This window comes from Ambystoma mexicanum, chromosome 5p (assembly GCF_040938575.1).
Source record: "Ambystoma mexicanum isolate Mex_15411 chromosome 5p, UKY_AmexF1_1, whole genome shotgun sequence".
Classification (NCBI taxonomy): Eukaryota; Metazoa; Chordata; class Amphibia; order Caudata; family Ambystomatidae; genus Ambystoma; species Ambystoma mexicanum.
In genome coordinates, this window is record NC_090930.1 from 325,149,103 (window position 1) to 325,221,191 (window position 72,089).

Below are 72,089 nucleotides of genomic sequence, written 5' to 3' on the forward strand. Positions count from 1 at the left end.
TCCACATAGCTTGGCTCCTTGGAAACAAGCTATGCGGTATAGTGTTTTGGGTGTGGTAGCCTAGGGACTATTTTACCTGGACTACTTTCTTGATGCTATTTAAACCACACCCGACTTGGAGAACAGGCTTCGCGTTACTTTGCAATCCTGCAACGTGACGCTCATCGTATTCAGCAGCATCTGCGAACCTCGGAAGAACAGCACCTGAAAAACAAAAGGGACATCGTTATTAGCAGCAGCTTACCTGTGATTCCACCGCTAGCTGCCCTCTGTTCCTGCAAACAGCATCCAAGGAACAGCGAGCCTCCCAGACCGTCGGATCTGCAAAAGGAGAGAAACAAGACATTAGACATTTACAATTGTGCCGGCAGCTTACCTCTCAAATCGCCCATCGACCAGCACCGCCTTGGGACTTCTTGCTCCGGGTGAGCACTGCAACCTACGGGAACAAAAGACAACAGGTTAGCAAAGGCAAGGCATAATAGCGCTGCGCATAGTGCCTACTTACCGCATCAAGGTGCTCTCGAAACACCATCACCTGCCGGTGAGTCCAAATTCAGCCAACGTTTCACAGCGAACTTCCGCGCACCTAAGGAGAGAGAAAAGACATTATTGAATCCAAAAAAGGCTTACAGTATAACAGTAATAAGACATACCTGAAAGACTCTAAAGGGCAGCATCAGTGAAGTAACTAGATCGCACTCGCCCACAAAGGACAACACGCCCCTGCCAAGAAAGCAGGATGGAGAGCACGCCAAAATCCATAACAAGGTAAGGAAAGGTCCCGGGAGGGGCTGCGGGCATACGGGGTGTTGGGAGGCTCTTACCCCAGTTGCCCAGTCTTGAACATTGCCCACCTGTTTTCCAGGCAGAACTTCCCTGCTGATTATACCAGGGAGCGGCTGAGAAGGGCACCAGAGTCCCCGCAACTGGGTGGCGTCCCCATGGATACCAGGTGAGCGTAACAAGTGTACTCCCCAAACTCGGGTCAGTCCCAATTCCTGACTAAGATGATTGCCAAAATTATGTTGGAAGCAATGGGACATGTCCTCCTTGGAGGAAACTTTCGCGCCTTGAAACACCTGTGTATAGGCGCGTTACAAATGCCATATCATATCATATCATAACCTATGGGCTGACCCTAGATTGGACCGGAGAGCGGGTAACCCCAATGCAAAGGAACCGGTCGATGGAGGTTGCACAGTGGTTATGGACATGATGGACATATACCGGTTACGAGATACATGGAGGGTGCTCCACCAGGAAGAAAGGGGGTAGACCTTCTATTATGCCCCCCAAAATAAGTTCACTAGGATTGATTATATGTTCCTGTCCGAGGAAATGAATGATGCAGTGAAGAGCTCAGAGATTTTCCCCGCTACCTGGTCTGATCACGACATGATCACGGCCGACATACACTGTGACAATCCACCTAACAAGGCGGGTAGATGGAGGTGCAGGGAAGGGAAGGTAAGGGAAAAACGATGCCGGTAAAGTATTACCGGCATCGCTTACCGCTACAGGCAATTCTGACCAACCAGACCACTATTTATGGCACCGTAAAGTACGATGCCGTAAATAGCGGTCAGGGCACCAATCCGGCATTCACGGCGTGCCGTGAACAGGATAAGATCACAAGTGTCACAGACATGCAAATAACAGTCTCCTGAAGGCTGTAAAAGTGCTTACCGGCATGGAGTCAATACCGGCATCGCCAACCAGGCGTTAAGAACCCTGAGCAGAGTTTCCAAGAGCCACAGGACACACAATCAGCACAGGTGGAGGCAATGGAGTCAGGGCCAGTACAAAAGGGGCACACCCACACACCACACCCCCTCCCACACCAAGATGATACCGTTAGTAGTAGCATTACTGGAGCTGGAGGCCATGCTTGCAATGCCTCAACAACAACAACAACAACAGCCGCCACCACAGAGGAGACGCAGGAGGAGAAGGAGGGTGAGACAGGCCCAGCTTGCCCCACCAGTGCAGCCACCGTTACCATGCCATAAGCCCCCAATCCCTCGCATCAGAGCCACCCCCTTCAACCTAACACCCGAGCAGATCCACACCCTGTACCAGCTTGACCATGACACCATCACCACCATAGTGGACCTGATACACAACGACATAGTGAGCCTCATAGGAATATGCACCGCCATCCCCCCTCTACTGAAGGTAGTGTCTGTGCTCCACTTCCTTGCCACAGGCACCTACCAGCACACAGTGGGGCACATGCATGGCATATCACAACCCTTAATTTTCCCGGATACTGAACCAAGTGCTGGATGCTCTCCTCAAGCACACAAAGGACCACATATCCCTACCACGGACTCCCCAGGAGATATACAATACAAAAGTTGCCTTCCATGCACTGGCAGGCATGCCAAATTGTGTAGGTGCCCTCGACTGCACCCACGTGGAGTTGGTGGTCCCGCATGCCATGGAGGAGGTGTATCGCAACCACAAGCAATACCACTCCATCAATGTGCAGATGGTGTGCAATGCCTGAAAGATCATCACACATTGCTGTGCCCGATATCCAGGATCAACTCATGACTCTTTGGTACTGCGGAACTCCACGCTACCATGCTACATGGAGCGACATGCTGGACGACGTGCCTGGCTGCTTGGTGAGTTGCCTGGCTGGGCCATGGCAGTGGATTGGGGTTGTGAGGTGGGTGGCTGCATACTCCACCTGGGTGGGAATGGGGGGAGATGCATAGTTCACCTGGGTGGGAATGAGGTGGGTGGCTGCATACTCCACCTGGGTGAGAATGGTGGCGGGTGCATACTCCACCTGGGTGGGAATGGGGGGATGCATACTCCACCTGGGTGGGAATATTGACGTCAGTGCACGATGTGCACATCACTGAACACTGCGCCCCAAAGCAACTGAAATGGTACATGACAACCAAATCCCATAGTGATGAAGTAAGGCCGACACCTATCACTACATGACTAACAGGTAACCAGCCCACATCCCACACAACATGCACAACTCATCAGCAGCCCTCACACACCATAAGGTCATCCTGCACTATGCACTGCATATGCGCTATGTTGCTGAATCCCGCATTTCACCACACAGGACAGTTATCCCTGGCTGTGCATTGAACTGAGTCGACCTGGGATACCACAGTGTGTCACTGGTTCAGCACACCCATAGGAGTGCTGCATGTCACCATGGAACTGATCAGTGCAGACTGCCCAATATAGAACTGACTACAGCCAAAGCTCCCTACTACCAAATTCCATAGAACACTACTCATCACTCATTTTACACCAACACTGCTGTATGCATATACGATGCATGTGCAACAAGATGTCAGTGCACAACATGACCCATCTTGAAGATGCAACCCAGACCATTAGTCCATTGCACAGGGCACATAGCGGGGCCAGAAATGGGGTCAATGCATCCAGGGACATGTGCGTGTGGGCACAAATTACCTGCTTCCATGTGAGACCAGTACAGTTGTCCTACATGAATGTGCGAACACTTACCTTCATTCCACTCTCATGCAGATGATTGTGGCTATCCCTTGAAGCTGTGGCTCATGACCCCTGTCAGAAACCCACAGAACAGACACGAGGAGGACTACAATCATTTCATACCCATACACGTGTGGTGAGAGAGCAGACCTTTGGCCTGTTGAAGGCATGATTTCGCTGCCCCAGCCAGTCGGGTGGGGCTCTCCTCTACAGCCATGAGAAGGTGGCCAAGATCATCATGGCATGTGGCATGTGTAATGCTGCACAATATGTGCATCCACCTGATGATGATGAAGGGGAGGAGAAATATGTGGCAGGACATCATCACAGTGCTGATGCACAGGAGGGACGTGCCGTGCGGCAGTCATTGATTGCACAATATTTCTGACACACAAGTCAGCAGAGGGTGACATAATGTTAGGACATAGGGCACTGGGTGTGGGGATACATGTACACTATGCACTGTGCAAGAATAAATGACACATATGCAATGATGAATGTCCACACTGGTAATTTTTTTGATAAACAACCGGTGTATGCAAAGTGAAAATATCAACATGAAAAACAAACCCTCCAACAACCTTCACCCCCCTTCTCCCTCACAACTCCCCAACACACCCTCACCACCTCCCCCTCCCACCACAACTGCCCAACACACCCTCCCCCCTCCCACCACAACTCCCCAACACACTCTCACCCCCTCCCCCTCCCACCACAACAACCCCACACTAGTCCCATAGGGCCCACCTAGCCCACATGTGGCTGGCAGTAAAGTCACTCTGCGCTCCCGGAGCCAGGGGGAGGCATGTCCCGGTGGCGCTGCGCACGGAACGACCGACGGAGCGGGCTGGTCAGGGTGGAGTTGCTTGTTGAAGGTGTGTCCTCATGCTGAGGCTGTTGGCCAGGATGAACAGCCTCCAGAGCATCGGCTATGCGGCTGAGCACCTCGCAGAGGCGGTTGGTGCTTTCCGTTATCGACTGGCCCAGTGCCCTCAAATCAGCACGCCACTCCTCCCTGGCCTGGCGATTGTCCTGCACGAATTCTGTTATCAGGACAGTGAGCTGGTTGGCCCGCTGTGCATCGGCGGATGAAGCAGTGGGCCAGCTGGGGATCGGGCAGACATGTCCTGCCGGCGCTTCCTCAAGGGAACTGTACACAGGACTGCCATGTCCATGTGTCTGTCCTTGGCCAGACTGCTCCAGTGTGTCGTTCTCACCAGAGTCACTGAAGGATACCTGGAGGTTTGAGAAGTCTTCAAGGGTGTGCACGACTTCCACAGTGTCGTCCTCAGTCACTCCCCAGATGTCATTGGGGCTGTCCTTGTCAAGACATGGGGAAATTGGCGACTCTGGAACCGATGGAAATAAAAACCCTTCAATGAAGTTTCCGTTACGTTCCATACAACGCCGGCTGCAGGTCTAGTCTTCCCTGTTTGCAGCATGTCCGACGATGGTTGTTTTGTTTCCTCACTTCCGACTTTTGGGCGCATTGCAACGTCCTGTATTCCTGGCCGTCTGCTGTTGCCTGCGCTTCTGCTGTTTTCTGCTTACCGTTCCTTCCCGTTTCCTCCCTCTAAACCTTCCAGATCTGTTTTCTGCCTTTCTCTGTTTCCCTCTGCATTCTGCCCATCCTCCACTCTTTTCATTTCCCTTTTACCTTTCCTCCTGTTCCTCTCGTCTCCCGTTATTTTCTCTGCTTCCTCTCTTGCTCGCCTTCCTTACCACTTGTCATTTTACCTTTCTCTGTTCACTCATACTGACCTACCGTGCACCGACTCCTGGCCTGCTACTTGGATTGCTCCGCCTTCACCTTTTGCCATTGTTGTATGCCATCGTGTTTATTGACTCTGGACTCCAGTTAGAGCCGCTTCCTGTGCTGCTGTCTACATTTTCCGAGGAATACTCACGTTATATCTCCAACCCCAGGATTCTTTCTGCTACAATCCAGACCTTGAGACTCTCTTCTTGGAATCTCCTCCAAAGTTTACCGGAACTCCACTACTTCACCTTACTCTGTGGAGACTTCTTAGGGGTTTTTTGTGCCACTGGCTTTTTCCCCTCCTCTTGGTGACCGCAGAGAATTTCCACAGTTTACCTATAAGGTGACACTGTGGCGTCCTTCCGTGGCTGCCCTTATCTACATAAGATAAGGGCGGACCAAAAGGAAGAAAGAAGCTGGCTCTCCGGTGGAAAAGCAGAGGTGAGGAGGAAGGGGAGGTGGGAGAGACCTCAGTGGAAGAAGAGGACATAACTGACCATCCTGATAGTCCTCAACTTAGAGGGGGGCTGTGGCTGCCACCTCCCAGCCACACTGGACTCCTCGTACCATGGCGTTGGGCAGATGTCTGCAGCCAGTGCAGGGAGGGGTGGGGGTGGTGCACCCTCCACTGGCCTTGCTGGTTCTGGTGGTGTATGTCCCAGTGTTGTCTTTGTCGCTGGGAGACAGCAGCCCCTGCCTTGGCCCCTGGAAGTGCTCGGACGGTTGCTCTCCTGCTCCTCGCTGTCATGCTCACTTCCTGTGGGGGTGGAAGAGAGGGACAGTGTTATGCTCACCTGGTATCCCAGCCAGTTGGTCGTTGGTGCCGTTCCCAATGATTCCCTGGTGTGGTCTTGGTGTCGATGGGATTCCGCCTGGAAATGAAGACTATATTAGGACTGGCCGACCAAGTTACGTTTTCCCCCACCTCCCTTGTGTTTCCAGCCCTTCCAGGTTCTCTTCTCACCTGGTTGTCGGAATCGGTGGGCTCTCCGTCCTGCTCTCTGGGCAAGGGTGCGTTGTCTTTTGTGGGCGCGGGCGGTCCAGTTACTTCACTGACTGCTGCCCTTGTAGTGTCTTTCAGGTAGGTCTTATTGCGATTGATGGCATCGTAATTCTTGCATGCCTTTTCTCTGTTCTAAATGTCTCATTTTTCTTTATCTCCCTAGGAGTGCGGAGTGTCCGCTTGGAGAACTGGATATGCTGGTTCTCACCGGTAGATGATGGCGCGCTATAGCGCTATGATGCGGTAAGGAGGCGTTTTACGTAGCACAGCAATGTCTTGTCCTCACTGACCTGTGCTTTTCTCTTTTCGTAAGTTGTGGTGACTTCCCAGCGCAGATGGAGTTCCAGACTATGCCGGCCGAAAAGCAACCAACCAGTTAAGTCTTTAAGCGCTTTGTGGTTGTAATGTCTCCACTACCTCCTTTAATGATGTCTTCCTCCATTTCTCAGGTCCTTCTATCCGGGCGGTGAACTCCACCAACAGAGCTGCTCAGGAGCTGCGAGCAGTGAAGGATGATGAATGCAGGTAAGATTCTGCTGCTAACGATGTTCTTGGTTTTTCTGCAGGTCCGGAATTCACCAGGCTCATGCGAAAGCTGGACACGGTGAGCGTCACGTTGCTAAAAGCAAAGTAACGCGAAGCGTGTTGTCTTGTTCGGGTCTGGTTTAAATAGCCACTGTAAAGTAGTCCAGGTAAAGTAGTCCCTAGGCCACCACACCCAAAACACTAGACTGCATAGCTTGGTTCTAGGAATCAAGCTATGTGGATGCCTCCATGTTGGCTAAATAAAGTAGTTCCTCAAGCAGATGTCTTTCCTTACTGATGAGCCTGGCGCCAAGAGGGCCTGAGAAGAGGATGCCAGGCCTTATTAGTGATCCGAGCCCTGATTCCACCTGGCCAATGGGCTTGCCAGTGGGGTTCAGGGCTGAGGGTCGTGACAGACAGCATGAGTGATGTTTGGATAGCCAACATTCATACATGGCTACGATAGCACATTCAGACAATTGTGGGTAATCAGCATTTGTGTAGGGAACGGCAGCACGTCATTCCATACTTGGTTGGTCAATGCATGCATATGTCTGTGTCACTCATGTTGGCCAGGTACTGTGCTGTCTAACATGCACACTGTTTACATCAACTACCCTGTGTGCCTCATGGAATGAGCAACTTTGTGTGGTATGTGTCATGTATGTTACAGTCTCACTTGCTTTGGCATGATTTACCGGGGGAGTTTGTGTAGCCGACCATGCCGTGACTCTTTGGCCAGACGTTAGCAGTGACTTTTATAACATTTGCGTTAGCAGTATTTACTTTGGACACTCACCTCCATCGGCGGATGACGTCGCGCCACACTCCATTTCTCCAACCCCTTTAATGGATTCTGCCCCTATCATGGCCGCACATGTCTCCTCCCATGGCATGAGTTTTATTGGCGAACTTGGGCCTCCTCTGGTCTCCAAGGCCTGGTGTCTGTTCGCAGAAAGGATGCTCTGCACCCTCAGCTGCAGGTCATCCCACCTTTTAAAGCAATCCTTTATGGTGCGGGGGTGTTTCCCACTGCGCTCACCTTCTGGCATACTAGTGCCCAGATTTCTTTTTTTTTCTGCACCGCCTCCCTCCGCATGTTGCTGCTAACAACAGTCCTAGCATGCTTGTGTAGGCTATCTACAAGCATTTGCAGCTCATCTGGGCTGAACCACTCCTTTCGGAGGCGTGCAGCTCCCTTCTTTGGTGCTTTGGGCATTCCTGGGTGGTTGTTGGTACTTTCCGGTCGCTCACCAGTGTGCCAGTGTGCCAGTGGTGAGGATGGCAATGGATTGTGTTTTTAAAGATGGCCGCCATGCTCCTTCCCGTTCCTGTGCGATGACGCTATTTCCAGTTCCGCAATTTAATGGTGACATGCAACAAGAGGGAACGAGTCCTCCTGGTTGAGGGCAAACTTAGGAGGGAGATAGGTCACCTGGATGAGGAAGCAAGGGACACCGAAGATGGAAGGACTAACAAGATTCTAGAAGCAAAATGGAAAAGGGAATAGCTCCGACTCCTCGAGGACGGACAGATAGTCCGGAAAGTAGCAACTGCTGAGGCAGAAGTTTTATGAAAAAGGGGACAAGGCAGATGCATTTTTGGCAGCCAGATTAAGGGAACAACGGGCAGAACAAAGGGTTTTGCAAATAGTACAGGTGGAGAGTCCCTTAAGTGCAACAGGGGGTGATATCCCTGAGGCTTTTACCACTTTTACAAGACCCTCTATAGATCAGAAGTGGATCCCAGACAATCGGGAACGGAAGACTATCTCACCTCGGTTGAGATGCCGAAACTCTCTGGTGATGAATCTTTTGCCTTAGATGCCCCGATAACTGAAGAAGAAATGAAAAGTGCAATTAAGAGGCTATCTCTTGGGAACGCCCCGGGCGAGGATGGATACACTGCAGGTTTTACAAATCCTTCCTCTCCCCCTTCTCCCTTTTATGGTTGAACTCTTTAATGAGATGCTGTATACTGGGACGGTCCCCGACTCCTTTGTTCAAGCCATCATCTCGGTGATCCCCAAAGAAGGATGGGATTCCAAACATTGTGGTTCATACCACCCCATAAATAAGGTATGCAGTAATAAAATTGCGGCAAAAATATCGCTTTTACAAAGAATCACAGCAAAAATGCTGTGGTTTGACCCGGTAAAGGTGTACGCCATTATACTATTTTAAGAGGAGCGGAGGTAGCAGGGGTGTCCCTCGCTCCCCTTAAATGGTATGATGGGTCTGGGGGTTGCAGGAGTATCCCCCGTTTCCTTTACATGGATTGCGATTTTAACACATGGAACCGTTAAATATTGACGCAAAGATTTATACCATGTCCTTGCCGCAAGGCTAGAGACACGCATGCCTCACCTGATGAATTCTGACCAAGTCATATTTATATTGGGGAGGCAAGGAGCCGACACCATTCGGAAGACCCTACATCTGATTAATGAATCTCAAAAAATGACCAACGACCCTGCCCTCCTATCTGTGGATGCAGAGAAGGCCTTTGACAGGGTTGAATGGGGTTTTTTGATGGTGGTCTTCCAAAAGGTAGGAATAGGCCTGAAATTAAGGAAGGGGATCCAGGCGGTATACACGTCCCCCAAGCCTCCGTTTTCGTGAATGGGGAATACTCCCACTGGTTTGGACTAGGCAGGGGAACCCGACAAGGATGTCCCCTTTCAGCGATACTCTTCGCACTTTCTTTATATCCCCTAGCCCAGTAACTGAAGACTGACCATCAGGTAGAAGGACTCCAAATGGGGGGGACAGAATACAAGGTGGCCCTATATGCAGATGATCTACTCTTACATATCTCGAACCCCACATCATCCATACACAGAGCAGTCCATTTAATGGAAGAATATGACGTGCTCTCAGGTTTCAAGATTAATAAGGCCAAATCCATTTTATTTCCCCTGCACGACCTCACACAAGACAATAGGGAATATGGATATTACGGTGGAAAAGGTCATGCTCAAATACCTAGGAATATATGTTACGAAGAACATTAACAGACTATCTGAGGTCAATTTCCCCCCTCTTCTTTCGAGATTCCACACGTATCTGGCTAGATGGGAGAAACTTATGATATCTTCGCTGAGAAGGCTCAACGCGGTTAAGATGGTATGTCTCCCCCGATTTCTTTGCCCGTTCCAGATGCTCCCTATATGAATACCGAAGCACTTCTTTGATGAGGTTAAGAAAGCAATTCTGAGGTTCTTAAGGCAGGGAAGAAAGCAAGGATGGCCTATGAAACCTTAACATTACCCAAAGATAAGGGGGGACTGGGTCTCCCAGATCTGAAGAAGTACTATGAGGCTGCCCAATTAAGAATCTTGATTCCCCATTTAAGGAACTGCAAGGAACCCCAATGGTTCACCCTAGACTACCACTATTTAGCCCCAGAAACAATTTCTGAATGGCTTTGGGTACCGAGGAACAAACTGTTACGGAGTCTAAAGGATCAACCGATACTGCAGACCACATGGGAAATATGGAGAGAAAGAAATGGCATGCAGAAGATCACTTCGTGGCCATCCCCTCTGAGCCACACATGGGCTCCGGCATCAGAGAGGACATCCCCAACTTGGAGAGATTTCAGTCCTGGCATGAAAGATGGTTTGGAGAGGGTGGGCCAGCCGTGGAAAGGCAGCTCCTTCATCACAATCACGGAACTGGAAGAAGCCCTATCTTTCTTTAATTTCCTGCAGCTTAAAGGTATTCTGTCCAGGGATAAGTGGAAGGACAGTATCAGTAGGGAGCTCACCCCAATCGAGAAACTGTTAAACTCCAGAACAGAAATGAAAGGCCTGATATCTGCCATATATAGAGAATTAATTGACGCTGGGAAGGGATCTACTATGCACTTGAAGAATAGGTGGGAAAATGACCTGGAAGATGAGATTGATTTGGTCATGTGAGGGAAGATGTGCAGGGCTGCCTCCCAGGTCTCGATAGCAAGTCCATATAAGCTCCTCACCACTAAATTGTTACATAGGTGGCAATATGACCTGCAAAGACTCTCCCAAATGTTCCAGTCAATGAGCCCATTATGCTGGCGTGAATGCAGTGAGAATGCGAACTACTGGCACATGTGGTGGAGCTGTTCCCGTATTAGAGTTTTCTGGAATGAGGTCCGAGGGTGGATCAGAGACCTCAACGGAATTCCAAGGGTAGCAGATCCTCTTCTAGCTCTATTTGGGTTTGAAAGATATGAGGATGAATGGAGAAGGATCACAGGTCTGGCTGCCCCCCTTTTGTTGGCTGCGCGTTCCGCCTTGGTAATGAAATGGAAATCTAAGAATGCACCGAGCAAGGGAGAATGAGTTAACGTAGCCACAAATATTTGTGTAATGGAGAAGATCACTGTTGCCTTACATGCAAAATCCATGCAATGGGATCTAATGTGGGGGGACTTTGCGAATAAGTACATGCCCAGGACTTTATGAGGTTTAAAGGAAAGAGAAATGGACATCTTCGCCAAACTTATTATGGAAAACATTTGAACATATACCACCAGAGGAGACCTTTATGCTTGTTCCAAGTAAGATACAAGTAGGAAAAACACAGGTTTGGCAGAAAAAGTCACAAAACCACAGCGCTTGTATGAATAAATATTAAGAGTACACATAGGCTGCAGGTGCCTGGGAGGTGTGGTAGTACTGCCAAGTACAACCCACTGTTGTGGAAACAATTAGAGCACGGGCAATTCTCTGTCGCACTGCGCCTACGAGTGCAATATAGGCATGTGTTGCAAGTAATTGAAGAGAGATGTGGTTATAAGTCTGATGGATTTATTTGCAAAGTAGCCTGACACGTGTTTTGAGTTAAAACTGACTCTTCATCCGAGGCTGTAAATGGGAGATGGGACCTAAGATAAATTGAATGAAGGACAGTGCCAGAAAACTCTCTCATGGCTTCGCAATTGCGGTAATTTCAGCACAGCAGGAAAAGCCAAAGTGATGTGAAAGGAAGCAGAAAGTCTGCTTCCTTTCACATCACTTTGGCTTTTCCTGGCTACGTGTCAGGCTACTTTGCAAATAAATCCATCAGACTTATAACCACATCTCTCTTATGCCTATATTGCACTCTTGGGCGCAGTGCGATTGAGCATTCCCTGTGCTCTAAGATACAAGTAGGCATTCATGCTTAGCGTAACTTGCAAATCATAAGCACTAGGCACTAATCACAACCTTCAGAACTATTTCAACATACACAAAGGGAGAATTCACTGTTCCTAAGGGGGAAGGGGAGTGGAGGGAGAGAAAAACGGTTTGGAATGTTTTACGTACAAGTTGTGGTGGGGGAGAGAGGCAGACAAATGTACATTGCCTTGATATGTCCCTAATATCTAATTGTACTATCTTTTGAATTGTTGTGGAAATCTCAATAAACTTAAATTAAAAAAAAAAAAGAAATCTAATGTTGTTTCAAGTGCTGCTTGTGTGCCGCTTCCTCTCCCCCAGCTCACCTCTTCCAATGCCCATCAGAGATGTAATGTTGTTTTAAGTGCTGCATGTGTGCTGCCTTCTCTCGCCCAGTCCACTTCCTCCAATGCCCATCAGAAATGTAATGATGCTTCAAGCATTGCTTATGCATTGCTGTCAGCTGAACAACCCATGGCCTCTAAAGCATCATGGAAATGCAATTGTATGCCTGCTATTGCAGTCACCCCTTTCACCCCCCCCCCCCACTTCAGCCTAGCCTTGATCAACACACGCTTTCTGCCCACACATGCCCTGGACATCCATGATCTCCTGACAGTAAACACTCTTGATGCACTAGCTGTCACGGAAACCTGGCTCCACATTGACTCCGGCCTGACTCTTTCCCTTCCCATCCCTGCAAGCTACACTATCCTCAGAAGTGATATATCTAATGCCAGAGGGGGTGGCATAGCCTCCTTTGCTAAGGACCACCTGCTCATCAGACAAATCAACTCCTCACTCAACAACAATTGCGACATCCTCTCTATCAAACTTACCACATCCCCCATCAACACCATCCTTGTACACATTGTCTACCATCCTCCTGGCCCTGTTCTCTCATTTGAGGAGGACTTACTCCCCATCCTAATTGACAACGTTAAACCCTCCTCATAAGTGCTGCGACGGGGCGATCTTAACCTGGGACTCAAAGACCCCTCAGACAAGCTAGCTCGTTAGCAAATGCCCTTACCTCCCACAGCTTTACACAACATATTCTCGACCCCACACACATCAAGGGGCGGTCACTTAACTGGCTAGCCGACAACAGTTGCCACATATCCATCAAAGCCAACTCTCCTTGCCCCTGGTCGGACCATCATGTCATCACCTTCTTGCTCCCCTATGGCCACCTGCCAAACCATCCACCTCGTTGCTTCCTCCCTCCTTGACCCGCTGTACAAGAAAACTCACCAAGGAAAGCCTCTTGCTTCGACACCTTAAACCCAGACTTTCTAGATACTGCTGACCCCATGCACTTAGCTGATCTTAACTCTAAAATCTTAGTCAGTGCTATTGACTCCATCGCTCTGTTGGTAACCAAAAAAAGCCAAACCCACAATCCACTCCAATTCCTGGTATACCCTTGATCTGGCCACCCTCAGAACCCAAAAAAAGACTTGCCAAAACCTGATGGAACAGCAACCCCTCAGAAGCCAACAAACTCCAATTCTCAAACATGTCCAAACAATACAAGAAACCCATTGTCCAAGCTGAAGCCAGCACTTTCAACACCAGGATTTCTAGAGGTAGTTCTAACTCAAAAGAACTTTTCTTTCCATCCTTAGAGAACTCGAAACCCCAATCTCCCAAGTCACCACCCTAACCAAAGACTCTGCCTGGTGTGATAGTATTCAGGAGGCCCTGCTGCTAATAATTGACACGTTAAAAAAGAAAATCTCCACTAAACAATCCAACCTATCCTTCCTGCACAGACCCTCAATGCCCCTACCTCAAAAAAGCCTGAGATCCTCTTGTTCAGCTTCAGAAAAATAATCATTCTCCTAAGCTTCAAGCCATCAAGATGTAAAGGAGAAGTCTGCCCAGCCCTTCTGACCAAAGACAGTGCTGAAACATTAGCACCCTTCATCACAGCATTCATTAAAGCCTCCTTCACCACCGGAGTGGTACCAGTGTGCCTAAAGGAAACCTGGGTCCCCCCACTTCTAAATAAAACACCCTCAAACCCGAACTACCCCAACAACTATTGGGCCATCACCACGGTTCCTTTCCTCCTCTAAATTGTCGACTGGGCTCCCTGTATTCAAATTCAACATCATCTTGAGTCAAACCAAATCCTTGGGATGCACCAATCCGGCTTCCGCCAAGGGCATGGCACAAAATCAGTGATCCTCAACTTGAAAATTCAGATGGATGTGTTCAGAGACAAGGAGAATCTAGCCCTGCTTCTGCTTCTCCTCTTAGATCTATCCAGCGCATTTGACCTGGTCGATCATAACATACTATGCCAGCATCTGACATCTTCAGCCTCTTTCTCCAAGGAAGTAGCCTCTTGGATAGTAGAGTTATGAAAGTATTTGTGGAGAATGGCTGTGCATCACCTTCCCTCATTAACTGTGGGGTTTCCACAAGAGTCGTGAATGTTTCCTATGCAATACAATATTTTTATGAAGCCTGTCTTTGACCGCCTAGACTCCCTTGACATTGCTTACACCAATTATGCGAATTATACTTTAATTCTCCTCCCCCCTGTCAGGATCCTACCACGTTGATGTTGCCACCTTAAGATCCACCTATGCCATCATCCAAACCTGGATGGCCACCCATGGACTCTGCATCAATGATGAGAAATAAGAATCTCACATTATTGGATCCACCTCAGCTCTAAAAAAACTGGACCCTATGTACTCATCCTTCAACATTGATGGCTCAGTGATCCCTGTCTCCTCAAATGTGAACACTCTAGGAGTGCACCTCAACTGTACCCTCTCCCTTACCCGGCAAGTCAACACCATCTGCTCAGCGACAGCCTACTCCAGTAAACTCATTAATGCTGTCAGACCCTTCCTCACTAGTAACAACTGTTTTACTCTCGCCCACTCAGTGGTGGGAGCTAGGCTAGACTACTGTAACTATTTGCCAGCACCTCAGCCCATAATCTAAAGAAACTCCAGACTATCCAAAATAATGCCCTTCACGCTGCGCTTAATATTCCATGATCAGAGCACATCCCAACTGCCCAAAGAGTGGTCCATTGGCTCCCCATCAGAGAAAGAATGCCCTTCAATACTCTCTCAATCACCCACAAATGTATCTCCAAGTCAGCCCCACCATACATATCGCAAAAAGTCACTAAGTCCCAGCCACCCAGGCCCGCTACAACCCCTTACTCTCAGAGGCTTGTGCAACCTAAATTCAAACATGCAAAAGCAGAAGGCTCAAGCTTTCCAGTTACTGCAGCTAAGCAATGGAATTCCCTCCCACCTGCTCTTAGAGTAGAAGGATCCTTCTGGGCCTTCCATAAATACCTTAAAACGTGGCTATTCAATTAATTTGCCTTTGTCAATCACACTGTATTCTGCCTGCTATTTCAAAAATGCTGTTTGCCTTGCCTTCGGGCCCTTTGTAACTTTAAGCCTTCCCCACCTTCGGGCGGCATGTAACTGGTTTCACAGCAGCCTGATGCCTGAGGGTTTGTGCGTGCTTTACAAATGAAATAAATAAATAAATAAAATAAAGACATATAACGTAACTATGTCATCAATTTTATAAAGACATTTATGAAGACATTCCAACATTGTAACATTATTTTGAGTATAAATCTTTTGAAAGTATAGTCAACAATATTCCAAAAATAGGTAGACAATAAAAACATGTATGTGTGTAAATGTATTAACACTTACTGAAAGCTACACTTAGAACCTAAAAAAAATAATTTCCATTCTTCTTGTGGAATCTAAGTGCATCCTTTCCTTGGCCACGTGCACACATGACATTTCAAAATGTACACATCATATTTGAAACTTTTAAAAACTGTGAATTCTAATTTAAACTTCTATTTGCACATATCGTTGTGTGCAATGTGTAATACTTGTTTTAATGACATGAAACTTCATTTTAAAATATAATAATTATCTCTACATTGCCATTACAATACTTCTATTTTTTAATTTGGTGTGCATCCTTTTTTTGGCCACCTACACACATAACAGGTCCACGGTGTAATGACACAATACATTGTATGACTTTTCTGAAAACCTCCACACTGCAACCTCTCGAAACTTTGTTTTAATTCTTTTATTGAATTGGAATCTTTTTTTAAAACATTATTTTGACCACCTACACACGTGATAATTAAACACAGTGGGGGTCATTCCGAGTATGGTGGTAGGGGGTTAATGGTACCGGTAAGGATGCTGGTGCCGTTAACCCCCTACCGCCGCATTCCGTGGTCCCTTAGCGGGTCTCACTAGGGCCGGCTAGTTTTACCAGCCGCCCTTAGTGGGACCCATTAAGGGACCATGGAGCTAATAACAGGCCCGCAATTTGTGGGCCCGTTATTATCTCCTTCCCCATTCCCATTGAGCCCTCTGGGGGCTCAATGGGAATGGGAATGGTTTTCGAAATGGGGACTTACCGGGTCTGCATAGGTCGGAATGTCCCGGTAAGTCCCCATTCCGACTACCCGAACCCGGACCCGTGTTTAGAGGCAGCCATGGTGCTAATAGCACCATGGCTGCCTCCAAACTTGAAATGACCCCCAGTATGTCTAAATGCTTAACTAAAACTCTTATTACTAGTTAGAAGTCATTTATTTTACAAATATAGTACTTTATTGTTTTTGTATCTACATCCTACTGTTTACTTGCTTCATATGTAAGCAGTCACGGGGCCTCATTCCGAGATTGGAGGTAGTCATGGCACTATTTGCGCCATGACTGCCTCCAATAACGGTACCGGCACCAGTCTTGTTCAATGGGGACTTACCGGTGTAGTCCGACCTTTACGGGACCGGTAAGTCCCCACTGAAAAAACCATTCCCCCTTCCCATTTGAGCCCCCATAGGGCTCAATTGGAATGGGGAAGTAGCTAATAAAGGCACTGCAATTTGCGGTACCGTTATTAGCTCTTAAGTCCCCAAGCGGGCCCCATCCATAACGCTTGGTAAAATCAGGCATTGGAGGAGGGACCCGCTAAGGGAACTCGTAGTAGGGCGGTAAGGGATACCAGCACAATAAAACCGAAGTAGAAGCTTCTAAAATGCTCCTTTCTCTTCTACTTTATCTAATCTTCACAATATTGTCTCTAGATTTACTGTGTACTGATTTTAAAATATATCCTAGTAATAATCGATCTACTTTACATAAAACCCTTATTACCCTTTTCTACCATTTCAAACTTTTATTTTGCATGTTTATATTCACAATGAATATAACACATATATTTTAAAACTTTGGTTCTAACAACATTAAATAAGCATGATTAAACCCTTTGGTCATCTAGCTTGGTGTGTGAGTATAGATTCCTTACAAACAAGCCAATCTACTTCTGTTCGCACCCATGTTGGGAAATGTCTGCAGTCAACGGAGGCTCCCTCATGAAAAATAATTTGACACGCCTTAAATGTTTTCTTACTAAAAGAAACTTGAATATTTACAAAATTAATTACTGACATGTTAATTTTCCTACCATCTATGCTGTATCTTTCAAACATAATCAATACATACTTATTAAAAACTAGATTTTGCAGTGTATATTGTAAATTACAACCAAAGTCACTGCATTGCATGGCAAGGAATGCTTCAGTTAGAAGAACATAAAAATGTACACTTTTCTGATCAGGGATAGGCACATATGCAGATCTTTCAGAAATATCCTGAGTAGTGTAATCCTTCTTACATAGTGGACACATATGATTCCACTCATAACTAATTCCTGCATACATATCTACACAAACACTTTCCTGCACAAATAAATCAAAGACAGTCATTAAAAATTCTTGACTATCTTCCTGTGTATTTTGAGGAAATTGTTGATTTCCATTTGCAACAGCTACTACATTTCAGATTGACAAATGTGTAGTGTATGGTTTTTCATCTACAGATATTTTAAGAAACAAAAGAACCAAACACATAGCTTGGTGTCCGCTGTGGAAGCTATTCATTTGAAACAGCATACACAAAGCTGCATTAGAATAGCATTCAACTCCTGTTTCATTACTGAATCTGCAATATGAGTATGTCACAGTTGAACAGCTCTCTAACTCTGTTAGATTCTGTTGATTTTTTAGTCTTAAGAGTAATGATTTTATTTGAATGTAGTTTCACTGACTCCTTATGTTTCCTGTCTAAGTGCTTACCTGGTACAGGTATAAGGTTCAGGTGAGGAGCATACAATACATGTAAGCTAATATATTCTTTAATGCAAGAAATGTGACCTGTCACTTTTCTTTCATCAAAGTTTATTAAAAATAAACCTTCACTATTTTTCACACGTCACATTCCTTCTTTAAACACTGTATGACTAATGTCAATAAGTGCTGCTTCTAAAGTCAACCCTTGTGATTTATGATAGTGTTTGCATAAGGAGAGCACAATGGAAATAGTGCTCTTTTCACAAAGGTATCCTTAAAAAGCATGAAACATGCAGAGGTCAGAGAAATCAAATGAGTTTCTTCTACACTATCAAACTTTACTTCAGCATGTTCAATAGTTTTACTGTGAGGAAAAGTGTGAAATGCAATCACTCTTCCCATCACTCCATTCACAAGACCAGACATAGACACCATGCTTACTTCATCTACAATCAATGTATTTCATGTTCTAAGAACATGTCCTACTTCTTGTGCTGCACTTGATACAAGTTTTCGATACTTCAGTTTGTTGTCATGTTCCACTTGTTGCATCAACAGTCTATGTAAAGTACCACCTCCTTTACTGAATGCTGCTAAAACTGTTGGAGCAGTTACAACACATGACAAAGAGCAATCAGTTACATTGTAGATCATAGCACTTATTGAATGAATTTAAAAAGATGTACCTGTTCCTGCTTGTCCACTAACACACAACAATAGAGGTTTGCATTGGACACAAGAACATCAATACTTGTCATGCTGTAAACAATGTATGAACCTAACTTTAATTTCATAATAAACCTCTTTTGGTTTTAAATTAAGTTTACTATTTCATCATAATTTGCATCTGCAACTTCAGTTTGTTGCATTGCACTTTCTATTTCTTCCATGGCAAGCTCAACATCAGTTTGAACAATTGGCTTACAAAGCACATTTTGACTTCTTGCTGCACAATCTTGACGCCTCTCTTGAGTCTCTTTTTCCAATCCAGCTGCCAAAAGTTCTTCTTGATGTAGTTCTTTCTCCAGTAACTCCAAGTACTGCTCACATTTTGGATATGTAATAGAGCTTTTTTTTAACAAGAAATGATTCTTCAAAAGTTTCAAAACTTCCAAGCAAATCACTCTCTGCATGCCATGGGAAGAACAACTGCAAAATACAAAAATTATATAATTCCTTTCTCTCTGCAGTTTGGCAAGACAGTTTCATGTGGTTGATGAGACTTGCCTTCACATGTCTCACTAGACAACCAGTACATCCATGTACTTTAAACCGTCCCCTGTCACTGTTTGCTTCACTATTTCAATATGAGTAGAGTCCTGCTACTTCATATAAACAAAGGTCCTCCAACAGATTGAGTTGTATAATATGTTTCAATCAAGTTGGTTTTCAGAATGTCTGTACTGTCAGGCACTGTTTCAGCTAACTGCGGAATTTCATTCAAAGGCTTCAGTACACAATTTTTAGTACAAGCTGGGCCAAGACCTAACAAAGTAAATTAATGCTATGTCCATGCAGAGACAAACTAGTTAGCTGATCTACAGCTTTGTAGCTACCCGACTCTCTATGTGAGATAATCTTTAGACCAAAGCTTAAGTTTCTTTCTGCCTATACCTCAGATGCATTGCTCTTTTCAGCTTTTGTCATGTATGGTGTAACATAATCAGCATCATCAGTTGTATCATCGACAATATACTGCACATCAGATTTTTTATTACAAAGCTGAGCAATGACATGATTGTAATCATTAACAAATTGGCAATCCTCATCTCTCTTTAAATGATAGTTTTTTTTTGATGACTTAACAGTAACATGGTGTCAAACAGATGACATAAAACTATGTACTCGACCAACTGATGTCACAGGCATTGGAAAGCCAAATCTGCACTGAGTGAGGTACTTGTCTTTACTTTTGTATTTTCTCTGACAGTACTTTCCACATGAGTGCCTTTGAAATCTTTCCACTTTGTTCTGTAGATCAGCATTCACATGCTGAGCAGGAATGGAACAAGTAACATATTTTTATATGATCTCCATCATGCAGCCATCACTTTATTTCCCAAACTGAGGAGCATCTTTAATCTACAATAGCACATGCATATATTACGCCCCACGTGCGTGGTACTCTTTCCTCCAAAAGAAATGTTCCACAGTGCTTAATGGACCATATTGTTTATTACATATAAAGTGTAACATGGCTAAATATCTGTGATGAAAGAACTGCAATACACTTACATGGTTAATGGAACACAATTCTGCTGGTGTCATGTGTTCTATGTTTTCTTTCTTTAGATTAGTTTCACAAATCCACTCAGCAAGATCATCCGAACCATACTCAGCGCAAATTAATGTCACAAACCAAGTTGGAGACTCCAAGTTTCTGTCATGATCTGTGGGTCAAAAGCACATATGCAACACCACAGTGTGACACCCACCTCCCGCAGGAAAAGTCCTGGAAAGGGCACTTGGACTTTGCCCTGGTGCCGATGGCGCCAGGCTCATTGTAAGAATAGGCCTAAGAAACTATACACCGTTCAACATGGATGGCGTAGGGCCACAGCCTCCATTCCATGCAATTAGCCATGCAGACTAGTGTTTGGGTGATGGCCGAGACTCCTGGGCATGGCAGGCTAAATAAGCCATGCCCGGACTCCAGCACGCGCTTTGCGTTAATCTGTTCTACAGCGTAACGCTCACCGCTGCCTGTTCCTGGAAAAAGAAGAGGAAAAGAGAGCATAGCACATCCGCGCTGCCTGCTCTGTATTGCGAATTTGACTCACCTGCACCTCTTGCATCCGGAAATCTCACGTCATCTGAGACATCTGTTACGGTGGGTTTTCATACCTCTGGAAGCTTCCGATACCTGCACCTGTAAAGAATAAAGAAGAAGACACAATGAGTGCTTCGGAACTCAGCCAGTATTCACGCTAGTCTTTCAAACTCAGAAAATATACTTACATACTGTCCTCCTTGGTCCTGGAGTTCTGCTAAGGGATTGTGCATAACAGTCACACCAGAGCCATCATGCCGCTTTCAAACCGCACACTTGCTTCACCCGGGCTCTGCAAAAGAAAGAGAACGGCATTCAAACTCCAACAGCAACCACAGGGCTCAAGAACTAGATCACACATAAAGGACACATAAGGAAAGGACACATAAAAGAAGGACTTACCTGGGTGCTTGAACTTTCGGATGCTGACAAGCGCATAAACCACCAGCACTAGCAAGAAGAAAACCCATAACAAGTGGGAACAGCAGTCGGTGCCGCAGTGGACTAGGCTTATCTGCACAATAAGTCAAATGAACCAGTAAAGTAACTCGGCTCGTACAGAAGCAACCACGCCCCTGCAAAGAACAAGCAGGACAGAGAGCTGGTCTACTAAATACATAAGATGAGCAGCAGAAATACTTACCCAAAATCTTGGATGAAGAATCAGGGCTACCATTGGGTGGGACCTCGTTTAAACATCTCGACATACCAGACATTCTCCATCATAGGAGCCGTCCTGTTAGGAAGTGGGAGAGTGGGATTCAGAGAGGTAGAGAAGGACAAGACACTTCCCACGAAGCCTGGGGCCTTCACAGAGACGAGGTGAGCTTAACAGTTTCTGATCATGCATCTAACCTCGGGTTGTCTCCTATACCAATATTCCTTCATTCCTCTCATTGAAGCAACAATATTGGTAAGTTTAGCCTCTAAAATGTCCTTTTATTCTAATAACTGCTGCAGCATCTCACATGCAGAAAGATTTTGAAATCTAGTTCTGGGCATAAGTGTATGAGCAACAGAATAACATAGTGTTGAAAATTCACATTCATACAATAAGTGAAAAATATATTCAACATTGGTACGGAATCGGAAATCTTCGGAACACATTCTTGTACAACCATAATCTGAAGAAGAGATTGGAACCTTCCGATCATCCAATGTGCCTCATGTATCAGTAGGAAAAATCATTGGGAAACAACAAGCTTCTAATGTCTTTTCCCAGACAATGCTTGGTGCACCTTTCGTTGCTTTCATTTGATACAATTTTAAACTGTCACCCATGACTTCACGTGAATGTAGAGGATGAATAGTGTGATGTTCATACAAACTATTCCCTTGTGCAACAGGTAGACATTGGAACTGACCTTCACTGCTTTTGTTTGTTGACTCAACATCAAGCATAGACAATTCTGGTGCAGTCACACTGCCTTTGTATATATCATTGTGCTCCAATAGTAACAGGATTGCATTTTTCAGCTTTCCAATATCTTTAAACTGTTGCCAAATGTTCTTATCTTTAGTGGCAACACAATTTACTAAAACAAACAAAGAATCTGCAATTTCACACTTCACTGCAAGAGTCCTGACATTTTCATCCAAATTGAGAGGTAAATTCACAGCTTTCCCTCTCACACCCTGAACTAATGATTTTTTAGGCAGGTTTGACATCTTAGATCAATCTAACAATAACTAAAAAGGATGAACAGTTTGCAATGCAATCACTTCAAACATGTAACATTCTTAAAGCACAACAGGGATATCAGGCACTACCATGCCATTCAAGATACTTCTTGCAGGAATACCTGCTTGATTATAAAACCAAACAGTGTCTACAAACATCAAGGGGTCAATTCATAGAATTCAGCGCAGAAGAAGCGCATGCGCCTAGTGCAGAGAGGGAGCGTGCGCCACGCATGTGCCAGGCACAGTGTAAAACAGCATTTTGGTGCACCGGGATTTCCCTAGCCATTTGCAGCTGTGGCGCAGCGAACATCCAGTAGCGCCAGTTACGCCCCCAAGAAGATAAAGAGCAGATAAAGCCATAGAAATCCCCAATACAGCGCAAAGGGCCACGCTAATCCTGGACCAGCATACAGCCCCCCTACACCGTATTTGTGTGAAAAACAGCATGTATCCCACTCGCGGCAGCCAAATCGCGTGAAAAGGGCGTTGCAAAACCCCCCAAAATTTCGTTCCAGGCTCACGCCAGCAAAATTGCATGAAGATCTCCTTGCGCACCCCCTTGAATATGCGTACCCCACCCGCGCCAGCCAAAATACATGAAAATCTACCTGCGCACCCCCTTGAATATGCGTACCCCGCTCGTGCCATCCAAATCATGTGAAAAAGGCCTACCGTAACCCCTTGAATATGTGTACCATGATCGTGCTAGCCAAAACGCATGAAAAGCTCCTTCGCACCCCCTTGAATACGCGTACCCCGCTCGCGCCAGTCAAATCGCGTGAAAAGGGCCTTGTGTACCGCCACAAAATTGCGTACCTGCTCGTGCCAGCCAAATCACATGGAAAGGGCTGCGCGTGTGTCAACGGGTGTTGGGGTTCCCATGTGGTGTGAGCTGCCTGCGGGGCATAGTCATGGGTGATGGGCTGTTTGCGGAGTATGGTCATGTGTGTATGGGGGTCCCCTGTGGTGTGGGCTGCCTGTGGGGCATGGTCACAGGTGATGGGATGCCTGTGGGCCATGGTCACGGGTGTAGGGGGATTCCTGTGGTGTGAGCTGCCTGCGGGGAATGGTCACGGGTGTAGGGGGGTCCTCTGTGGTATGGGCTGCCTGCAGGGTATGGTTATGGGTGATGGGCTGCCTGCCGGGTATGGTCATGGAAGTTGGGGGGTCCCCCGTGGTGTGGGATGTCTGCGGGGCATGGTCATGCGAGTTGGGGGTCCTATGTGGTGTGGGCTGCCTGCGGGGCATTGTCACAGGTGATGGGCTGCCTGCGGGGCATGGTCACGGTTGTTAGGGGTCCCCTGTGGTGTGGGCCACCTGCGGGGGATGCCCTGCAGGCAGCCCACCCCACAGGGGACCCCCTACACCCGTGACCATGGCCCTCAGGCAGCCCATCACCCGTGACCATGCCTGCAGGCAGCCCACACCACTAGAGACCCCCATCACCCATGACCATGCCCACAGGCAGCCCACACCACAAGGGACCCCCCTATCACCCGACACCATGCCTGCAGGCAGACCACACCACAAGGGATCCCCCCATCATCCATCACCATGCCCGCAGGCAGCCCACACCACAAGGGACCCCCATCACCCGTCACCATGCCCACAGGCAGCCCACATGGCACCATACACTGCAGGCAGGCCCCGACTCATGTCCCTCCACCAGTGACGGGAACCTGCAAGCAGGCCCCGACTCATCTCCCCCCACCATTAACAGGAACCTGCAGGCAGGCCCCGACTCATGTCCCCCCAAACCACCAGTGACAGCAACCTGCAGGCAGGCCCCAACTCATGTCCCCCACCCTACCAGTGACGACAACCTGCAGGCAGGCCCCGACTCACATCCCCCCACCAGTGACGGGTACCTGCAAGCAGGCCCCAACTCATGTCCCCCCAACAAACACATTCTCACAACATACAATCATGCAGGAAATGTCCACCCAAATGCCACACCCTGCTGCCCCTCCACAGTGCAACTCCACACCCATCCATTGCCCTACTTCCCAGTACAGGCCCCATGGCACCCAAAGACATGCCCAACATGGCCCCACAGCAGTGACACATGACTGAACCAATGACGATTGCCACATGCCCCATAAAAATGAGAGCAGACAACACATAGTTTGAACTGCAGGCAAATGGATTAATAAAAGCAAAATACACCAAATGAAAATCGAAAATGAGAATGAAAATGAAATGAATGCAAAGAGAAATGAAATCCAAATCCAAATCCATGCCTGCTGCATGGAGTTCTCCGCCCTGAACATGGTGAGCCGGTTCCTCTCTGCCCGCCGCAGCTTGCACCTATTTGCCGGCCCATCCGCTGCCGCATGGAAGACATACTTTGTCCAGGGTTCTCCTGCCCTTTGGCTGATGCTTGCCCCCGTGATGTAGTTGGCCCCAAGTCCTGACTCCTCCTACGTCGAGCCTGCTGCTGCCTTGATGCCATGTGATTGTGCCACCACAACTGCCTCCGGGACAATGCCAAACCCCAGGGCCTTCGTGTACGTGTCCAGCTCGAAGGTGCCTGCACAACCTCCATTGGCAGGGGTCTTGTTGCTGGGGTGACCACCTCTGCTGAACCTCTGACTCCTGACTGTGGCAGAAGACTGCATGAAGGAAGACTGGCGCATAGTCGGTGAAGAGGAGGAAGGGGTCGCAAGATCGCCCAGCACATGCATGAAACCCACGAAAAGGAGCCGTCCTAGCCAGTTCAGGATGGCACACACCTGTTTGTGATGACGTGCGTGGTCCTGCCAGGAAGCACACACATCATCACAAATGATGCGTGTGTGCATAGCGACACCAACTAGGACAGGCTCAACCCTGTCATGGATTGCCTCGTCCGCAGGTAGATGAAGGTCAATTGACGTGGACTCATCTTCTACCTGCGGACGGGCCTGGACTGAGGCATCCGTGCCGGTGCACAATGATGCAGTCACAGTATCAGGGACAGGATTAGGCACAGGCTCCTCCGCGGCGACCTGCGCTGCCTCCTGCCCCGGCTCCTGGACTGCACCAAGTGCACCGGTGCCATCACCCCCTCCAGGCCCCATGTGCGGGTGTGATGCGGCCTCCTCCTCCACCTTACCCACCACCGACCTGGATGCCTCTACACCGTATTCTGCACAGGAGTGCCCTGTGGGGGCTCATCTGCCCCTTCTGCTGCCGAGGATCGCACGTCCAACCTAACCCTCTTGGGTATCCCATCGGCAGCTGCGGCTGTAGTGGTGGATGCTGCACCAGTCCCCTCGCTTCCGGAAGATGTTATCACCTGGGAGGGTGACTGGGTCTTGTGTCTCTGCCTGATGGAGGCACTGTTGGAACATCAGTAGGGGGGCTGAACGTCACATCATGGACATGCCGATCACAAGCATATACACCAGAGGACAGTCATGCATCTGGCCATGTCTGCCTCCTGTCACAGAGCACACATTGGCAACTGTGCCACATCAGTCAATCAGGCATCCTGATGGTCATGTGTCATACATCAAAAGCTGATTCCCAGTCACACACTCACAACTCAGACACACGCACATGTACACCGTGCACGGCCATGAAGGTGATATAAGGATCCATGTCTCACACCCCAAACATGGCCAAGTACAGACATAGGCATGCAAACATGTGTGCATCATCACATACTGGTGCACATCATGCGTTGCAACACAGACATCATAGATGTAGAACACACTTGACTGGACTCACATGCAGCACTGTCATGTCCCTGCACACAGACATCCATACATGGGGCATGCTAGACAAACGGTCAAGGTGCCCACTCCTGCCACACCTCAACATGCACTACGCTGGACAAGAACACATGGACACTTACCACTCGACTCCAGACGGGTCTGCAACTCGAGGACCTGGTGGTGAAGCACTGGGTGTATGCACGCCACGACCCTCATCTGGATGTTGCTCAACTGGTCCCGGCGCCCCACTTCTGCACCAGCCACAATGAGATGCCGGGCCTTGCTGAGGGTCCTGTACCTGAAGTCCTCCCAGCGCTTCCGGACGTGTTTGGTAGTCGCGGGATGCCACCCCCTCTGCGTAGATGGCATCCACAATGTCTGACCAGACTCCCCTTTGTCCTTCTTTGTCGAGGCACAATGTTGAGAAGAGGGCATCATAATGCCCCAGGACTTGCTCCATCAGGATACCAACCTCATTGGCAGTGAAGCTGTCAGCCCTCTACCTCTCTGACTGGGGATTGCCACTAGCCCCAGTTGTTGCTTGGTCTGACATGGCAACGCCCGAGGCAGGTGTGGGTGGGCAACTGGGCCTTTGGGCTGGGCTTTGGAGTGATGGTACAGCAGTTGGGAGTCTTCTGTTCCAGCAGAGGTGCCGCAGCAACAGGACCTTTGGCAATGTCTTCTGTGCAGGCACCAAATTGCAGGTCATGTTGGCAGCAGGCACACTGGCTGGGCTGGCAGCAGCAGATGGCTCATAGGAGGCTGCTTGGGGATTCGGGGGGCAGGTAAATGGTCTTCTGGGCAGGAGCGTGGTCTTCCGTGTGATGTCATGTGGCCAGCTTGATGCATAGTTAACTTGCATTTGAAAAAACAGCACAGATGTGACATGTGCCGTCATTGCCTTCGGTACGGGTTAAAGGTCTGCGTGGAACAGCAGTTCGCTGTTCGGTGTATGTGCTTTTCGTGGAGACTGAGGCATGTGTTTCTTCTTCTTGTGGGCTCACACGTGAGATCTTCACTATGGTTAGAGTTCATACTCCTTGTTTTGGCAGGGGAGGGCCCTATGCGCACACAGTGAGTCACGCATGCTTATTTTTCCCACTGTGGTTCCCCCTGTGTGTCACGTACCACTTTTTTGAGGTCAGAGTAGCCTGCGTGTTCCACACGTACGCATTTATTGTGTCCCTGGGTGCCACAGCGTACTGTGGGTGGTTTATTCCACGCAGGTGGGCTACCGGGGGTTGTGTGCATGTTTCTTTTGTTTTTTTGGAGTACATGAGCGTTGCATGACCCGTCATTTTTCACAGCCTCGCAGGATCACATACCCTGCCCCTTCACCCCAATTGCCCAAGGCAATTTTTGTGTGCACCTCCCATTGGAAATAGTCCATCTGTGCCATGGTTGGGAGGCCACCAACGGGTAAGAGCGGAAAAGCTGGACGATCTCCCAGGGCTGGGCGTGGTGGGGCATGTGGCCGGGTGTCCAGGGAGTCCAGGGAGGCCAAGGTTGATCCAGAGGGGAGCGTTACCAGGGTGTTCCACAGGGGCAGGATGTCCAGCCACATGCTGGGACAGCCATGCCAACACTCCCAGTGGCTCAGGGAGATAATGCTGCTGCAGACATCCCCGGCACACATCTGACCCCACAGCCAGTGTCATCTGCTGGCACGGGCCACCAGGTTGTGGAAGCTGCAGGTGCAGCTGCAGCAACCACCTCCCATGCTCGTGGTCAGCCAGCGCAGGCTGCCTTGGCCCATGAGGACTCCGAGGAAGATTTTCAGGTCAGAAAGGCCAAGCCACATGTGTCTAAGGTTGCTCTGAACAAGGCACATGTATCTGGGGCAGTGGTGACATCTGCTGCCCCGAGCAGCCAGGTGGTGGGAGCTGGATGGGCAGATGCAGCCAACACCACCCGGACTGTGAGGCTGCCAGCCAGGACTGTGTCGCTCACAGCCCTTTGGCACTGAGGCAGTTGTGCCGCTGGGTCCAGGAAACATCACCCAGCAGCCAATGACTTAAGCCAGGCCTTCCGTCCTCATGCCATTGACTACTGCCATTGGCTATTCCACCAGCACCACTAGTGACCAGGGCGGCATTAGCCACTCAGGGTGCACACAACCCGCCAAGAGGAGGAAGCGTTTTTCTGCGCAAGGGGCTGGGACCCCAGACACGGCTCTGGCCTCCGGCACGTCAAGGAAGAAGTCTTTCAATAAAGAGGAACTGGACTTCCTTGTGAGCTACGTGTCGGCCATGACCGCGATATGCTGGTGGGCCCAGGGTGCCAGACTACGTCTGCCCAGCATCAGGTTCACTGGCAGTGCATTGTGGAAATTGTCAGTGCCATGGGATTTGAGAGGCACACAGCTCATGATTGCTACAACCGTTGGACTGACCTCCGACGCTGTGCAAAACAAAAACGGGCCTCTAATTACACCTCGGCTCTGGTGACTGGCAGTGGGCCACCACCAGAGGAGGATGAACCCACTGCGCACGAGGAAATTGCTGCAGAGTTCATCGATGAGGGACTAATCCAGGGAGTAGGAGAGATGCCGGATTATGATGCAACCTGGGGTGAGTGTTTATGCGTGTATGTCCAGCCCATGTGTGTTTTGCTTGTGTGTTGTGTTGTGATTGACTGCCAGTTCAGGCTTTGTATTCATGAGTGCCATGTGTGATACATGCAATGCTTGACTGATGCGTGCTTGTTGTGATGCAGTCTGCATACAGGCCATGTGCTGCACACAAGGGCAGTCCTCATCACCACACATGCACCCTACTTACAGGCAGGTCGCTCGGCAGCCTCTTCTGTCCATGTTCATGCTCGCTGACATGTTTCCATATGGCATGTGGTGTTGTTCCACTCAACACTCGGTCTACGTCGTCACATGACTGACGGCTATGTGAGGTCACCCTGCAAGCTGTTCTTCCTCACGGGGATGCTTCCTTGCCTCTCCACCACCCTGCAGCTCACTGTCTCCATGCTACTGGTTATTTCCGTGTTGGACTACTGCAATGGCCTGTTCACCATTCCTGTGTACATGCACACTTCCCTCTGCAAACCTGCCAAACCTGTACTGTGGGGTACATCCTTTGTCCTTGATGCAGGGCGTCTTACTTGGACTGTGCAGATGGCACAGGCTCAGAGTGGACATGAGTATTGATTCATGGACCATGTGCATTCCCTACAAGCCCCTATGGGTCCGGGACAGGCGACTCATTGTACTACATCTCTGGTATTTTATTAGTCTAATGGCATTTGGTCATCCATTTCATGCTCACTCAGGGTCACTTCCTCATCACACACATGTTTAGGGTGTCCTTGTCTGTGTCGAGCACAGGCCTCCCTCTGCTACAGCCACCCTGCCTCTAGGCAACTGGTGTTGTGGCTTCTGTGAGTGTGGGTGTACTTCTGATAGTTCCTCATGAATCCTGCTTTCTGTCCCCCTCTCATCTGCTGTAGTCTCAGTTGACTGACATGATGCAATTGACACCTGCCAACACTGTCTGCAACTACACAGTACTCTGGTAAGCCATTCAGAGCCATACACTGCCTCCCTGCCATTCACTGGAGGGGGGGGTCACTGTATCCCTACAACCCAGTGCCAACACTTTGCACATGATGACTTCACTTGCCCTTACACTGCCGTCATGTCACAAGATTGACATCACTACGTTTTTGTTTATGTTGATAGTTGAGGCCCTACACATGTACTGAACTGCACCACGCACTTATGAGCCATATTTCACCCTTCAACATGCCTATTCACGTGTGTGATGTCAAAGTGACCTGGCATGTATGTATCCATGTATCTCCCTTCACTGTATTTCAATGCACTTGCGTTGTTGCATCCTGTGACACGTGTACATTTTATATTTATTTTCTTGTGGTGCATGTTGACATGCATTTTACATGTGTCATGGACAGTTCTATTTAACTTACTGCTGTGGCTATTAGGGAATTCTGCGATGGCTATGCTGTGTGCCATCTCTTTGTTGCCATCTGTCATTTTCGGCTAAGATCTATGCCTGCCAGAAGGTTGTGTGTGATGCAGGTGATGTGCAACATGCAGTACATGTGTGGCCTTCACATTTGACATGCATCCATGTCTGCTTTCAGGGTCCCCTTCCATTTCTTTGCCACTGAATGCATGCCAGCATTTGTGTCGTATGTTACATGGCTGCTTCATGTGTTGGCTGTCAATATTGTGATGTCTATGTGTGTGGTATGTGCTGCTGAGATGTGTGCTCATGTGTTTTTTTATTTTGTTACAGGTGATGAAGCACTGGAAGCAGAGGAGGAGGAGGAGGAGATGTCAGACAGGGTGGAGGGTTCAGGTCAACAAGCATGCACCAGTGGAGGTCGTGATGTGCTAGGCTGCAAACATCCATTGGTGCTCCAGGCCAACGTGTTGAGGGCTGCCTCTGGGTACTACTCTGAGGATCTCTTTGACTCTAATGTTGAATTGGATGCTCATCAATCCATGCTGCCAACAGTGATTGATTCTGCAGTGGATGCTGTTATGTCCGCCACATCTGCAAGTAGCCAGTCAGTGTTGGAATGTCCACCTGTGGTGGTTAAGGGTACATGATTACTCTCCACACCAGTTGTTCCTGTTCCTGGGGCAGCAGATCGGTGGAGGAATGCAGTCCTGCAGCCGCAGGGGCAGTGCTAGCACAGCAAGGTCCATGTCTCCTTGGGCCCAACGGGTGTGGTGTCCGGCAACGCGGTGGCCATGTGCCACCAGGGAACACTGGGTGGGAGAATGACATGTATGCCATTGCACAGCAACATGGGGGAGCGATTGAGATGTTGGCTCAAGGGATGGAATGTGTGGGCGATTCCATTCTACCCCCTGATATGCAGGTAGAGCCCCAGCATCAGGCAACGCAGTCCATGTGGCGCTCACTCAGGCTGGGCAAGGAGGCCTCCAACAGGGTACACCGGGCTGAACTGGTGGCTCTGCGCACAGCTATTGCTGCTGAGGCAGAGTCCCACAGGGAAGCCCTGAGGGAAGATAACACCTCCCTCAGAACTACTCTGGCTGCACTAATCATGAGCCAGGGGACACAGGCAGAACAGAGGATGGAGCCGCTGGAACGCACCATCTCGGCTGAACTCCATGCAAGCCAAGAGGAGGTCTGTCTGTCACGTGAGGCCTCCCAGGAATTCCGTGTTTCACGTGAGGTGCTGCATGGGGACCTCCATGCCATATTCCTGCAGAACCAGGCTTACCAGGCCCACATGCTTGCTGCCGTGGTGGGGCTTGCTGGGGCTATGCGTGGTGAGGCACCTGTACCATGGGCACCTCCTGATGTACAACAAGAGGGTGACGACGATGACATATCTCTCACTGAGGTTGGCTCCCGCCTCCTGGGTGAGTGACCCCTCACCCCTCCGGGGTGGACTATGGCCATTTTCTTTTCCTTTTTTTTGGTCTATTTTGCATTAATGTAACAGTGTGGTACTATGTGGCATCCGATGGCATCCACTGTGTGTTCCGGCTGGGCCCATACAGGCTTGTCTCGTGTTTGTGTTTGTGGCTTGGGGTCCGGATATATATGTCACTACTGCTTCCCCTGTCCATGGGCTCGCAAGGATGGCACCGTGTGACAGTAACTTACACAGAGGCATTGGGCTTCCGTCATATCTGTGGCCAGCAGGGGAGTTGCTAGGTCTGGAAAAGACCCAGGGCTAAACTGATGTCGGAACTGTTGGGACTGGGGGCTAGCTAGTCTTTTGGCTGTAGCTCCTGAGATTCTATCCGGGGCTACAACCAAAAGATCAGGGGCTATAGCCCCCTTAGCCCCCCCCTAGCAACGCCCCTGGTGGCCAGTCTGAAGTCCAACTTGTGTCTACACCCCTAGTGGGGATTCATGATGGTTTCTCTAGTGCATGGTTGGACTGCATTTTGGTGAGTACATTGATGACTGTGTATAATTTCATGTTGTTTATTCATGTATTGCCTTGACTGTATACATTGTATCACGGGATGGGCAAAATATGTTTCCGTTGCAGATGTGTCCACAACGGAAGTAGTTCACATGGAAAATGTACGCAACACTGAAGGTTCATGCATTTATCATGCTAACATGCATTGAATAGCCCTGCAAACACAGCCCCACAAAACACACACAACACATCCCCAGCCCCAACACTACCCCAACATCCACCCACGCACACACTACTTGCCTTCTGAGAAATGCTGTGTCCCTGTTGTACAAGTTCACTTTGACTTTCGTGATCGTGAACTGGCGCAGCTGGCTCATTTTTTTGCTTTGTTTTTTTATCCACCTGCAGGGGTTTCCAGGCTGCAAACACCACTCACTGTACTGTGTTGTGTAGTGAGCGGGGTGTTGCGGGGTACAACCCCGCAGCACCCACATTTTTTTTGTTGTTGGTGGGATTCCCTGAAATGCATGCCACCAAAGGTTCAAGCTTTTGGTGTTCACACCTTTGGTGGCATGCATTTACGTCCTTTTAGTATAGGTTGGATATTTTTGCTCACTCTTTTCTTCAGAGTCCATGTCTGAGGGGATTTTCTGTGGCCTGTTTCCGTTTGTGACGGTGCACTTTGTGACAGTTGTGTCATGTGTGTTGATTTTTTATTGAAGTTTTCACATGGTGTGTCGGGTGGGTGACATGGGGTTAAGGGAGGTTTAGGTGACATACCAGCATTTGGATGTGCTGTTTTGCATGGGGGGGTGGAATCTGCAGCTTGCATGTGTGCCTTTTGGTCACACGGGATTGTGTTTGTTTAAGTGGCTAGGGATTCACACAATGCTGCAATTCCAAGGACACATTCTCAGGGTATTAAGGTTGTGAAAATTGACTGTCCCTTTGTCATCATCGATTGTCACCTGGAATGTGCCAGGCCTGTGTCCCTTCCCATGTGCAGTGGGAGTGCATGTGGTTGGGGATGTGGGGAAACCACCATGTCCACCGGTATGCGCCGCCCTGCCGGGTTGCAACTTTGTGCAGGACACATGCTGGCAAAATAATCCTGCACACTACTGGGGGCACATTTAGTAGCTGCCCACCAGAGTGGTCAAGAGAGTGGAAGCATGACTTGAGCACGCTGAATGTGCGCTCCACTATGCCCCTGGTTGCAATATGGGCTGCGTTGTATCTTACCTGGGGTGGTGTGGTGGGGTTCCATATTGGCGTCATCATGTAGGTGCTCAGAGGATAGACACTGTCCCCTGGGGAGGTGATAATGGTTGTCATTAGTTGGGTTTGTGTATTGTCTGTGTGTGACATACATGCATGTGCACAGGCATTTTTACTCACCAATGAGCCATGTGTTGCCATGCCTCCCAGCTTCCAGGTCCCTGGTGTAGGGCTGACATTCTGAATATAAAACTGTCATGGGTGGACCTGGGATAGTTTGCATAGACAGAGGTGATGATTCCCTTGGCATCGCATACAACCTGCACGTTGATGGAATGCCAGTGCTTGCGGTTGCGATAGATGTGCTCAGTGCCACAAGGTGGACATAGGGCCACATGGGTGTAATCAATGGGACCAAGCACTTTGGTGAAGGGTGCCACCCTGTAAAAGTCTTGGATCACGGCCTGCCTTTCTTGTGTGGGCATTGCGGGATTTCGCTGCTGAACTTCTCCCATTACGTCCACATTTTCACGTGTTGTTCCCCATTCCGTGGGTTCAGCCCCCTTTTTAGGTGTGTGCGCTGGACGTTGTGCGCCTTCACTGGGCGACTCACGCAGAGCATTCGGGATGTCGCAGTGACGTGTGCGCCACACGCGGATTCAGAGCAGGTCCCAGGTAAGCCAGCGCAGTGCCTTCCATGAATCAGGAAACAGGCGCTTGCGTGCGTTTCGCATGCGTGCGCTGCATTTTTCACGCTTGTGCCACCCATTTCAGCACACAATGATTCCATGAATCACCCTGAAAGTGTCTCACTTGTGTCAAATTGTTCTTCTACAAACAAATACAGATAAAGTAATTTCCAAAATGTTTCTAGACTGTGTGTAATTTTCTCCTCAATGTACACTAGTTGCACTTAAGACTAAGGCCCTCATTCTGAGTTTGGAGGTAAGGGAAAAACAATGGCAGTAAAGGATTACCAGCATCGCTTACTGCTACGGGCTATTCTGACCAACAAACCGCTATTAACTACACAGTAAAGTACGATGCCGTTAATAGTGGGCTGGGCGCGCGCGCGACCCACCATGCCGGCATTAGCGGCATGCCGTAAACCGGAGTAGATCACAAGTGAGGCGGACATGTAAATAACGGCCTCATTAAGGTGGAAAAAGTGCCTACCGGCATGCCGTAAATAGCAGCATCGCCGACCTGCCGTAAAGAGCCCTGAGCAGTGTTTCCAACTGCCACAGGTGCACACAATCAGCACAGGTGGAGGCAATGGAGTCAGGTCCAGTACAAAAGGAGCACACCCACACCCCCTCCAACACCAAGATGATTCCAATAGTAGTAGCATTACTGGAGCTGGAGGACCTGGTTGCATTGCCTCAACATCAACAGCAACAACAACAGCTGCCACCACAGAGGAGACGCAGGAGGAGAAGGAGGGTGAGACAGGCCCAGCATGCCCCACCATTGCAGCCACCGTTACCACACCGGCAGCCCCCAATCCCTCGCATCAGAGCCACTCCCTTCAATCTAAGCCCTGAGCAGATCCACACCCTGTACCGTCTGGACCGGGACACCATCTCCACCATAGTGGACCTGATACACAACGACATAGTGAGCCTCATTGAAATTCGCACAGTCATCCCCCCTCTACTGAAGATAGTGTCTGTGCTCCACTTCCTTGCCACAGGCACCTACCAGCACACAGTGGGGCACATGCATGGCACATCACAACCCTTATTTTTTTCAGATTCTGAACCAAGTGCTGGATGCCCTCCTCAAGCACACAAGGGACTACATATCCCTACCACGGACTCCCCAGGAGATATTTGATACAAAGGTTGCCTTCCATGCACTGGCAGGCATGCCAAATTGTGCAGGTGCCCTCAACTGCACCCACGTGGAGTTGGTGGTCCCACATGCCATGGAGGTGGCATGGAGGTGCAACAGCAAGCAATACCACTCCATCAATGTGCAGATGGTATGCGACACCAGCAAGATCATCACACACTGATCACACACCGCCGGAACGTGCCCCTGCCCCAGACATGGAACTGCTACCACCTGATGATGAAGAAGGGGAGGAGGAAGATGTGGCAGGACATCATCATGGTGCTGATGCATAGGAGGGACGTGCTGTGCGGCAGTCAGTGATCGCACAATATTTCTGACACACATGTCAGCAGAGGGTGACATAATGTTTGGACATAGGGCACTGGGTGTGGGGGTACATGTACACTATGCACTGTGAATGATTAAATGACACATGCACAATGATGAATGTCCACTCAGGTCTTCTATTTCACACAACCGGTGTATTGAATGTAACAAAATTAACGTAAGTGACAAAACCCTCCACCACCCTCACCCCTCCTCCCCCTCCCCCAACTCCCCCACACACCCTCACCTCCCTCCCCCTCCCCACACAACTCCACCACACACCATCACTCCCCTCCCCCTCCCCCACAACTCCCCCACACACCATCACCCCACACCCCCTCCCCCCACAACGCCCCACACAAGTCCCATTGAGTCCACGAAGCATACATGAGGCTGCCATAACATTCACTCGGCACTCCCAGAGCCAGGGGGTGGCATGTCCCGTCGGCGTAGTGCACGGACCGACCAGCGGAGCGGGCTGGTTTGGGTTGAACTGCAGGAGGATGGTGTGGCCTTCTGCTGAGGTTGTGGGGTGGGACGACATGCCTTCATGGCATTAGCGATGCGCCCCAGCACCTGCCGGAAGGCCGAGAACTCCTCGCAGAGGCGGTTGGTGTTGTCCATAAAGGACCAGCCCAGTGCTGACAACTCTGTACGCCACTCCTCTCTGGCTTGACGGTTGTCCTGTACAAATTCTCGGATGAGTGCAGTGAGCACGTCAGCCGCTGTGGTCCTGCGGCTGCACATGTGGGTGTGATGGGAATCTGGCTGGCTTGCCCAGGCTGCTCATCCTCCCCAACACTGAATACTGGACTGATATGTCCCTGGGTGTGGTCATGGCTAAACTGCTCTGGGGTGTTTGTGTTCACGGTATCACTCGTAGGTACCTGAGGGGATGCAATTTGGGTTGGGGTATGGACCACATCCATTGTATCATCCTCCATGGTGCCCCAGATGTCCTCCTGGCTGTCTTACACTGTGAGGGGTGCCGTGGCTGCCACCTCCCCAGCCACACTGGACTCCTCCGAACGGGGTGTCTCACAGGTGTCTCCAGGCAGAACAGTGGGTGGTTGGGGTGGTGGTGCTGTGCCCTCCACGGGCCTTGGTGGTACAGGTGCAATGTGTACCTGCAGTGGATTGGTTGCTGTGACACAGGGCCCCCTGGCTTGTCCCCTGGAGGTTGACAGACGGTTGCTGTCCTTCTGGGACCTCTTACTGGGTGTGGCCTGTGCAGAGGTTGTGTCCTGCTCTTTGCTGTCGTGCTCACTGCCTGTGGGGGTGGAAGAGAGGGACGGCATGAGTGATGTTTGGATAGGCATCATACATACATTGGGACAATTGCTCATCCACACAATTGTGGGTAACAGGCATTTGTATTTGGAAAGGCACCTCATTTCATACATGGGTGGCAAATGCAGCCATATGTCGGCGTCATGTTGGCCAGGAACAGTGCTGTCTGACATGCTCACTGTTTTGGTAATGCGCGCTGTGTGCCTCGTGGAATCTCCTACTTTGTGTGGTATGTGCCATGTACGATATAGCCTTGCAGCAGGCATCAGCATGTGTCTCGGTTGCTACAGCGTACTTTACAGGGAGTGTGTGTGTGGCCGACCATGGCGTGACTCTTTGGACAGACATTGGCATTGACTTTCATCAGATTTGGCTTAGCAGTGTTTACTTTGGACAATCACCTCCATCAGCAGATGTTGTGGCGCCACACTCCATCTCACCTACGCCTTCAGTCAATTCCGAACCAATCATGCTTGCACATGTGTCCTCCCACGGGGTGAGCTTTATGGGTGAACTAGGTCGTCCTCCAGTTTCCATGGCCTGGGTGCGATTGACTGATAATATGTTGCGCACCCTTAGGCGCAGATCATCTCACCTCTTACGGCAGTCTTTCACCATGTGGGGTGTGTTGCCCACTGCACTAACCTTCTGGGCAACAAGTGCCCAGATCTCTTTTTTACACATCACTGCCTCCCTCCTCACGTTGCTGCTGAAGACTGTGCCTGCATGCTCATGCAGAGTGTCCACGAGCATCTGGACTTCGTGCTGATTAAATCTTTCCTTTCTGAGGCGGGCAGATCCCTTCTTCAGAGCTTTAGGCATTCTTGTCTTGTAGGAGGTACTTTTGAGTCAATCAGCAGTGTCCCAGGGGTCTTGTGTGCTGAGGATGGCAATGGATTGTGTTTTTAAAAATGGCCGCCGTGCTCCTTCCTGTTCCTGTGCGATGACGCTATTTCCGGTTCCGCTATTTAGTGGTGACCGTAAATAGCGGTGTCCGCTAATTACAGTCACCGCTATTTACAGTCACCGCTAATGGTGCATTGGACTATGTCGGTAGTGTAATCTGCGCCTAGCTTGATGCCGGTAAGGGCTTTTTGGGAGCCTTTTGCGGCTTGGCGCTAGGTACCTTACCGGCATGGCGCAAAGCACGTGCCCGCGAAGTCGTAATAATCCTTTATTAGCGGACTGGTGCCAGCACGGACACGCTATTTGCACCATGCCGGTAAGGGACGTTACTTACCTCCACTCAGAATGACCCCCTAAAAGTGCGTCGACAAGATATACAAACAATGGGCCTCATTACACGGATGGCGGTGAACCATGGCGCTATTAGCGCCATGGTTCATGCCGGTAAAATACCGGCACCGCCTTTGTGGAAAGGGGAATTACCGCCCTATTCCAAGGTTGGCGGGGCGGTAATTCCCCCTTCCACCATTGCCCTTCCCCATTCCCATTTTTGCTCCATATGGCTCTATGGGAATGGGGAAGGCGCTAATTACGGTAACGCAAATTGCGGTACCGTAATTAGCTCCCTGGTCCCTTTGCGGGTTGGTTTTTCCCCAACCCGCAAAGGGACCTCGTAGTAAGGCGGTAAGGATTTACCGGTACCGGTAAAATGCCGGTACCGGTAAACCCTTACCGCCATCCGTGTAATGAAGCCCAATGTCTGGTCTTTCAGTAAAAAACAACTCAAACATTGCAATCTTTTTTTATACTGTTGAAAAAACCAGATCCTTTGAAAGCAGTGGATTATCATTTCCACTTCCTTTAAGTGTTTCATCTATGTGTACATACTCTTTTAAATGCATTATACCTATCATTTGCACTGTACAAAAAAACCTTCTACAGTTCCAGTCAAACATGTTTTATGTAATAGTGCAAGAGACATTCTTGGTGTTTTGCACTCAAACAGTTTAACTAAACAGTATCTAATTTTAGTATGATCAGGGGTTATCCTGGATACCTCGTGTAAAGACTGGTAGGGGGTGATCTGTACTTCTGCTCTCTATATGGTAGAGGGGAGGCACAGAGGACCCCAGCCTAGATTCTCTATTTGGTAGCTACGGTCGAGCAATCAAGGCCTAGCTTCTCAGGAGGTGATGCAGGCTGGTTCTTAAGTACAGTGTAGTCCCCAAGCCCCCACAAAGGAATGTCCACACACTGTATTGGTTAGAACACAGTCTTTATATAATCAATATTCAAGGTTATGTACACTTATCATAATAACTCACTTTGTACTTAGGAAAATCTACAATGGCAAATATATACAATATATATACAATTCTAAAGTGGTACCACCCTTTGTATTAGATCTCATTAAAGTGCATCAACAATACTGTAACAATGTCACACAGATCAAAAGAGTGAAACCAGCAATAGAGAGAGGAGAGAAAATAAGATGGTTAGCAATAGGCAGAATACTGGCCCCTACCACTAGACACAGTTCTGTGTGAAGATCCCCCCACCTGGGCAACCTGTAAAATAAAGATATAGCACAAGCCCAGTCCATATATTGTTCCGCAAGTCTTATTCCCTCCTATAATGATTTTACCCCCCCAATGTACCTGGTGGAGTCGAGTTCTTCGAAGAGGCGTCGACGGATCCTTCTTGAGCGACCCCCTTTTAAGCGGGAGTCACGGATCGTCGAGAGGTGTCGAGAAGCGTCGAGGAACTCGGCGTTCGGCGGCGGGGAATCGACGGCCCTTCTTGAATGCCTTCCCTTTCAAGCGGGAGACACGGGGCGTCGAACGTCCGACAACAAACAGGGTAGAATGGCATCAATGAGGCGGCAGCTTCGATACTAGCGGTGCTTGTCGACGACGGAGCGTTGGCGTCCTGCAAGGCAGAGGCGTGCGGGGCACCTCGATGACAATTGTTCTGGACCCCAAAGATTGTGAAGACTGGGGCCCAACAAGGGCGTCGAGTCGTTCGAGTCTTTGTGGTCTTCGGGTGGCGGGAAACCCACCGGCAGGTTTCTCCTCGGCGCGTTGGTCGTCCTCGACTTTCTCCGGCAGGATAAAGCGGCCAATGGTGCGGACGAGGGAATCCTTCGATTCAACTGTTCTTAGGCAAGGAGCGGACGGCTCCGGTCGTCGGCGGCACGGCGTCAAGTGGCTCCCACGGCTGGGCAACACAACTTCAACGGGCCTCCAGCGGTTACACAGACCTGCAAACCCTGGTCGACGGCAATGGACTTCGACGGCGGCGATGTCCGGGTGCTTCACTTCGATCTCCTCAGCGGTCCTGTCTCGGGTCGGCAGCCTTTCGTGGGTCTGACTTCCAGGGCGCTTTGGCGAAGATGTAGCGGTGCTCGATGATCCCTTGGAGCACGGGAAGAGGGCGCCTTACCAGGTCCTCTCTCGGGTCAGTCCTCGACGAATTCGGCAGCTTTCAGATCGGTCGAAGCAAGTGCAACAGCAAGTCTTCTTCTTCCAGCTGGGCGTCGAGGATCAGCAGTTCCAGTTACTCTTAGAGTGGAGACTCAGCTTCTGAACGCTTCTGAACAATTACTAGTGGTGAGAGGTCCCCAGATATACTATTCTGTCTCTCATCCACACTGCTGGCACACACTCAGCAGCCAATCATACCGAAGGGCATTCATGCAGTCAGTCAGCCAATCAGGCACACAGTGCATTCAGGCCACACTCCTCCCTTTCAGATACTCACAACAAGGAATGTGGATTGGGACAAGTACCCAGCCATTCAACACTACACACTGAATTCAGGCCAGTTTCGGGCAGGGCTATCTCAGTCTTTGTCTCTCATGCCAGAAACCAGACAACCACAACAAGGAGTGTATATTGGTCACACACTCCATTCACCCAGGTCCCACCCACAGGAGGTACCCACAACATACAGTCACTGGGAAGGCTCCAGTCAGTCTAGCTGGGCCTTCACAACAACACCATATATGGAACTTCCACCCAACAGCCAGTCAGGGGGAAGGGACAGAGTCAGGGCTTCCCAGGACTTTGGGAAAACAAGGTAACAGGCAATAGAAAGCAAGAGGCCACAGGGGCCATCTTGTTTCCTATCAGGAATCAACTGATCCCAATGGCAGGGCCTGGGTATCCCAAAATGGAGGACACCCAGAGCACCTGTCAAATTCAGCATGGAGCTGCCACCAGCCCATACCCTGCTCTGTGGGCCACCCACAGGTGCCCAAAAACATACACTAGGGGCACAGGGTTGTACCCCTACCCATGGGTGCCATAAGAGTATCCCATGTGTCTGTTCACCAAACCAAAAGAGAGAGCTGCACTGCCAGGAGTCCCACATGGACTCCTGGGCAGAAAACACGACAGAACACACGTTAAAAAGCAGTAAAGAATAAGGATTCAGATGCCCTGTCCCTCTGATGCATTTCCAGCATCACACCTCGCAATTAGTTTTGTTTTTTCAAAAAGTGGATTTTCCCCACTGTTTACAATTGGTGTTAAGTGCAACATTAATAGTCATCAATTAAATAGACATTTGTTTGTGTGGGCTCATGGTCCCCTTTAGTGTCAGCCGACACGAGTTTCGACTGCGGGGACTTTATGATGGCTGATACATATTTTTAAAGGTTACTCACTTGTGAACACTGTTTGTTGTGGGGGTCACATGTGTGACATAATGCCTGTGTGCCTGTGGCATGGTGTAGTGGTAGCTTACAGTAATTCGGTCCAGCGAAACAATATTAACATGGTACCAGAGGCATGTTGCATATTTTTTTATTTTTTATTTATTGTGTCATAGCCATATAAAAAAAAGAGTATATTACACAATTATGACTTTTAACACATGAATCAATACAAGACCATAAAACACCCGATGGGAACACAATTAGGCAAATTCCAAGACCTCTTCCAAATCTTGACCTCTAAATTATCCCAATCGATATTCATAGATAAGGGATTCGAATCCAAGCCAAAAAGAATTACAGGGGCCACTTTTCCGATATAAAACCTTCTAATGGTTGGATGGCAAATTGTGTGTATTTATACATATGGATGAATGTACACAATTTTATAGTTGAAAATGAGGGAGGAAGAGGGAAAGAGCGGAAAAAACGGCAAAAGAGGTTAGTTTGTTGTAGTGGGTTATAATTGTAAGAAGGGGTGAGTAGCATGATGGTGGATAATCTTACCAAGTGGTATGATCTGGGTGCCCCAGTTGGGGTCCTGTAGAGATAGAAGCGGTCAGTCCAATGGGTGACAGCTGGGCTCGTCAATAGGTCCTGCAATTGGAAAGTGCAATAAGAATCTAACTGTGGTGGCCTTAGTTTGGGTTCAGAAGGCAAAAGCTATTTACAATTTTAGCTCTGGAGAGAACCATTCCATATTGGAGGCCTCTTTTGGTGAGTGGGGTCCCAAAGGACCATGGAGGATAATCTGTGTGCTCTGCCAAAAAAGAAAAAGAAAAGCGAGATTCTGAGTTAACAATGTATCCATCCGCTGGTGTTTGGGTCCCTGTGCAGGGTCCCAAACTGTGTTATTCTGGCTGCAAGCAGCACGTTATATAGGACCCAGGGGTATCCCTGGGTCGTTGTTGTGCGTTGTGGGGGCTGTGAGGTCAGCCCCCAGGCCGGCAATGGTGCTGACTGTCTGGGCTGCCAGGGGGTGCATTCTTTGTAGTTCATTGGGCCTCCTACTTACCCATATGCTGGGTGCTTAGCACCTGTTTGCTAAGGAACGGCGAGGTGTTGCTTCTCAACTCGCCGTTCCTTCATGTACTACCGTGCTGCGACTGCGTGTTGCCTGGCCATGCTGGTAGGGGAGAGGAGGAGCCAGCCCTGGTTGTGGGCTGCTGCCCCTCTCCCTGTTCTGCTGCCATGGGGCATCATTTACCAGGCCTCACCCATCCTCATCAAAGGAGTGCAAAGACAAGGGCCTCATCTGTTTTTAACTGTACAGACCTGAGAGGGCCAATGGTCTGACCCGTTATCCGCCTTTCACCTACAAACTAATTGCTACTACTGCTACTCAACAAAAGACATCACCATGTGTGTCCTCCCTCCACTGCCCATCCCACTCTCACTAGGATTTGAATGGCCAAGTGTCCAGTACAACCCCAGAAAGCTACCCTAGCGAAACCCATCACTATTGACCATGCCCCCATCCCAGTAAACCTTTCCTTAGTAATACCTGACATATTGTAGCCATGGCCTCAGAGTACAAGTCCCAAAACACGTCTCAAAAAAAGAAATATTCACTGGAAATGTACCAGTTCAAATTAACCTTCCCTGTATGATGGCAGAATCCTTGACTCACCACAAATAAGGAAAACAACATTTGCCAACAATCTAACCATGTTAGCATTGATCAGCTGATCTTCATAATTAAAAATGTCAGGTTTAAAGACACATTCATATATTTTCTGAAAGACACAGGGAACCCCCCACTCTGGATGAGGGTTTTAATATAACAATTAATCACAGACAGTCAACCAGAGGATACTTTCAAATTGTATCCTCTGGTTGACTTTATGTGATTAATTAAAGACACATTCAAACACTTCTACAAATCTGACAAAAAAGGAGTTACTAAAATGGGATCATAGGGAAGAGCTTGATATTCAACTTTGAGGTAAAGGTAAGCTGCTTGTTTGATGAGAGGAATTACTGTGCAGCCCCACTCATTGTGCATCTTGCTATGTCTTTACATTGTGTAACAACATATGTGATAGCATAGCATGGAACCGAAGTGGGTTCCTGCCCTACCAAAGCACACTTTGTCCAAACAAATTGTGAAAGTGCCAGATATGGTTGCTGTTTATTATTTATAAATTATTGCCATCATTTTGTTTTGTCTACCACTATTGTGCATGCACTGGTGCTCTATATTATAGTACCCAAACTGTCCTACATACAATGCAGTGATGGAATCTACTTTGAAATCTGTGACCAACATGTTAGAATCAATTTCCCATATATTGTTGGGGAGGAAACTATACATAGCTGAGCCACATAATACAACAATTCGATTAGAGTGGAAGTGCTTCAGTATAAAAAAATTCCCAAGTAGAGCTCTGCTCTTACTGCTTGAGTAATGTGGAATAGTAATTAGCAGCTCATTTAGTGTAAATAAGATTAGTACAAAGTTCAGTTTCACTGGGTAGGCACTGAGTTTGTCGGGTTGTGATATATCTGTGGTTGGCACAGTACATTATTGGAATGATAAGCCTAAATGAAAAGTTAGCTAATCTTATACCCTACAGAAACCATTTCTTTCATAACCTAACAATACATGATAAATCATGCACATATGAAGTGAAAGATATACATAAACGAGATGATTTCCAAGGTCAAAACTATATTTCTACACGGACATGAGGTCCCTTCTATCCACCCTGAAACCCACGTCCTGTGCAGAAAATATCCTATCCCTGAGGATAATTTTAGAACTCAGGGATATTATTATACCCATTTTAACACGCCTGACGAATGCACCCTTCCGCGACTGCCACATTCCGGAATCCATTCAAATTGTCACAGTTACCCCATTAGTAAAAAAGGCAGGCCTTGATCATAACGAACCCCACAATAAGCGGCCAATTACCAATTGCAACTTCTTTTTGAAGATTTCGGATAAAGCCGCCACACTGCGCTTGCAGGCATATGTGGAAGCAAACAATATCTTGCACAGACAACAATCCGGCTTTAGGCCGGTTTATAGCACTGAGACAGCTATGGTTGACCTTCAGTCCCATATGCTCAGTATCATGGACAAGGGCAGATCGGGCATGTTGGTGCTGATGGACCTGTCCGCGGCCATAGACTTGTTAGACCATGAAGAACTTCTCTGGTCTCTGGAGCATTTGGGTGGTCTTTCTTCCAAAGCAACCGGTTGGGTATCATCCTTTCTTACTAAGCTAAAATCTAAAATTCACTGGAGTAATGCCCTCTCGACACTGGCATCTATAGACTGTGGAGTCCCCACTACTTTTTAATCTCTACATCAGGTTACTCTGCACAGTCCTTGAGGGCACGGGAGTGTTCTTCACAAATGATGCTGATGATACTCAGTTGGTGATGGAACTGAGCAGTAACAACGAAACCACGATTAAGGTCCAAGAAAAGGTGAAGACCTTAGGAATCACCTTAGAAGCATCACTTAATGTAGAGTCTCATGTCCACACTTTAAATAAAAACTGTCAATACTACTTGCGCCTGCTCAGTCACATCAGGCCATTTGTGAATTAATCAAACATTGCCACTATTACTAGGGCCATTATTCTATCTAGGCTGGACTACGGAAACGCACTTATGCTTGGAGCAAACAAAGGCTGCATCGCAAGATGTCAGATTGTTCAAAATAGTGCAATGAGAATCATCGGAAGAGAACTAGAAGGGAGTACATAACGTTAGATAGGAAGCCCTTCATTGGCTGACAATAAATTAACGGTTATACATTCATAGTCATGACATTGGTCCATCGAAGCATTCACAGGCAATCCCCGGCCGTTCTTAAAGACCTTATCCTCCCGTACATACCGGGTCGATCATGAGATCCAAATCCAGGGGCCAGATTGTGTGCCCAGCGTTCAAACGCACCAATGGGCTGGGGAGATCTTTCCCGCTAATGGCAGCACAAGCATGGACAGGACTATCCAACTACATCAGACTAGAGGGTAACTGCCTGGCTTTCCGGAAGGCCCTGAAGACAACCCTATTTAAATAGCTATAACTATTCCTTTTGAATAAAGTACCTCAGCATCCACTTTTTTGTCCTGCCTCACTATGTTGTTCTCGAGTGTTAATGTGTGTGCTATGATGCCTTTGCCGCAGTATAAATAACTACATTAAATAAAAAAATTAATAGTTTACTGCAGAAAAACTGAAACGCAAACCATGAGGCCTTAGCCACTATGAATTAATCTTCTTCACTTTGCTTCATAATTTCTCAGAAACCATTTACCAGGTATATTTTGCCTGAAACTTCAAAAGACTTTACTAACACCTAGCATACTGTAGCCATAACTTCAAAGTACAATTCCCAAACCACTTCTCAAAAGAAGAAAGGGTCACTGCAAACTTACCAGTAGAAATTAACTTTCCCTCTAAGATGGCAGCATCCATGAATTACCAAAAATAAAAAAAAGAACATTTGCCCACAAGACTTTTCATACGTAAGGCTATATTCAAACACTTCCACAAATGTGGCATAAAGGGAGTTACTAATATGTCCTTGCTTCTTTTTCTATGGATATGACCTGGCAAATCTTATAGTTGGTGCATATCTTTCACTTCATATATGAATCCCTTATCATGCATTTTTAGGATGCAAATACGAATGGTCACTGTGATCTACACAATTAGCTCACATTTCATTCAGGAGTAGCATCTTGAAATTATACTATGCAAAACACAAATGCATCACAAACCAAAACACCTAGTTGCCACCCATTGAAACCATAATTTGCTCATCTTATTTACACTACATGCAATCCTTCACACACTTTCTCCAATCATATCAGGCTAATCTACAAGAGGTATGCCAGCCTATTAGACAAAATGCATTCCTTCACCAGAAATTTAAAAGAAGGGCATATGGTCTTCTCTCTCTACATTCATTGATCACTATAAACTAAAGGTACAATGTGGGAATCTTAAACCTGAGCACAGTAAACATGGCATACATTAGCATGACATGTTCATTCACATTCATAAAAGTGTTGCAGGATAATCTATTACACATCTTTGGTTTGATGTACCAATCTACCATTCATGCATCTCTGGTGTATCTTCAATTCATGAGCAAGGTGATAAGGGTGGGGAGCTGGAAGGTAATGCACTGCCACTCAGTTACTCCACCCAGCTCTAGTTTTCACACCTTTCAAGCTTTTACTTAAGGACTGTAGACCAGCTACAGGCAGACAGCATTGAGTAGACTGCTGGTCACATGACAGGGCCTTGCAACACTCCCACCACCCATTTAATTAGTCCTCCTTATGCGTCTTCATCAAAGGATATGCAAAGAAAAGTACCTCACCTGTTTGTACCTGTTCAGGCATCATAGGACCAATGGCCTGACCCGCTATCTTGCATTACACCTACAAAATAATCACCACTACTGCTACTCAACAAAAGATATCACAATGTATGTACTCCCTCCACTGCCCCTCCCCAATCCCCCACTCTCACTAGGGTTTCAATGGCCAAGTGCCCTGGGCTGCCCCAGAAAGCTACCTTAGCGTACCTCATCAATAATGCCCTTGCCGCATCCCAGTGAACATTTGTTTAGTAATACCTGCCATACTGTAACCATAACTTCAGAGTACAATTAACAAACCACTTCTAAACAGAAGAAATGTTCACTGGAAACCTACCAGTTGAAATTAACTTTGCATGTAAGATGGCAGAATCCATGAATTACCACAAATAAGGAAATTAACATTTGCCAACATCAAAACCAAGTTAGCATTGATCAGCTGCACGCCATCATAACACTTGCCATGTTTAAAGCCATATTAAAAGAAAAAAATCCACAAATCTGACACAAAAGAAGTTACAAATATGGGGCCGTAGGGAAGAGCTTCATATCCAACTTTGAAGCAAAACCACACCTGCAATATGTTTCAAAGATAGAGGTATGTCTGTGCATTGTGCAACAATATATGTAATCAACAGTGTAAACATGGTTGCTTCCCAATTTTGTGTTATCGGGGGACCAGTTTCAAGGCGGAAAGGTTGCATACAATGTGTAACAACAAAAGGAACCTCGTTACCCCTCCCTTATAACCACATTACTAGGTAAGGAGTAGCACTGTCTAATAATGTACTCTATTTCGACATTGTATTCAACCAAGAACACTTTTAATTATAGGTATATGAATGTATTCAAATAATTAAAAAATAAACTTTAAAACAATATTCTTGACAACATTTAACGTAAGTGTACAGTTATGTAGCCATAGCATTGTAATGCTCTGGGGTTAGTATAGCATGTGATTTAATTTCTCTTTGGCACACACAACATTACTGATTGTCAACAATTTAGGTACTTGCCTCTCTAATTTAAAATGAATAACCTCTAAAAGGCTTGCTCCTATGTCCAATATTCACCAGGAGACTAGACAAAACAAAACATAGGCTATTAATTCTAGCCTCAGAAAAGTCGACATATGTTTCGGCCCCTGTGTCTCAGTACGTTATCCCTAATGCTTTTCGTCTGTTGTTATTGGGCCTTCTTCAGGACGGTATCGTATTTGCTGAATGGCTTAGTCTAGAAACCCCTTTAGTATTTTGTACACAAACACTTAATTTCAGTAAATGTGGAAATGGGCAACATCTGCATACATGTTTCTTCTGTCTGGAGATGTGGAGGAACTTATTTCTTTTGTCTTTCTTTCTTCTCCTCGCTTCGTCTCTTCTACAGGTAGATATACCTTGAATATAAAACTATTGTGCTTCTTTATCCATTCTCCTCCAAGGCCCCCATATCACTGTGTCTCTTGCTAATTCTTCAAACTGCAATCCCTTTGTTGTTACAACATATGTGAATACAGAGCAAGACACCCAAATAGGTTCGTGCCCTTCCAAAGCACACAATGTACAAGCAAATTGTGAAACTGCAAAAATGATTGCTGATTATTATTTATAAATGACTACCAACATTTTGTTTTGTCTACCACACAGGTTAGACTCATGCATGCATTGGTGTTGAACATTATAGTACCCATACTGTTCTACATACAATACATTGATGGAATCAACTTTCAAATCTGTGATTGAAATGTTAGACTCAATTTCACATATATCAACTGTAAATGGCTGAACAACATAATGCAACAATTAGATGACAGTGGGAATGCTGCACTATAAAAACATGCCCCATATAGACTTCTTTGATAAGTGCTTGAGTAATGTGGGATGATATTGAGTAGCTCACATAGCGTAATTAAGATGAGGAAAGTAGAGTTTCACTAGGTGGGCACTGAGTTTGTCGGGTTCTGATATATCTGTGGCTGGCACAATACATTTTTTGGGTGATAAACCTAAATGAAAAGTGAGCTAATCTTATACGCCATAGTAACAATTTCTTTCATAACCTAACAATTCATGATAAAGCAAACACATATTAAGAGCACGATATGCATAAACCATGTGATTTGCAAGGTCATACCTATATAAAAAGAGGCAAACACATTTGTTGGATTACTGCACAAAAGCTGAAATGCAAACTATGCAGCCTTAGACACTTAGCCGCTATGAATTCACCTTCTTCACTTTGCGTCATAATTTCTCAGAAACCATTTACCTGGTGTATTTTGCCTGACACTAGGGTTTCTTATGCACCCCATAAGTTTCACATCTTCTAATGTCAGTGACAAACAACCTTTAATTGAAAATATATGTGTTGTCACACATAACCATAGAATAACATGTGCTACTGCTTGATCACTCCCCTATAAACACTGAAGTAAAATATGGGAAGCCCTATTTTCCAAATAATACTTATAAACTTGACTATATCAGAAACCTAAATATACGTAATTTATCTTAGATAAACAGCAATTCATATTACACATGAAACATACAATATCACTTACCTTCAGCTGCTCCAAATAAGGAATAGATCTTCACAAAAGCCAAACACAGAACAGTGCACATTCTGAGTTCTGGAATCAGAATGTCAAAGGTTCACAAAAAGGTTACTTTCATAGCTTTCAGAAATCGATAGCACAAAAAGAGGACTGCACAAAGCAAACAAGTAAAATGATATGATATGATATGATATATAATATGATATGATATGATATGGCATTTATAATGTGCCTTTACACAAGTGTTTCAAGGCGCGACGAGGTAAGGGAGGGGAACAAAGGGAGGATGGACAAAGATCCTACTAGGCCAGGTGTCATTCAGATTGCACACGTGTGTGGTAAGGGTGTGGGGACAGTGCAGTGCATGGGAAAAGATAAACAATAAGTAAGTGACGGCCAGCATGTGACAAGAGCATGGGTAAGTGCAGAAATCGGGTGTCAAGAGCTGGTAGGGGGACTGTAGGGATACAAAAACAGTCCCCAAGTGCAAGGGTTGCCAGGCGGGCAGTGCAGGTGTGTGGCGTTGGCGGGGTAGGGACCTGGGCCCAAGATCAGAGGATGTCCAGGTAGCCAGTGTAGTTTCGGTTAGAGCCAGGAGATCGGCAGAGGAGAGGAGGAGAGAAGGCAGAAGCAAAGAGAAAGGTTTTGAGGTGCTTCCGGAACCGGAGATGGTTCTCCTCTAGTTTAAGGGAGGCAGGGATGCTGTTCCAGAGGGAAGCACCAGCCGATGAAAGAGATCTACCACCAACTTGTTGCTTGGAGAAGCGACTGACCCTGAGGGAGTTGGAGGCGGATGAACGAAGAGCTCAAGAAGGTAGATATTTAGGAAAAGAGAGTTAAAGTTATTGAGGTCCCAGGCCCCAGAAGGCCTTGTGGACGATGCAGAGGGTTGTGAACTTAATCCTCGCAGCCACTGGGAACCAGTGCAGAGATTTCATCCCTGGAGAGATACGATCCCTGGGCTTGAGGCCAAGGATAAGTCTTGCAGTCCTGTTCTGGAGAAGTTGCAGAGGGTCGGAGAGTAGAAGCAGGCAGATTTAGAAAGAGGCTGTTGCAGTAGTCCAGCCTAAAGAGAACCAGAGCTCTGGAGACAGTGAGCTTCTGGGAGAAGGAGAGGAAGGGAAGAATACCTCTGAGGAGGTGAACCTGGTAGTGTAACCTCATAGAGATGACCCCAATGTTTTTAGCCTTGCAGGTGGGAGCAGGAAGAGGACCAAGAGAGGCCGGCCAAAGAGTTCCTGGAAAGGAGGGGACGGGTGTACCGATGAGGAGAATCTCAGTCTTACTGGCATTAAGGCAGAGGTCGTTGGTGGCACACCACTCCTGGAAAGCAGACAGACAGTCAGAGATGAGGGAAGGAGAGGAGAAGGCCGAGGGTAGCCGGAAAATGAGCTTGGCGTCATCTGCATAGCACTGAAAGCTGGGGCAGAGAGCAGCGATGTGGTGGGCAAGGAGTGCCAGGTATTGGTTGAACAGCCAGGGAGAGAGGTTAGACCCCTGGGGGACACCACAGGTAGAGAAAAAGATAGCGGAGAGGAAGGACCCAAGTTGGACCTGGGAGGGTTGGTCAGAGAGGAAAGAAGTCAGCCATGCCAGAGCATGACCATTGATACCCAGGTTATCACGGAGATGGTTGAGCAGGATGTCATGGTTGACAGTGTCAAAGGCAGAAGAGAGATCAAGCAGGATGAGGGTGCAGGGGGTGTTAGAATCAAGGTTGGAGAGCAGGTCTTCACGGATGCTCAGGAGAGCAGTTTCCGTGCTTCTGGCAGCTCTGAAGCCAGACTGATGGTCATGAAGACAACCAACAGATTTAGTGTGGAGATTAAGCTGGGAGATGGCCAGTTTCTCCAGGAGCTTGCCCAGGAAGGGAGTGATGGAGATTTTGGGCGATAGTTAGCCGGGCAGGAGGGATTCAAAGAGGATTTCTTAAGAAAGCAGTGCACATGGGAGTGCTTCAGGGGGGATGGGACGACTCTGGTGGCGAAGGAGTGATTGCAGAAATCGGCCAAAGCAGGAGCCATGGAGTCAATTTGGTCCTTGATAGTTTTGGAGGAACAGGAGTGAACCTGTTTCGACGAGAATTTTATAACTCAGACTGGTCTAGAAACCTCATCTGCGGAGAACAGGGGAAAGGCAGAGAAGGAGGGAGGAGAGGTGGCTGCAGAGGGGCCAGAGGCGGAGCAGGGAGTAGGGGGAGGGAGGGGATAGGAGGAGAGTGTGGTCAGGATGTTCCGAGTTTTTGAGATGAAGTGAGAAGCCACTGCTGTGCAGAGGGCCTGGGAGGTAGAGACTGCACCAGGATTGGCCAATCCCTTGCAGATTTTAAAGAGTTCAGCCGAGTTGTTAGAAGCTGCAGAGACACGGGCTTGGATATGGGCTGTCTTCTTGGTTAGGACAGAGAACCGGTATTGCATTTGCCGCAGGCGGCAGGCCAGTTTGTCAGAGGATGTACCTGAAGCACGCCATTTCTTCTCAGCCACCCTGCACTTGCATTTTACGGTGACAAGGTCTGAGTCATACCAGAAGTTGCACTTGGCTTTGGGCTTCAGGCACATTCTCATGACCGGGGCAAGGATATCAAGAGTATCAGAGATAATAGAGTGGAGTTGGAGAGGGCTGTGTCAGGGTGAGAGTCAGCCAAAGAGGGAGGGGCCGTGAGCAGGTGGCAGCAAAAGCCTCAGCTGACACAGGCTTCATGAAGGTGGGTGGCAGTGATGGAAGTGGCTTGGTCTGAGGGGTAGGGAGGGTGAGGTGGGATGAGAGGAGACAGTGATCATGCCAGGAGAGAGGAGTGGAGAGAGGGACAGAGAGGGGAAGGTCTGAGGAGATCAGGACATCCAGAGTGTTCCCTGCAGAATGAGTTGGGCCAGAGGGGAGAATAGTGAGTGAGAGAGAATTGCAGAGGTCGCAAAAGAGTCCAGAGGGAGGGCAGGAGGCATCCAGCAGGATGTTGAAGTCTCCAAGAAGGAGGAGTTGAGTGCTAGAGGCCAGAAATGAGGAGGAGAGGTACGCCCACTCAGAGAGGAAGGAGGAGATATGACCAGGGGGCCAATAGATAGTAGCCACAGTAAGGACTACTATCAAGGGGAGAGAGAGAGCCTGCAGATGAGGCATTCAAAAGAGGAGAAGGCCTGCGTAAGAGTGACAGTGGCAGGAATCAACTTGGGGAAGATCAGGGCTACACCACCACCAGAGCGGTTGGACCTGGGCACGGAGAGGATCTTGTAGCCGTCAGGTAGGAGAGTGTCAAAGCTAGTGACAGAGCTGGCTGTGAACCATGTCTCGGTGAGACTGAGGACATCAAGGTCAAGTTCTACCAGAAGGCGGCAGATATCATAGGAGTGTTTGACAGCAGAGCGAGAGTTTAGAGTGGAAATATGGAGAAGGTTGCCATCCTTGAAGGACTTCCGGGGAGGGGTACAGATCATAGGTACGTCCTTCGGAGGTGTAGAGGGAGCCGGAGAGGGGGCAGAGAGGGAAGGAAGATGCAAGGTAGCCAAGGAGGAAGCAGAAGGGGGAGGCGAGGTAGTCAGGGAAAGGGGGAGGGGACAGCAGGAGAAGAAAGGAAGTTGATGAGGTGCGGGAAGCGTCTATCAAAGAGGTGAAGGTTGGCCTGAGGGCCTTGGACCAAGATGGTCCCATTAGAGTAGACATTAATGATGACCTTAGAGGAATGAAAGGAGGCCAGGAGGTCATCCCAACCAGTCCCACCATTAATGGGAGAAGAGAAGAAAGGAGAGAGCACAGAGAACATATGAGGGGTCCATAGGTCTGCTGAAGGAACGATAAAGAGGATGCCGGTTAGAGTTTCCTTGGAAGAGGCACTGGTGTAGGTGTCAGCGATAGGGAGGCCTGGGTTGAAGACCAAGATGTCCTTTTTAAACCTCTCCCTACCAGACTTCGTGAGGAGAGCAGGATAGTCAATAGATAAGCAGTTAGAAAAGATAGGAGAGACAGAGAGCACCATAGAGTAGGTGGGAGAGGAGGCAAGTGAGTAGAGCTATGGGACAAGACGATGACACTCAGCATATGAGCTCAGAAAATGCACATCCTAAAACAGGAGAGAAGACACACCTAAGTTTGAGAATCCTGAAAAGGGAAAAAAGGCCTAGGTTTCACAATGCATTTTTTTATGGTACTTATACAGGCAAATTTAAAACAACCAGTGGAAAGCCACCTAAGTTTGAGCATCCTGAAAAGAGAGAAAAGGACTAGGTTTCACAATGCTTTTTCTTTATAGTACTGATACAGTCAAATGAATACAATTTGAAACAACAGAGGGAAAAACCGCCTGTAAGTGGAAAGGGGGTAAGCAGGGAGGCCAGAAGGGAGGTGACTGTCAGCTAGCGTCTCCTGCGGACACCTGCAGACACTTACAGGGAGCCACCAACTAGGAACCACCCTTAGCCGTGGTGCTGCCCAGGGAAGGATAGTGATAAGGGAGGGGAGGCCAATCAGGGGGGTGGGCGGGTTGTGAGATGGCCGGGAAGCGGGAACAGAAGCGGGAGGAGGGAGGCAGGGAAAACAGGGCACACGGGGGGAAACAACAGAACAAATCAGCAGTTTGCCGGTACACAAAATCAAACAAAGCCCAGGCGGGCAGCTAAATATTCCAAATATGATGCGCTGCACTCACTCCGCTCGGCCAAGATGGGAAATGACAAGTGTGGGCGAGCAGCAACACACTACCCCAAAACACTGGGGCATGGAAGCGAATCAGTGGGGTGGGCGGGTTGGGGGGCTGGCGGGAAGGAGGAACAGAAGTGGAAGGAGGGAGGCAGGGAAAACAGGGCACACGAGGGGAAACAACAGAACAAATCAGCAGTTCACCGGTAAGCAAACAAAGACTAGGAGGGCAGCTAAGTATTCCAAATATGTTGCGCTGCACCCATCCCGCTCGGTCAAGATGGGAAATGGCGAGTGTGGCCGAGCAGCGACACACCACCTTAAAACACTGGGGCCTAGAAGCCAATCAGGGGGGTGGGCGTTTGGGAGGCAGGCGGGAAGGAAGAACAGACGCGGGAGGAGGGGGGCAGTGAAACAGCGTACACGGGGGACACAACAGAACAAATCAGCAGTTCGCCGGCACACAAAATCAAACAAATCTGAGGAGGGCAGCTAAGTATTCCAAATATGTTGCGCTGCACTCACCCCGCTCGGCCAAGATGGGAAAATGCCTAACACCTTTCTATTATAACCTATAACAGTCAATAAACCCCAGAACAAATCTTCTAAAGAAAACTTTGTAGAACATGTAGCAATTATTTTCTGTTTAAGAAATGTTTATTATTAACAACAACCATTCAAAGCATAAACAAAGTAACAATAGATTGCAGCAACTGATTAGAACATATGAGTTAACAATGAAAACATCTAAAATTAACAGTTGGGATAAATTGAAGATTTGAATGGATATAAGCCAAAAAGGGGTAATAACCCGAAAGTATGTTGGTATGTGGCAAAGAGGGGATTAAGACAAATGTGTCAAGCAAGATAGAATGTAACAAAACATATACAAAAGGATAGGTGGGGTCAACAGGAAAGGAAAGGATGGATATGACTAATGCGCACAGATTTAATTAGATTGATGATAGTGGAGAGGTGATATTGGTTAAAAATTCTATGAAAGGTTTCCATTTTAATTCATATTTCAGTAGTTGTGAGGGGGGATAAGCATTACATTTTTCTGATCTATGTATATTACATACAGAGTTCCACCATATTTTAAGATGAAGTGTGTCTACATTTTTCCAATTGGATGTTATCATCTTAATGGCTATTAACATGAAAAGGTTAAACAAATATAGATTACTCTTGTGTAAGGTGAGTGTAAATACAGAGTAAGTATTACCAATACAAAGAACTTGGGGACAAAAATCACATTGTAGATTAAATATTTCCTTGAGTACACTCCAAACACTAAGCCAGAAAGGTTTAACAAAATTGCATTCAAATATCATATGCTTATAAGTTCTTGAAGGTTGGAGGCAGCTCCAACAGTTGTCATCCTGTCAGACACCACATTTGAAGAGTAACGACAGAGTGATCAAGGCTTTGTGATGATGGAAGATTAAGGATTGTAATAGGTTTGCTGAGGTGGTGACTTTCGATATATGTTTCCATATTGAAGGCCATCTGGAATAGCACAATCTTGTTGCCATGCTTGAAAACAATTTTTCATAGTAACAATTGAAGGGGTATTTAAAGGAATTTTATAAAAAAGTGAGGCAGTCATGAGGGAACTATTGACTGATTTTAGTCGATCAGCATCTGCAGTTATATTATTACTTATGAGAGATTCATAATTTTCCATAATTGCATCAATTATTTATCCGTATTGTCGAATAAATGAGGTTGTGATATGATATTTAGTGACAAGTTCATTAAAAGTAACTGGAGCACCATATGCAAAAATGTGATTAATATATTTGATGCCTAGAGAGAGCCACTGCCCCGAGAAGAGGGAACGTTTAATTTTTTTATTTTAATCAACGGATGAAACCAAAGATATAATAATTAGGCTTTTATATAGCGCTACAAACCCTCAGGTATCTGAGCGCTGCTTATTATTACCCACGGTGTGTGGTGCTCATTTATCGACCTCGGAAGGATGAAAGGCTGAGATTGGCCCCGCCGGGATTCGAACCTGCGTTAGCAGGCTCTGCACGGATGTCAAAGCGAGCGCTCTACTCGCTGTGCCACTTGACCGGCTTATTCCCAGTATATGATGAAATAAATTTGGTGGGGTTTGACGTATGAGGGTACAAATACATTCAAAGGTAACGAGATGACAAAATAGTATTTGTATATTTAATAAATGTGTTTTTTTTTATAAAATAGCAATCTACTAAAGGAAGAGGGGATGCCATAGCTCTCTCCAGACATAGCCACTGGGATGCATCAATAGATTGGTAATGTGGAAGCCGACTCCACCAGATGTTCGTGGATACTTAAGCTTACATACAGACATTCTATGCTTGGTTCCCCAGAGACATTTTGTCAGACATGAGTCTATGGATTTGAAAAATGAGGATGCAAGGGGTAGTGGTAGCATGTATAGCCGATACATAATAATAGGAGATACCATCATTTTAATAGATTCCAATATACCCTATCAAGACAGAAATAAGGGAGGCCAGGAATTGGTGAGCTCTTTAATTTTTGATAATATAGATGTGGTATTAAGTTTTACAATCTCCTTGATAGAATTAGAAATGTGGATTCCTAGATATTTTAAACCATTTGGGGACCATTTCATTCCTGATGCAAGGGTGTGATGCTTAGTACAATGTGCATTTAGGGGTAACATTTCTCATTTGTCTATATTTAATTTTTATCCTGATGCTAGGGACAATACTGAGATGGTGTTCAAAAGATATGGTATGGAGAGATCTGTGTTTTTTAAATAATAACAAGATATCATCAGCATAAGCTGCAGTTTTAATTTGTAAATTGCCACATTGTATTCCCAGTATGTTTTCATTTTGTCTAATACTTTCTAGGAATGGTTCCATAGCTAAAATGAATAGAAGTGGGGCAAATGGACAGCCCTGACGTGTACCTCTAAAGAGAGGAAAGTAAGGGGACATTTGTCCATTAATGAAAATGGTATTTCTGGGATTGGAATAGAGTATTCTTATATGGGAAGTAAAACTAGAATCAAAACCATGACACTTAAGGGCTTCAAGTATATAACTCCACTCCACTCGATCAAATGCTTTCTGTGCATCAAGAGGCACTGCAGGAAATCGGACATTAGATTTATGAATATGGTCTAGTGTGTTCCGGAAAAGTCTAATATTTGAGGAAGAGAGCCTACTCCTAATATAGCCCGCTTGATCATGTTTAACTAGCTTAGGTAATGGGGGAGAAGTCTATTCGCTAAGATTTTAGCAAAAATATTGCAATCTGTATTGATGAGAGATATAGACCTGTAGCATTAAGGCAGCTCGAGATTTTTATTAGGTTTTGGAAAGACAATAAGCATAGCCTCAAAAAAGGAGCCTTTTGCTTCATTATTTAGAATGAAATGAGAAAAAAACTCATTAAGTTTGGGCACCAAAGGTTGTTTAAAGTGTGTGAAGAAGTCAATAGAAAAGCCATTCGGCCCTGGAGCTCAATTTTTAAGATCTTTTATGGCCTTATTAATCTCCTCAATGGATATAGGATTACTAAGCATCTGCAGGTCGATCTTTGGATAGGTAGAGTGGGGTATACGTTGAAGGAATTCCTCTATATGACTGGTATTGGGAGGTGCTTCTGATGTACATAACTTTTGATAGAATTCAGTAAAGACTTTGATAATATCCTTGTCCGAGAAGAATATATTTCCGGCTAGATATTTAACTACCGCAATTCTGTTTTTTTTTACTTCTAAATTTGAGTTATGATGCAAGAGACTTACTAAATCTGTTAGAAAATTGATATATTTTCGCTTTGTATTTTAGGAGATTTGCACAAGAATACTCTGTGGCAAGTTTATTGCATTGAACTCTAAGTTTAATAATATTGTTTAGAATAGCTTCTGAGTTGGTACATGCATATAAAGATTCTTGAGTTCTGAGTTGTTTAAAGATGTTGTCTGATTCTTGTTTAAGTAACCTTTTCTTTCTTGCAGCGAATGATATAATGGAGCTAGAAAGAACTGCTTTACAGCAATTCCATTTGTTCTTTACGGAAGTATCTTGAGTTCTATTTTCTACAAACTGATTATGTTGTTGGGTTATATAGGGAGTGAATGAGTCATCCATTAAAAGGGATGAATTAAACCTCCATCTATTGGATTTACATGGAGTTTGCGGTGAAGTGAGTCGAATGTTCACTGGTGCATGATCTGAAAGCATAATGCACTCAATATTGGCTTGCAAAGAAGTTTAGTGAGGATTAGAGAAAAAGGTGTAATCTAAATCTGAGGGGTGAATGATGCGCTAGGTGTCTATGATTCCTTATTCAAGTATAAAATTAACAAATTGTGTGTAGGATTTGGTCTTTCTGAAACAAACATTGTATTTTCTATCAAAGAATGGATCAAAAATGTTGTGACAGTCTCCACAAATAATTAAGTTGTTTGTGTTAGATTGGAAAATATGGTTTCTAAGGTGTGTCCAAAATTGGGGATCTGGTAAAGTAGGACAGTATACATTTAGAATAGTATATTCAACCGATCCAATAAAACCAAACCAAAATCTTGAACACCAAACTAACACTCTCCACCCACACTACACCCTCCCCACCACCACCACTGCCCCCATCACCCACTGAGGCCCCACCCACCTTCTTGTTTAAAACCGTCCAAGAAAACGACATGATCAGCATTATGAAAAACATAAAACCCTCCAATTGCAAAGGCGACCCCTGTCCTGCCTCCATCATCAAAGACTGCACAGACACCTTGGCCCCTTTTCTAACAGCCTTTGTCAACGCCTCCTTCACCACTGGGAGAGTCCCCACCTGCCTAAAGGAAGCATGGGTCCGACCCCTCATAAAGAAACCCACACTTGACCCCACCTCCCCTAATAACTACCGCCCCATCACCACTGTCCCTTTCCTCCTCAAGATTCTAGACAAAGCAGCCTACCTGCAGGTCCAGCACTTCCTCGAAGAACAGAACCTCCTTGGACTGAGACAATCCGGCTTTCGCCCTAGGCATGAGACAGAGACCGCCCTACTCGACCTAAAAAACCAAATGGACGACGCAAGGGACCAAGGCAAACCTGTCTTTCTCCTTCTCCTGGATCTCTCGGCAGCTTTTGATCTTGTAGACCACGACATCCTCTGCCACCACCTCTCCTCCACAGCCAACTTCTCTCAAGAAGCCATTACATGGATCACCTCCTTCCTCCAAGGCAGGACCATGCAGGTCATCTCTGACCTAGCCACTGCATCACCCTCTATCATGCTATGTGGGGTGCCCCAAGGTTCCTGCCTCTCCCCCACCCTCTACAACATCTTCACCCGCCCCCTCTTCCTCATCCTTGACGCCATGGGCATCTCTTACACCAACTATGCCGACGACACACAGATCCTTCTCACTCTGACAGGCGACTATGACACGGACTCTGCTACCCTCAACAACATCTACAACACAATTCAATGTGGATGGCTATCAACGGCCTCTGCCTTAACTCCGACAAAACTGAGCTCCTACTCGTAGGCTCCCCTGACACCATCAAGAAACTTGACGCTCAGTTCAGCCATTTCACCATTGACTCAATCACGATCCCAGTACTTGACACGGTAAAAACACTAGGCGTCTACTTAGACTCCAATCTATCCATGACCAGACAAGTAAACGCCATTGCCTCCTCGGCCGCTTACCATGCAAAACTCCTTAACGCAATCAGACCTTATCTGTCAAAAGACACCTGCACTAACATAGCCAGGGCCATAACCGGCTCGCGACTTGATTACTGCAATATTCTTTTCCTTGGGACCTCCAACAAAAATCTTGAGAAGCTCCAAGTAATACAGAACAGTGACCTACGCGCTGCACAAGGCATTGCCAAGAGAGAGCACATCACCGCTGCCAGAAAAGCTTCCCACTGGCTCCCCATAAAGGAGAGGATCCTATTCAAGGCTCTAAGCATCACCCACAAATGTGTCCATCTTGCCGCCCCAATGTACCTTTCTCAGAGGATCCACCTGGTCTCCTCCACAAGACCCACTAGATCACCCTATGCCAGCATGCTCTCAGTACCCAGGGTAAAAAGGGCCAGAGCAGGGGGCTCCAGTTTCCCGTACCTCGCTGCCGTACACTGGAACACCCTCCCTAGCTCCCTGTGCTCTGAACCCTCACTGACCGCCTTTCGGAAAACCCTGAAAACGACCCTGTTCATCTAACAATTACATGGCCTAGCCCTCATAATTGTATTGTATGATGTATTATGTGATATATCTGATCACAGGTCACTGCCTTACTGTAACCCAAGGCACAACCTGCTCACATTGTAACTAAGTCTTCCTTGCAAGTAACAGTGCCACAATGCCCCTGGGCTGCCTGCGCGCTATATAAATTTAATAAATAAATAAATAAATAAATAAATAAATTAAACAAGCACCCATTTTCCACGATAATCAGATTCATTAGCAACAAACCTGCACTTAAATTCTTATTCACAGAAATTACCACTCCATTCTTCTTATCATCAGCTGCACTGGAGACAACTTGCCCACCCAATACCGTTTGAGTTTGGCTGCTTCTGCTTCTGATAAATGTGTTTCTTGGATATAGGCTATTGATAGTTTAGTTCTATTGAGGTGTGACAGTATTTTATGTCTCTTATTAGGATTATGTAATCCTTTGACATTGCAAGATGTTATATTAAGAGTCATGATTCAGAGCAGAGTGATATAGATATAGTAGTATTATAGCATAGTACAAATTATCAATATGGTAACAAATGCAGCAACAATTGGAATAATTATTAGTGGACCATCCATAGATGGAAATTGATGGAACTGCACATAGGATAAGAACATGAAGGGGAAGATACAAAAGGGATGTGGGGAGACAAACAAAATCAACTTAGAATATAAAATATAACAGGGAAACCTTGAAAAAGTATGTGGCAAACCAAAAACAGCCACAGAAACCATGTTGAAGAAACATTGAAATAAGATGGGTGGTTGAGGGCCACAGAGCTAACATCTTCCCTCACACTCCACTCTGTTGAAATGAAAAAGTTATATGTTGCAATAATAGTAATCTTATCAGTTGAAATAGTCAAGTAGGCACACTTGAGGTGTCCATTTCATCCTTTTTATAGTTTTGCATAAAGTGCCTTCAGTCAGCTGGATCTTGAAAGTTGGACATATGACCATTGAGGGTGACCTTAGGAGTAGCTCGATGTATGATGCCAAATATGGTGTTTAGTTTTTTTAATGCTCGTCTGAAGGTAAGTAGCTGTTTCCTCCTTGTGGCTGTAGCATTTAAAACATCTTGAGAGATGAATATTTTCCTGCCATTCCAGAAGAGCTGCTTCAGTAGCTCAACTTTCTCCATTATAAGTGTTACATGTGTGTAGTCTAGTAAAGCAAATATTTGAGTTCTGGGGGGATTGTTGGAAGGCTGTATATTGTTGATAGGGCCAATGCAATGAGCTCTTTGTATATTAAGTTGTGTCACTGTTGGTTGATCCAGGAGTTTGCTGAGCATTGTATTGTAAGCGATATTCAATCACCACTACAGCTAAGTCAATGCCTAGTCTGGGATGCTGAGGAAAACCCTTATTGATGTATTTTTGTATTTTTATATCCAGTTCAGTACTCTGGATGACATCCCTTGTATAAAACCCCCTCTTAGAATCCCCCTGATCCCACTGAGCCAATTAAAAGGTTTAATGGTGCAAATGGTGCAAATGAAAAGGTTTATTTGAAAATTCAAACAATATATATCACACTTCTATAAATAAATTGATAATGGATATTACACTTGTGAATATGAGCAGTAATCAGCAAGAGGTAACTATGAATAGGAACAGAAGAACAAGGTGGGAAAGAATGCTTTATATGGTTCAAGGAAACGCAAGGTGGAATAAAATGCAGTACAGAAATAACTTGTTATGATTTTAGCAAAAGGTAATATGATCACTTTTTCTTTTGACAATTCACTCCCCCCCTATGCAATACCAGAAATGGAAGGAGAGCACACAGTCTTCAAGAATCCCAACAAATCACACTTTATAATGCAAGACACAGTTCCAGTTCTCCTAGCTTAGGGAAAACAGGGATGAGTTTTAAACACAGGCAAATTACTTTAATGTGGTTTGCAAGGAAGTGAAAAGGTGCTAAAATTGCTTTTAATTCCCTCTAGAGGTTCAGGGTAGGTGATGGCTACTTTATATTAGTTCAGGCTCACTTTAACAATACTCTATGAATGATTAGCAGATTGCAAACGAATTTTAGCAAAGAGAGGCAAAAAGCTGCTGATTTCTACAGATGAAGAAATCGGGCCAAATCGCAAATCGCGGTAAATTTCGCGAGTGCGTGTCTCGCGATTACGGGAAAAGTATAGGGAGTAGGAATTTGGTTCTAGGTTCGTCTGAAAGCCTAGATTTGAAGCTTTCAGATGAAAGTTAGATTTCGTTCCTAGCCCAAACGGTTCCAGAGATACGGACGATTAAATAAAGGTAGTTTTTCGGATTTAAAGTAAACTCAAAATGACAGGTGACAGCTTGCAGCTGCAGAATTGACAGGTGACAGTTGTGCAGCTTTAAAAATGACAGATGACATGATTTCTAGGAGGCTGTTCTAATTAGGTTAAAATAGCTTGAATTAGATTATTTTAACTAAGAGATTGGGTTCGGCACAGTTCTGGCGGATACTCACTCCTAATTTTGAAATGAATGGGCCTTGTCACGGATCTGGTCAGGTTGGACGGGACTTCCGGCGGGTGGTTCTGAAGTCCCGGCTATCTGGGTCAGCTCTCCTCTCTGGGTCTGTCAAGCACCGGATCTGCTCACAACGGTCTGGTTTGTGGTTCTCTCGGGTTCCGGATACAGCACTGCTTTCTGGATACTGCTACAGGTTCTTGCAAAAATTCTTGGCAAAATTCAAACAGCTCGCCCGGCTGTTGAATAGTTTGGTTGGTTTTGAGGCCTGCGGAAGAGGATTCAGCTGGTGGATTCAAGCCTCTCTGCTACAAATTCTGGAGTTAATTTCTGCTACAGGTTCTGGAGATTGATGGATTTGAAGTCTGGATCTCTGGATGTGAAGTCGTCGGTCAGCATGCTCTGCAGCAAATGGAATTGAATCTCTCTACCTGTCCCAGCAGTCTCTTTTTATGTGTTTTGAAAATGGGTGTGTGCCTGGTCATAACTAAACCTGCCCCTCTCACTTATCATTGGCCAATTCCTCCTCTCTCCCTTGATTGGGGGAAGGAAATGTGAGTCAGAGTGATGCTGTAGGTTTTATGGTCAGAGGAACCTCCCCTTGTCAGATTGCACACAAATCTATTTCTGACCCAAATACATATTTATCTATGTACCATTTTTCTAATATTATAAGTCCTGTTAACATATTTTCTGTAGCACCAAACCATCCGATACCTGTCTTTGTACGATGTCGTGTCCACTGATGACAGAATTCTCCCCTTTTCATCCAGATAACGACCTCTAAACCTTTCCAGATTTTACACAAATGTGCACCAGGGATATGGGTTACAGATGATAAAGTGTCAGATTTTTAACATGCATACATTTGGAGTAAGACCCTATTTTCCGCTAGCAACCCCCCAGAATACACCACAGGGTCCTAACGCCTCTTAAAATGTTCACAGAAAAATCACAAAAATAATGATATTACTTATATAATTCTGACAAGTCTGCACTATGAGTTATCTATCTTTTTAAAATTATGCTCTGGTAAAAAAGGGGTTTGGCTTCCCACATCACAGGGTGGAATAACTGGTTTATCCACTTCCCCCAAGCCAGCTTGTTCACAGAGGCACAGCTGCCCCCCAGTTTCTCCCAAGAGGAAGCTATTTTACGACGCCCCCAATATAACATTTGCCTGAGTCAAGGAAGTTGCATTGTTTGGTCTCTTCCAGTTCCCAGGTGCTCCACCCCTAATCTAATCAGAGAGGTGTCAACTCCTTTTGGCAAGGGGCGGCAGGATGCAGCTAGGCCTGGGAAGAGTGGCTGTTGATCCAGTTTCACTCCTGTCGGGGGTAGTTGTCAGGCAGAATTCAGTTTCATTAAGTCAGGTTTCAGCTAAATGTCACTTTTTGTTCCCAGTTTTCTACATTCAAATCAAACTGACAATGTTTACCTATACATTAAATAATTACTTCCTTCAAGTCATTTCAGAATATAGTTTTACATTGTATCCACCTCTTAGCAAGTCTTTCCTTGGTCTGGTTTTGTTTCATTTGTTCAGTTTTACACAAAAGTCTGGTGGTTTTAAAACGCCGGCTTTCTGATAGTGGTGAGTACTGGTAATGCAACCATTTTTGGGATTAAGAAAATGAATTCCCCACAGTTCTGAGTTGCTTTTTGGCAATCAGCATTGCCATTCCCAATGGTTTCAGGCTACTGTGTGTGTAGCCCAATGGTGGTTTTAGGCAATGCCCTCCTGTGCTCACAACATAGGATAAAATGGGTGGCACCCTATTCTTCATGTTTTCCCTATGCACTCTCTGGGGAGTTCTGGCCATCGTGATGTTTTCCATGCCAGTACTGCACAGTTTTATGGTAGGGCTTGGATGCATGGGTAAAAACATCCCACAAGCCCCCCCTCTTGCGATGGCCCTTCTTTCCTTTCACTGATGGAACTCGCAAGATCTGGGATGTTCGCCTCCTCTTCTTCCAATTCCATGGATGGCACAGTTCAGCATCTTTTCCTCCTTCCAGTCGATCAATCAGTTCTCCTTGCTGGTCCTGATGGGAGGATTGGGCGGTACTCCGGGCCCCTCGGGTCTCTGCTCCCGGTCCCCGGTCGTCCTCCTTGGTCAGTCTCCATGGTTTCCTCTCTCCTATGATGATAAAGCAACAGTGGCAATACACATTCCTAGACATTTCTCCACCACTATTAATGGTGTAGCGAACATGTACATTTTATACATCTGAATGCATTTTGCAGTCTGGTTTTAAAACAATATATAACAGGGAACATTACGTTACTATATTTTTGATATGTGGAATATTTTAGAGTTTGAACTGACTTACTCTGGAGCGGCCCCCTCTGGTATTGCAGAGGACTCCTCCAGTTGCTGCAGGGTGTGCCTGGGATGGCAACACTTTAACTGATTTATATGTACCCACTTGTCTTCCCCCTCTGCCGAACTGCCTTTGGGGATGCGGATTTTGTACGCTACAGGAGAGATCTTGTCTATAATTTCAAATGGTCCCTTCCATGTAGGCAAACATTTTCGCTGTTTGGCCTGGTTCCTTTGGAAATTGTATAGATAGACCCGATCACTCACCTTATATTCCTTTCGGGTAGTTTTTAAATCATTGTGGGTCTTCATGCTGTCGGCTGATCTTTCTAGATTCCGCTGAGCATAGGCAAAAGCATGCTGAAGGTGTTTCCTTAAATTCTCCACATACTCATGTGTTGTGGAGGCATTTATCAACGTTTGCTCTTGGGTTCTGTAGAGCAAATGCTGGGGAAGCACCATCTTGCGTCCAGTCATCAACTCAAATGGTGACATTTTGGTTGCAGATGAAGGGGTAGATCTGATGGCCATTAGGACCAGAGGTAATCGGATATCCCAACGTGGCCCAGAATCTGCCACAAACTTTTTTAAGATGCTCACAATGGTTCGGTTATATCTCTGCACTGCTCCAGAAGAAGCTGGCCTGTAAGCAATGTGTAGCTTCCTTTTAACCCCCAGTATCTCCCACATCTTTGTCATTACTTCACTGGTGAAGTGGCTATCTCCGTGGGACTCAATCCTTTGAGGTAGACCAAAACAGGAAAAGATGTGGTTAATCATCAGGGCAGCTGCTGTTTCTGCCTTGCAATTTGGGGCTGGGAGACTTCCCACCCACTTGGTAAAGTATTTCCCCTAGCGGAGCGAATCACAGGGCCTACAAAGTCGATTTGTAAATCTGACCATGGGAGTGTCATTCCCCTCTTTTGGAGAGGCGCCTGGTGTGTGAGGGATGTTGGCTGAAATTGTGCACACACAAGACAACCCTTCAAATATTGGTTGAGGTCCTGGCCCATGTGTGGCCAGTATGCAACCTCTCTTAAGATTTCAAGTGTTGTATGAAACCCCCTATGACCGGCGGTGGCTGCATCATGGGCGTGATTTAACATCAGGCTTCGGAATGAGGTAGGAACCACCCACTGATCATGGCCAGCTTGGGATGTCCTTACCAACAACCCTTCTTGGATCCGGAACATCTTTGGACATTTCATCAACACTCTAAGGTCCTCTTTCCCAATGTAATCGGTATCCGTCAAGGGAAAGTTCTCAGGGTCCTCAATGTGTTGGTAAAACTTACCAATTATTGGATCCCCCTTCTGAGCTGTAATAAAATCAGCATCGGGGGTCTCCTTACTCCATTGTGCAATTGAAAGATCATTGTGAGCATTTGTCTGGAACCTAGTAATAGCAGTGACCTGGATTTCCCCCAACATGGACTCTATTTCTATTAGATCCCCTTGGATGGCCCCGGTTTTGGCCAGCTGATCAGCTAAGCCATTTCCAGTTTTGTCTGGTCCCTCTACTTTGGAATGACCCTTGATCTTTTTCCAGTAGATGGTCATCACATTCGATGTGACCAGATCATCAATATTTTGGATTAATTTCCCATGTTTCATGGGTTTGTTATTAGCGCATAACATGCCTCTGGTTTTCCAGTTGACCAGGTGGAGTTGATGCTGGACAGCAGTGAGGATGGCCTGATGCACAGCCATCAATTCTGCCACCTGACTACTTCGGGGACCAATTTTGTATCCAGCGGAGGGTTCTGGGAACTCCTTCACCCATGCATTCCCTACGCCAGCCACCAGTTCTTTCTCCCCATCGTTGTCAACATGGTAAGAGCATCCATCCACATAGACAGTGGGCATTCCCTCACACTTGTCTTCTTCAAAGACTTTGTGTGGGGAATTAAGGTATGCCTCCAAGTTGTCCTTGATTTTTAGACTTTCGTCCGCGAGACAGTTTTCTCTGGCACAATCATGCAAGACAGCCAGACCTTGCGCGAGGGGACTCATCTTGTTTTGGCCATATCTGACCTCCACAGGAAAGCCTTGCATTGACGGAATCCAGGAAGTCACTTTGGAGATATTGCAGAGGCTGGTGTGGAGTCTCCACTATGATGTGTTCCCCCTGGATAAACGGGCGGTAATTCTTCAATGTCCACACCGTTGCCAGGAGTGCCTTCTCACAATCGTTGAATTTTTCCTCCACAGAGGATAAAGTTTTGCTCGCATAGGAGATTACTTTATTGACCTTGTCATGCTTTTGGTATAATACTGCCGCCAAGCACGTATTAGAGAACCCCGTCTCCAGGAAGAATCCTTGTTTCTGACAGGGTAAGCTAGGCAAGGCGCTTGTGAGAGGCTTCTTTTGAGTTGTCTTACCGCCTTGGATTGTTCTGGACCCCATTCCCACTTGACCCCCCTTCAAGAGATGAATCAGGGGTCTAGTGATCTCTGCGTAGCCTTCAATGAACTTTCTGCTGTAATTAGTCAGTCCAAGGAGGCTCCTTAGTTCCCGCAGAGTTGTGGGGTCTTTCAGTTTCTGGAGTGCTTCCACTTTCTTTTCTTGGGGACAAAGACCCTGAGGAGTAATCTCATGCCCCAAGAAATTAACACGGGTTCTACACCACTGTGCTTTCTGAAAGGAAAGTTTTGCTCCGACGGCCCTCAACTGTGTCAGAACATAACGCATCTCCGCTATGTGTTCCTCCACAGATGAACTTTTGATGAGGACATCATCTACATAAGCCAGGTTACTCCTCGCACCCAGGTCGGGCATGGCCTTATGTAGGAAAATGTTGAATTAATTGCCGGAGTTGAGGTATCCGAAGGGAGTTCGGGTCCATGTGTACTGCTGGCCCCCAAAGGTAAAAGCCAGTTTGTATTGGTCCTCCCTACTGACAGGCACGGTCCAGTATCCATTGGTCAGGTCTATTGCTGTGAATACCTGTGATCCCTGAATCTGGGCCAGCCCTTGGTCAATGTAGGGCAGAGGCCATCGGGAAGCATGGACCCGTTTGTTGAGCTCCCTAAGGTCGGCGCAGAGTCTCCACTGGCCGTTTGGCTTCAATATTCCCAGCACCGGATTATTGAAAGTGCTGTGGACTGGACGGATTATTCCCTGGGACTCAAGGTTCTTAGTTATTTCAGTAAGGGACTCCATGGATGCGAGAGGCAAGCGATATTGCTTCACAAACACAGGAGTCATGCCAGGGTCCGTGGGAATTGTTGTGGTGTGGATGTCGGTGCGACCACAGTCATATGAGTCTACCGCAAAGAGATCTTGGAAATCCAAGAAAACTTGTTTCAACTTTTGCTTCTGTTCCAGAGTCACACAGGCATCAGCTAGGTTGACTTTCTCTTCCACCATCTGCCTGAAGCCTGGAAAGACTTCTGGTTTGGCTATCTCAGCGGCCTCCTCCAGCTGGGTGGAGAAGTCCCTGGTTAGAGTGCTGATTTGGACTGGAGGCTTCAGGTGGGAAAGGCAGCCCTCATGGACATGGAAAATCACCTCATCCCTCCTGAAGTCACAAGTCACATCTTCCTTACAATAAGGGCAAGACGTGTACACCAGGAAATTCCCCCCATGCCGGGTGAAAATCCTGTCTGGTGTTGTATTGTCCTCACTGTCACTGTCAAAACGGATGTATACGAATTTTTCGAACTACAATTGTTCGAATCACAATTGACCTTTGCACAATTGACCGAATTGTGAAGGTCAATTGTTACATATCTGCGGGGGGAAACCCCCCGCAACCCACCTTTTTCGGACCCTTGACGTTCGATCAATTGTGTCATTCGAACAATTGTGTTCGAACAATTTGGGTAATACCGTCAAAACAGTCCTTGGGGATTGGTCCTAACAGTTAATTTCCTAAATCAATGGAGAAATGTCGGTCATCAATCGCCATTCCAATAATGGTGCCTGCGGCTAGAGTAATACTCTTTAAGTCGCTGTTATCCACCTCTATTGGAATGGTGTCATGTTCTATGTTGACTAATGGTGTTGGGTTTACCCCTAACCCTTGCTGTTTAGAGAAGCATTTAGATGGATATCAGCATCAGGGTTTTTCAATTTTTGTCCTCTTTTAACTTTCACTTCCAGGGAGATTTATCGGGTCCTTTCTGGGATGGTGACTTCCTCTTTGATCTGAATTTCAACTGCATAAGGTAGCAATTGAGCTGACCTAAATGCTTTTTCTGGATCATCAAAGCCCATGGGATTATCCGCTAATCGGGACCAAGCTTTGAAGTTTAATAGGTCCAAACTAATGGCACAGCGATTGAGAATGGCACTGCCTAAGTATAAGGCGGCAGTGACGTCTCGCACGACCCAATGGACTATGCTCTTGTTGCCAATGGAGATTTTGAGCATACACCTGCTTGGTAGGAGATGTTTGGAATTAGGTGCTTCCAGGTCCATTTCCCATTTGTCTATCAGTTTGAATGTGGGAATGGCTGGATCTTTTGGGAGTTGGCGGAACATGGCTTAGCTGATGAAGCTCTTACCGTTGTTCACACACACTCGAGCGAGAACAGAGTCCTTCCTATCATTTAACTGAACAGGGATGAACAACTGCTCTCCAATTTGCTGAATATCAGCCAGGCTCTGAGGTGATTTCACATCTTTCTGGACTATAGGAGTGGGAGTGTCTGATTGTGGATTGGTGAAGAATTTCAGGGTGTTTCCTTCCAGTGTGGAATACCACCTTAAACTGTAAGGAAGGTTGATTTTCAGAAATAGAGAGGATCCCCCATCACCAGTCTGTTGTCCTACTGCTATTACTGTCACGTCTGGAGTTTGGTTGTTCTGGAAGTGAAATTCTTCTTGGTCAGATTTTTGTTCAATCATGTGGCAGGTGCCGTTTAAACTAACATGGTTGACACTCTGTTTTAATTTTATTGGTCGGCTAGTCTGGGTCCAGAGGACCTTGTTTACGCAATCTATTGGGGTGACAACCTTCTCAGGAGGTCATTCCCTAGTAAACAAGGGGTGCCCTCTGGAGTCACTACTATGACCGGGTGTTTCACCTTGTGTCGTCCAATTTTAATGTCCAAGTCTGCAGTCCCCTCAACGGGAATTTCCTTCCTGTCAAAGTTCTGCAGTTGTTCAGGAAGAGAGGTGAGAGGAATTCGGTAATTCTCCCCCTTCCTGCATTTAGTTCCTCAAAGGCCCTTTTGAACAGAAGGGTAGCTTGGGATCCAGTGTCCACCAGTGCCAAAATTGTACCCTGCCCCTGTACTTGTCCCGGGGCATAGTATCTTCCCTCCTTCTCCTCAAGGGGGCACAGATAATGCACATTTTTGGACAACTGGTGGGCTAACTTTCTGGTTTTGGACATTACTAGCGAAGAGATTTGGGCAGAATTCTGTGGAGAGCCTTGGGAATCTGAAAGAAAAAGTTGGCAACTGGAGATCAGAGCCATTGTGGGTTCCCCTGGTTCCGGTTCTGGGCCGCCCCGCCCTTTTTGGAGGCAGTCATCAGTATGGGTTTGACCCTTGGGATTTTGGTATTGTCGGTTCTGGGATGAGATGATGGGCGGCGGTAGCTCAGTCTCCACATCTCCCCAGTCTGGATTGGAATCCCTTGGGACCCATTTTTCCTTGGGAGGAGTTCCCCCATCTCTGAAGGAGAAGATCCTTTTCCCAGTGTCTTCTGAGGATCCCTCTCCCTCAAATTGGAAGACCTGTACCTCCTCCACAAAGTAGGTCTGTTTGGGTCCTTTGTTTCTCCTACCCCCCTCTGCTCCTTAGGAGGCAGGCTTTCAGGGGCAGGAGATTTTGTTTCCGGTTCCTGGTTTTCCAGGGGCTGTTTACAAGTTGGGAAGGAAGCTTCCTCCAAGGCTCTTCACCCCCCTTCCGCTTGTGCCTCCTCCCTGGGAACCGGTGGGTTATCGGAGTGCTGCCCCCGTCATTGTTCTGGAGCACCAGGTCCAGAGTTCGGGGCATTCTGCGGTGGCATGCTCATCTGAGGGTTCTGTTGAGACCTCAGTATGTGACCCAGATCTCGTGGCATATTTTGGACCTGGCGCTCAAGTTGTGAAACGGGGCTCTATTTTCTCCCCTGGGCTGATCCCGGGAAGGGTAGCTATCCCTTCTCTGGTAATACCCCGGATTGGGAAGATTTGGATACCCCTCCACCCTTGGCCTCCCCTCTCCCGGATTAGGTTGTCTGGGCTCAGGGAATTGGGGAAAGAAGGATGGATGATTTTGGGGCTGGAAATTGGGTGGATACCTGGGGAAAAAGTTCTGCCCAGGATTTGGTGAATTTCTCCCCTCCTGGGGGAAGTTAGGAGGGAAGTTCCCCGGGTCAGGTGCTTGGCTGGATCCCCCCCTTGGGCTGGAGGAGTCCACACATAACCCAGGATTGGTTGATTTCCCTTGTAGCGGTGACTTACATAGTCAGGGGAGCGGGGGACCCCATTTGTGGGACTACCTCCTCGACTCCCTGTCTGTGACTGGCCCGAGGGCCTTCTGGGCTTGGCATTATTAGGTGCAGGTAGGTTTTTAAGCCCCCCCATCTCCAAATCCAAAACGGGGGAGACCTTTACCTCTGCCACCTTGGCAGCAGCAGGGGTGCTGTTGGTTTTGGGGTTTTTCTGCGCATTATTTTTATTTTCGATGGGCTTCTGCACCTCATAGATCCGGGTAGCCTGTTCAATGACCCAGTCTAAAGATATTTTCTCATGAAAATCTCTCACGAGCTGGGTCATTATGTATTTGGGTAAGGCATGGAAAAACTTATTGATAAATTCTCTGCTATCCGTGCACACCCTTCAGGTGGTCTGCGCAAAAGCACGCTTTAATTCTTGCACAAACTCTTGTGGGGCCTGATCCTCCCCACATTGCAAATTGTAGGCTGCCTTGCGAGCCTCTTGAGGATTTCTGTGCACAGAAACATGTTTCAAGATGGCCACCCTGTATGTGGACCACCTTGAATGGTTTTGATCCTCCAGCCCTGCAAAGAAACTAGAGTATTCTGGTGAGAAGGTCCATTTGACGTACTGGATGCAGCTACGGCTGTCCTTCAAATGGAAAGTCTCCATCATTTGCTCATAGAGCTCCAAGTGTTCCCAAACAGAATACTTGGCGTTCTTATGATAAGGCGTGATGACAC